Source organism: Calidris pugnax, unplaced genomic scaffold (assembly GCF_001431845.1).
Source record: "Calidris pugnax isolate Ruff unplaced genomic scaffold, ASM143184v1 scaffold52, whole genome shotgun sequence".
In the NCBI taxonomy this organism is placed as follows: Eukaryota; Metazoa; Chordata; class Aves; order Charadriiformes; family Scolopacidae; genus Calidris; species Calidris pugnax.
In genome coordinates, this window is record NW_015090811.1 from 777,201 (window position 1) to 849,289 (window position 72,089).

Consider the following 72,089-nt stretch of genomic DNA (forward strand, 5'->3'; position numbering starts at 1 on the left):
TATTAACATGATGACAAAATGTCAATGATTTGGGAAGCCTTTCTTAATTGCCACATAATTATAAAGGAGAGAAAAAAAAATCTCTCGCATCGGTATCATTATTAGAAAGGATAAGCAAATAAATCTATAAAATAATTTATTCTCTTAGTTGCTGGGAAACCTTGTTGTTGATATGACAACCATGGCACTGTAAACCCAGATTACAGCTTGCTTCTGAGCTGTGTGTATTCCACATTTTCATTAAGGGAAGTGTTTTCTATCTGCTATGCTATAGTGACACCTACAGAAAAGAATATATTTTTAAAAGGGGACCTGGGAAGAAATTGGATTAGAAATAATTTTTCAGTGTTGCCTAACTACACTTACGTATGTATCCAATACGTATTATTTAAAATCCAACACGGAAGCTTTGGAATACTATATGCCAGTCTCTCAGAAGACAATTTATAAATGTTTTCGTGGTAGTCGTGTCAGAAAATCATGCTAATAGCAAGTTTCCAAGCAAAGTTGGTTATTGTAATTGTTGAATACATTTTGCTAACACTTCTTCAGAAGCAGTAATTTTTTACAGTTTTCAAAGTATCAGCGTTTTTTCCCTGTAGCGCTGCTGAATTTACAAAAAGGAGCATCTTCAGAATCTCCTATTGATTTTGAATTGTTGCACTAATGTCGTGCAGACTGTTTTCTCTTGAAAAAGTACTCAAGATTTTGCTTCTGCTTTTGCAGAAGGAAGAAATATTCCTTTTTTCTAGGCCTCCTTTCCTTTAATAACTCAAAGTGAAATGCTCTAGGAAGTTATGCCACATCTTTTGAGGTTGACGTTGTCTTCCATGTCATAAGCCATTTTCAGTACTCTGATTCATTTATTATCATATTTTTGAACACTCAAAGCCTGACATTTTAAGCACTATTTTCATTTTCCTTTTCAACAAAAATGCTGATATATTTGGAGACTAGACTTTTTTTTTTTCCCTCCCTCATCTTCATGCTCTGGCAGTACAACCTCCTCTTCTTCCTGTTCTTTTCCCAGTGGGCCTTCAAACTTTTAGGAATTACAGTTAATGCAGAGTTAAGTGGCAACATGACATCAAAGGATCCTATGAAGAGACCTCTTCAAATTATTTGATAGAAAATCTTGAATCAATTTTAAAAAAGGGCTTCATCACATTTCCCAATACAAAATTACAATTAGTATATTTTAAAATTAGTATCATTTTCATGGAGAGGAAATTCGGTACCGCAGGTAGTACTAAGCTTTCCGTGATAGAAATGCAACATCCTCAATATTCCTGCTTTTTAAGAACTACAACACACACCTCCCCCAGAGTGGGTGAGATTTTAATAGATACAATGTGTAGAAACAATACCATTTTGGCATACCCATCAAACAGATGCTACTGCAGAGAAGTAGAAAAGATGTTCATGATATCTAACCTCAGCATGACAGAAAACTTGCATGGGCTCAGAGACTCTCCTGACAGGGGATTACAAGGAATGACCCCACTCTGGAGGTAGGACCAAGCAAGGAATCTACTGTTTCATTAATTTTTTCCAGCATCCTCAGTTAATAGAGGCATCCTGGGTGTAAGAAGAACACTTTGCCTTGTTTTTTAGTCAATAACAGTTCCACAAACAGAGGGAAAAGATTGCCTAAGGTTTCTTCTCCCCCATGTTCAACATCTGGATATAATCAGGAGCAAAGACCTAAATATCTGGACTTGGACCTAAATATGACACAACAAACAGCTCTTGCAGTTGCATTTATTTACTCCTATTCATTTAACCTATTTCTATTCCGTTAGGATAAAAAGGGTTTTTTTTCAGTTTTCTCCACTAACTTGACCTCAAGCTGTGCCTGTCCTAGACATATGGATTTGCTAAATTGTACAGATGACATTTATTTGCACAAAGCAGCCACTCTCATTAATCTGAGCAGACCATAAGGACTTTAAGCAGTGCTTGATACGGGTCTTAGGACTGCGACCGTTCCAGGCTGGCAGCAGCAGATCTCTGGAGAGTTCCCTGTGAGTCTCCGAATATAAATAGTCACAAAAAAGTTACCATCCATAAAACATTGTTTTATTGCTCCCTGCACTTAAATGTTTATTCAAACTCACAGATGGTTATTCCTAAAGCAGATGATAAATGGAAAGAGACAGTAAGGAAGAAATGATGTGGTTACCCCTGTAAGAGATAGGTATTACTTCTACCTCACTCCCTACCCAAGCTGAAATGGAAAAGTTGGAATAACTCAGCAAGATGCACAGAGACATTTTTGACAGAGACAGACACCTCCTGTGAAAGACAGGCAAGAATTTTTGCTGTGTTACAGCAAGAGTTAAAACCAACTCCATTATCTCTTTCTTTACAAAAGCTCCTCACATTCCACCTACGTTAAATTGCTCCCTGACTTAAGTAATCATCTCCTTCGAGCCCTTAAGCAATAATAACTGACTGGAGCCAGGGTGAGCGAAAACCAAATAACATCAGGATCAGTGGAGGCAGCACAGCAGAAGCAGAGGTATTTTTGATATCAGCAAATGTATAAAACATTCACAGTTTAGAAAGGAAAGAGTCCTTTTACATATTACAGACACACTGCAGCTAAAATATTAAAGACCTGAGTGTTGCCCCAGGCATCCCGAAGTTTGTTGTATGATATAATTCATTTTAACAATTCTCTCAGACACAGACAGAAAAAAATAAAATAAATAAAAAATATCAAATCAGGCAAATGTGGTTTTGTGCAATCCAAATCCACAGTTCACCCAAAGTGATAGCCCTCATCTAGACACCTTGTTCTGATTATCTCACTGTCTCTGCATTTCCCATGGCAGCAAAGGCAGCTTTGGGAGTCATGACGTGACTGGGCAGGCATTTGTCCAAGCACAAGGAACAAAATGGCTCCTCCTCCAGCTCTCTGCCAGTGCTGCCCTGTATTTCCCCCACATTTGAAAGCCCTAAGTCGTCTGGGAAGTGCTCAAGACCAGGTTGGATGGGGCTTTGAGCAACATGGTCTAGTGGGAATGGTAGAAATAAAAAAATAAAATGAGGCTTAGAAAAACGTCCAAAAGAAAATCTGGCTGACTATATATAATAGATCTATGAAAGTTTTAAAGAGCAGCACAGAAGACTTAAAATGTCTAGTTAAAAAAATGTGTAAATGCATATAAAAACATCACACATATCAATCTGACATCTAGGGCCTTTCATTTATCACAGCAATTTTAGAGTAAATATTTTAGAAACATATATCTTGGAAATAAATTATTCACACAACCAAAAGAGACGACGGTGAATGGCGCATTTAAAAATATAGCCTACTGTCTTCATTGAAAAAAAACTCAGATGTTTGGTTGGATGTAAGGCATTATTCAAAAGACTTCAATGGGGAAAAGATGAACATCAGCAACATTGTTATAGATAAAAATAGACTGCGTTAATGGATAAACAAATAGAGTACCTTAGGGGTTTTTGTTGATTCTTTGTCTTTAGCTTATTTGGAATTACTGCAGAGTCGGATTTAGGTTTCAATTAATTATCATCTGCTTGTAAAGAAGCAAAAGAAATCTTTGATCTTAAAGGAGTTTTTCTATTCCAAGTTAAAAACACGTGCGATAAGAAAACAAAGTACATAAAATCATGTTGTACCTCGTTAGTAACGCATGAAAGGTGTGAAATCCAGAAGCCACGGTATCGCTGTGTGCCACACGCCAGAGCTGAGATGAGACAGCCGTGTTGCCTGAGCACGAGGCTAGGATGAGCCACGGTGACAATATCCATGAGAGACAGCCACAGGCCAGGTTTTGGAGAACGGTTTTAATCTCCCCAACTCACACAAAGCCAAGCTGACGGCTAATCTCAGGGCTGGAGCTTATGGCCCCAGTAATGCATCACGTATTGTTACACATTAAACTTCTGTTGCTGTTTTATTCATGTCGAAGGCACCTTCTAAACAGCAAGTGTTAGTGCACATTCCTTTATCTTGGAAAATAATAGGATCCAACTAGCCATGCACAGCTAAATGTGCAAAGAATAGTTGCAGGTCAATAACACGTGACCTGCTCCACTCTTAAACAGGATTTTTCTATACTCTAAATCAACATAGTTGTAACTGTTCTTTTAATCGTCAGTATTCATCATCTTGCTGGTCAAAAATTCACAAGGCAAAAACCTGTCTCCATTTCAGATTATCATCCCTTCCCTGCATGTATTTTTCTCTAAACTACTACAACAAATGACTGCGTACAGTTAAAGATTTAGCTCTCCCAGCAGTTATACTCTTGTGAAAAACAAAGCCACAAAGCTAGAAGAATGTTATGTCAAAGGAGTATATTTAGTTAAGGCAATCACATATAAAACATTTTGTGTTTTAAAGTATTTTCATTTGCTAAGAGACATTGTGTAAATGAAATAGCTTCAATTCTGGTCTGATATTTCCTGGGCACAACTATATGCAGAAGAGAGCACAGCTGCAGTAAATCCAGCATTTCGGAGACGCATTGGACTTGCTGTATACGCACAAATTAAACTGTAAGTCTCTGGTTGTTTCTTGAACAACCCGAAGTGCTGTGGCTCTGAGAGACCGTCTGCGTGTGGCAGACACAGCCAAGACTTCTAGACCTGAACAGGTCACTTAGAGCTACTGCAGGGCAGTGACGAGGGATCAGATTGCTCTATGTCCAACACCCAGACAAACACAGAGTGTCCTCAGAGCATCCGTCTGAACAACAAGAATGATTCCTCAGGGTGGTTTTGGACAACATTCAGAAGAAAAGACTCAAAAAATGAAACCTCCTAAGAGTACGGCACAACCAGGAAGAGCAGTTACACAAATAATCCAATTCAAGTGATGGATAGAAGCTGAATGCAAACCTAAGTCACAACGGCAATGATGGATCAAATAAGAGCTGGCAGATTTCTTTTCAACACCCAGGAAGGGTGTTCTTTTGGTTTATTTCCCCCTGCATTTACTTGGATGGCAACAGAGAAAGGAAAAGATACCCACGCTATTTTTAAAATTAGAAATAACAGTCAAAAAATCCAAAAGTTTGTCATGACTGCAGGATGGCAGCCCTTATTAAACTGTGTCATCACAGCATTTTATATTGCAAGTAGGAAAAAAAAAGTGCTAAGGGAATGTTAAAATCAATGGGTCATATAACCAATATGTATTCACATATAACCAATTCTGTATTCACAGAGTATTTCAAGAATTACAAAAATAAAAAACCATGAAAACCGCACAAAAATCTCACCCATTAGAAAACTGTGATATGCAAAATGAAACACTGCTTTTAGCTGCCTTAACTGTGCTCCTTCAGGGTCTTCAGGCCTTGGTCCTTCACAGAACACATTGCCTTGCCTGCTTTGTTTGCAAAACCTAAGACAGTACATCAGATGATGTGGTTGTTTCTGTTCCTCACTATGACATTCTTTGTTCTTTTTCTGCAACTTTTCATAATCTGTACAGGATAACTTGCCTACAGACTGGCCAGGAGTTCACTCAGCTAACACTAGATGGTGGTGTGACGCACTGCATTTTTGGATTGCAGACCGATTCATTCTTTTGGGGAAAAGAACGTAATAATGAGTTTTCACTCCAATAGACTCCTATTGAAAGAGCTGGGAGGCATTGTTTTAGAAAAAAAAAAAAAGCCTACAACTCTACATTCCCTGATTTCTTTAAACGCTAATTTGATTATATTCACTCTGTCCGAAACTAGGGATGGTAACCTTGGCTAATTGACTTAGAATTGCAAGATGGGAAATTACACACTCTTTTGCTTACATCTCTCTATCCTTTGAGAGCTTTCCATTCCAAAAGAATCGTCACTGACATCTTCCAAAACTTGAAGAAGAAAAATAAAATTACGGTTAAAAAAGTTTCGTTTCAAGTTTTTATTTTTATGATGAAGATCTGAAAATCATGCAGAAAAAGAAAACCTTTCTATAAATAAAGAATACTTCATAGAAATACCAAATTTTTGTAAATTTAGATAGAAAACTTTGAGGATGAGCTTTAAATTCCAAGATTTACAATTGTCTAAATCCTGGGACTTCCTGAGATAGAAACCACCTATGAAAAGCTACCACATCTCCCTACCATTTCTTCTAGCTCTATGGCAACACAGCTCTTGCAAAAGATACACCTGGAGAAACTCCCTGCTGCCATCAGAATTACACTGTAGGGGAAAACCAGAAGGCAAGGGTCCAGACATCACTGCAGTGAAAGGCCAAGCTCTTGGCCTTGAAAGAAACTGCTCTAGAGAACAACTACCCCAATATTCCCTCTTAGGCCTCCGTACCATCTACAGACAGATCTCCTAAAAAGGAGTAGCACAGAGCAAACCCACATTTCTTCTCTTACCCCTCCCAGATCACATATTCAAATCCGTTTGAAGTAGAATTAAAAAAAAATAATCTGTCATTACTTTGCAGTCATTCACTTCTCTGTCACTGGAAACTGAAGCCACTTTTTAAACGTCGATTTTAGTTACTCACAGTGATCTGTTCAGGGAAATTTAAATATCATTGTAAATATCATCGTAGTAAAAACTTTAATCTGAACTATCTTACTAACATTTTTCTCTTTCTAAAGACTTAAAGAGGAGAAAAAGTTTCATTTGATTAGGTTTTTAAAAGTTCATTTGCATGTGTTCTACTTTCTTCATGAACAAGTAAAATCTTAAGTTTCCATGACTGTCAGGCCATTTTAATGAGTTGAAGAAAGTGTTTTCTTATAAATTATTCATCTCTTTCCTCTCCTATTTTTTCAGTTTCTTCTCTTCTTGCTATATTATATTAATATTCTATACCCTCTATAACAAAATCCTTACTTCAAAATTACCACTTTTGACTTTCCTACCAAAAAAGTATAAAAACTAAGTGCTGTACAGAATCCTGCCTGCAATTTCAATGCACTGTATACAATTTCATCCTTTTTCATCTGCCTTCCTTTTTAATTTCTTCCGTTTTATCTGGTGGGAGGCTTGAGTAAAAAGAACCAGGGAGGGAGGAATCTGAGATTGATGAAGTAGCCCTGGGAGTGTGAAGGTTCAAGAAACGCCTACTAGTTTTAACTTGTCTGCAGCACTTGCTAATACCATATGCTTCAAGTGAAATATCTAAGATTGTCAAAAAGCATAAAGGATCTAGCTAGTATAGGAAGAAAAATCACTGAACCTATCTAACGATCTATTTATATCCTGAAGCATGAGAACTAATAGTCTGGTAATTTTATCCCAGCTAGTGAAACAGCAGACTCTATTCTTATATTCATGATAAATGACTTTACCCCACCAGTGATTTAGAGTCTTATAGGGACAAACAGAGATGAAGTAGTCTTAGCCAACAATAAATGACTCCATTGCTTTTGGCTAAGTAGAACAGACTCTCAAAAACATGTTTCCTTCATATACTAGTTATTATAAAGACAATCGCAGATACTGAAGCTTTAACACAAAATAAGCAGCTGAACAATTTCAGTAAATATTAATGCTACTTATTACTCCTTCAAAAACATTCACATCTATCAAATACATATTGTAAAGGTTAGACTTTACAGGAAAGGGATCACACGACTCCCAGAAGGAGGTGCTGAATTACTCCCAAACTTCTCTTGGTTCCTTGAAATTATCAAAAGGTGCCTAAAGCTAATAATTAGTACTTTGACTTCAACATCTTCTCTCCCACTATGAAGATTATTGTGTCCTGCTCTTTCTGGGGATTTATACTCATTTATATTCTAGGGCTCGTCTCTTAAGAGAAACAACCCCAGCATGAAGGAACAATGAGTAGAGGCTACACACTGAGAAGGGTCTTAGAATTTCACTAGTAAACTACATAGCAACTAAGATCCACAAATGCCAAAAGGTCAAATAGAAAAAAAAGCCAAGGAATAAACCTTGGACAGGTTCCAGGAGGGACGAAAAGAGATAATCAATAAAAGTGTCAAATCTTGTAAATCAATTTATTATGACAGTGCTTCAGGCTCAAGGATGGGGCATGGGAAGGAAACAAGCAGCTGAAGTTCCAAAGAACACACACACTATATATTATATATACACATAATATCATATAATGTACAAAGAGTAAACAAAGAGAAACAAAAAACCCCACCAGAACATAATGACAGCAAACTGCACCATAAACTAACATCCTATGAGTAGTTTCATTTAGTGTTAGGGTAGCATAGATACAGCCTCCACAGAGTACCAGTATCTGGAGCAAGTTGTCCATAGTTTTACAACCCTGCCTTTATCAGGGTATCTGTGCATCTTTGCCAAATGATTATAAAAGTATTATTCTAATTCCATTTCCTTCAGTAACCGTCGATCATTAATGCTACAGAAAAGCTGGAAGACACCTCTTCTGAGGGAGACTTCTGTTCCCAAGAATGATTGTCACATCATCTTCTGAAAACATTCCATTTCAAACTAATGTAAACCAGTAGACTCTGTGCCAATGGATTTAGAGGTCCCTGTCTTACACAAATAAAAGTTCCACTTTTATACCCAAATTGTGCTAGTAAATCTATTTCTATGAAAAAGATTAAATTTCTTTTGGCTGTTCACCAAACAGTTGTATTTTTCCCTCCATTCATTGAATGCTATTTTATTTTCTCCTCAGAAGTGGACAAAGATCTTTCCTTAGATTTTGCAGAGCATATACAATCCCTGGTTCTTAACATATAATTTCCCAGTTTGCTAATAAGCGCCCAAATGCCTACTTGAGAGGGGTTTTTTCCTCTCCATTCACTGAACAGTATTTTATTTTCTCCTCAAAAGTGGACAAAGATCTTTCCTTAGATTTTGCAGAGCATATACAATCCCTGGTTCTTAACATATAATTTCCCAGTTTGCTAATAAGCGCCCAAATGCCTACTTGAGATGATCTCCTACAGTCAGACAATCAGAGCTGCTCTAGTTTCTTCTGAGCTCCACATAGCTTCTCTATTTAATTAACTTCAAGTGCTGCATTCTCCAAGGAAGCAGAGGGAGAGTTTATTAGGAGGTGTGGTATAAATTACACAGTAATTTGAACAGAGTGGAAATCCAAGACAGTCTGTGGGCAAGAAATCTTTCTTTAACACACCTACCGCTTGAGAGGCTAAAGGCCAGAACATGGTTTCCAGCTCTTATTTAAGACCACCTGGCAGTGTGATACCTCAGCATCTCCAGCAATTTGATCCATTAGGTATGCGCACAAAGGCAAGCTCCCGAAGGCTTTGTACTGATTCTTAGAGCTTAAATCAAAACTACCATCCAAAAAACCCACATTCTTACTCGTTGCCTAGGTGAGAAATTCACCAAATCTCCCCTTTTGCCTGAAAGCTTTTAAAGTGGCATCTGAAGGATTCAACTCTTAGGAGCCAGATACATAAATCCCAAGTCTCTAATTAAGCACAGGGCCTCTTAACACCCTTGAGACCCCAATCTATTAAGCATGTTCCAAGCACAGCTCATAGACAAGAGCAACTGTATTGGCTTTAAATGATTGCCAGAGTAGCACTTCTACATTATTAGATAATAACTAAATAATTAGAACAGCTCTCCAGGGAAGTCAAAAACAGGTCAATACAAAGTTCTTCCAGAGAGGATTCAAGACCATATCATTCACTGATGATGATGATACCCCAGTGAGCACCCTCTAGAGCAGGCTGCATAGAAGAATGTAGAGGAAGGCAAATCATTCTGCAAAATCATGCCAAAACAACGTGCCACAAGAAAAAAGTGCAAAATTCACAATGACGCTGCAAGCCTTGTGCTTAGGACACCCTGCCAGAAGGTGGAATGGTGACGATGGGTCTGCTGGCACTACTGTTGTATACATTTTATGCTGCCCAAGCACTGGGTTAAAGGAAGAAATCACTCAAAGTAGAATTCTTTGTGAAAGCTAGTACTCATAATACTACAATTTCCAGCTCTCTCCACAGCTGTGCCTTTATGACTGACTACCAGCACTTTGTCCCTTTGGAGATGTGAGTTTATACTTAGATTGAAGTACATATTAATCCTTGTTGTAAGAGGCAGGCTCAAGGCACCTCCTTCAACCACACTTTAAAATAGTAAGCCCCATTCAACACTTCTTAAAGAAATTATCTAAGCTCACACTCTAAGCAGAAAGAGCAAGTAATACACACAAAGGGTAACCAAGCAAAGTTTACATCTTGAATAGCTATGAAAAGCAACATCAACAAATCTGTATAGACTAAGAACTTATTCTTATCTCAGACATCAGTTAAGTAGAAATATGGAAAGTTTTGCAACGTAAAATGGCTACATTTCGGTGCAAGTGGAAAATCTTCATTAATTCTATCAGCTTCAATTTTATTAACGAGATCCATTTCAACTGTCAGTATTAACATGATGACAAAATGTCAATGATTTGGGAAGCCTTTCTTAATTGCCACATAATTATAAAGGAGAGAAAAAAAAATCTCTCGCATCGGTATCATTATTAGAAAGGATAAGCAAATAAATCTATAAAATAATTTATTCTCTTAGTTGCTGGGAAACCTTGTTGTTGATATGACAACCATGGCACTGTAAACCCAGATTACAGCTTGCTTCTGAGCTGTGTGTATTCCACATTTTCATTAAGGGAAGTGTTTTCTACCTGCTATGCTATAGTGACACCTACAGAAAAGAATATATTTTTAAAAGGGGACCTGGGAAGAAATTGGATTAGAAATAATTTTTCAGTGTTGCCTAACTACACTTACGTATGTATCCAATACGTATTATTTAAAATCCAACACGGAAGCTTTGGAATACTATATGCCAGTCTCTCAGAAGACAATTTATAAATGTTTTCGTGGTAGTCGTGTCAGAAAATCATGCTAATAGCAAGTTTCCAAGCAAAGTTGGTTATTGTAATTGTTGAATACATTTTGCTAACACTTCTTCAGAAGCAGTAATTTTTTACAGTTTTCAAAGTATCAGCGTTTTTTCCCTGTAGCGCTGCTGAATTTACAAAAAGGAGCATCTTCAGAATCTCCTATTGATTTTGAATTGTTGCACTAATGTCGTGCAGACTGTTTTCTCTTGAAAAAGTACTCAAGATTTTGCTTCTGCTTTTGCAGAAGGAAGAAATATTCCTTTTTTCTAGGCCTCCTTTCCTTTAATAACTCAAAGTGAAATGCTCTAGGAAGTTATGCCACATCTTTTGAGGTTGACGTTGTCTTCCATGTCATAAGCCATTTTCAGTACTCTGATTCATTTATTATCATATTTTTGAACACTCAAAGCCTGACATTTTAAGCACTATTTTCATTTTCCTTTTCAACAAAAATGCTGATATATTTGGAGACTAGACTTTTTTTTTTTCCCTCCCTCATCTTCATGCTCTGGCAGTACAACCTCCTCTTCTTCCTGTTCTTTTCCCAGTGGGCCTTCAAACTTTTAGGAATTACAGTTAATGCAGAGTTAAGTGGCAACATGACATCAAAGGATCCTATGAAGAGACCTCTTCAAATTATTTGATAGAAAATCTTGAATCAATTTTAAAAAAGGGCTTCATCACATTTCCCAATACAAAATTACAATTAGTATATTTTAAAATTAGTATCATTTTCATGGAGAGGAAATTCGGTACCGCAGGTAGTACTAAGCTTTCCGTGATAGAAATGCAACATCCTCAATATTCCTGCTTTTTAAGAACTACAACACACACCTCCCCCAGAGTGGGTGAGATTTTAATAGATACAATGTGTAGAAACAATACCATTTTGGCATACCCATCAAACAGATGCTACTGCAGAGAAGTAGAAAAGATGTTCATGATATCTAACCTCAGCATGACAGAAAACTTGCATGGGCTCAGAGACTCTCCTGACAGGGGATTACAAGGAATGACCCCACTCTGGAGGTAGGACCAAGCAAGGAATCTACTGTTTCATTAATTTTTTCCAGCATCCTCAGTTAATAGAGGCATCCTGGGTGTAAGAAGAACACTTTGCCTTGTTTTTTAGTCAATAACAGTTCCACAAACAGAGGGAAAAGATTGCCTAAGGTTTCTTCTCCCCCATGTTCAACATCTGGATATAATCAGGAGCAAAGACATAAATATCTGGACTTGGACCTAAATATGACACAACAAACAGCTCTTGCAGTTGCATTTATTTACTCCTATTCATTTAACCTATTTCTATTCCGTTAGGATAAAAAGGGGTTTTTTTCAGTTTTCTCCACTAACTTGACCTCAAGCTGTGCCTGTCCTAGACATATGGATTTGCTAAATTGTACAGATGACATTTATTTGCACAAAGCAGCCACTCTCATTAATCTGAGCAGACCATAAGGACTTTAAGCAGTGCTTGATACGGGTCTTAGGACTGCGACCGTTCCAGGCTGGCAGCAGCAGATCTCTGGAGAGTTCCCTGTGAGTCTCCGAATATAAATAGTCACAAAAAAGTTACCATCCATAAAACATTGTTTTATTGCTCCCTGCACTTAAATGTTTATTCAAACTCACAGATGGTTATTCCTAAAGCAGATGATAAATGGAAAGAGACAGTAAGGAAGAAATGATGTGGTTACCCCTGTAAGAGATAGGTATTACTTCTACCTCACTCCCTACCCAAGCTGAAATGGAAAAGTTGGAATAACTCAGCAAGATGCACAGAGACATTTTTGACAGAGACAGACACCTCCTGTGAAAGACAGGCAAGAATTTTTGCTGTGTTACAGCAAGAGTTAAAACCAACTCCATTATCTCTTTCTTTACAAAAGCTCCTCACATTCCACCTACGTTAAATTGCTCCCTGACTTAAGTAATCATCTCCTTCGAGCCCTTAAGCAATAATAACTGACTGGAGCCAGGGTGAGCGAAAACCAAATAACATCAGGATCAGTGGAGGCAGCACAGCAGAAGCAGAGGTATTTTTGATATCAGCAAATGTATAAAACATTCACAGTTTAGAAAGGAAAGAGTCCTTTTACATATTACAGACACACTGCAGCTAAAATATTAAAGACCTGAGTGTTGCCCCAGGCATCCCGAAGTTTGTTGTATGATATAATTCATTTTAACAATTCTCTCAGACACAGACAGAAAAAAATAAAATAAATAAAAAATATCAAATCAGGCAAATGTGGTTTTGTGCAATCCAAATCCACAGTTCACCCAAAGTGATAGCCCTCATCTAGACACCTTGTTCTGATTATCTCACTGTCTCTGCATTTCCCATGGCAGCAAAGGCAGCTTTGGGAGTCATGACGTGACTGGGCAGGCATTTGTCCAAGCACAAGGAACAAAATGGCTCCTCCTCCAGCTCTCTGCCAGTGCTGCCCTGTATTTCCCCCACATTTGAAAGCCCTAAGTCGTCTGGGAAGTGCTCAAGACCAGGTTGGATGGGGCTTTGAGCAACATGGTCTAGTGGGAACTGACCCTGCCCATGGCAAGGGGGTTGGAACTAGATGTTCTTTAAGGTCCCTTCCAACCCAAACCATTCTGTGATTCTATGATCTTTCTGGCTGTGTGTCTCAGTGCAATTGCATCACAGTATTTGTAAAGAGCTGTATCGCTGTAGTTAACACAGTCAAGTGTCCAAGTGGACACTTATAAAGTCACGGGTGTCAATATGTTCAAGATCTTAAAGCGCTGACGGCACTGGGTGTCTATCACGCATCAGACAGTATTGTCTCTGTCAGTGGATTTTTCATTTACTTCAGTAACTGAAGAGCTGTGACTGATTTGGGATCAAATAGCAGGGCTGCCTTCAGGCCCCCACTTTGTGTGTGGCCCAACTCTCATAAAAGCATTGCTGCTTTAGCTTCCAATATCTTTTCTGACTGCTTTAGTTTTGTTCCACACATCTCATGCTGGTGAAGAGTCAGTTATTAGGTTTCCTCCTCTCCTAATCCTCTCTGTAGCCAGGAAAGAGATTTTTGTAGTATTTTTAAGCAGTATCATGCAGCAACAATAAAATAAAAGGGGAAAAGTCTGTTCCCAGATGTCTCACCTAGCTCTTTTGTAGAACCTTTTGAATTGATCCCACCTGGGTCTGTTTATGGCAATTTAGCATGTTATCCAACAGGAAACGAGAACTTACACAGCATCATTCTCACAACCCCGTCTTTGTTGTAAAATGAGCTTTACACCTATTTTCATTTGCTTCCATTTGCTCTTCTTTTTGTAGGCTTTGGACAGTGGATGCCAGGAGAGGGCTGATCACACTTGTGGCAACCAAAATATTGGTGTCTCTGGACATCAGCATCATTTCATCTTCCTTCAAAGCAAATCATCTTGGTGGATTTGTTCAGCAACAGGGCTTTCGGGTTTCACTTTCTGGCTGTGGTGAATTTGTGTGTCAGAGCAGTATTTTAGCCAGTTCCCATTCTTTTCATAACTCAAGATAGGAATGGGCTTCTTTAATTCAGCTCATGTTCTTTCCTTTACTTCATTTTCTTTTCACAAATCAGAGTATCAAGTCCCATCCCAATATTCAAAATATACTATAAAAATACACAGCACTGATCTAAAGAAAATGCACATCCAAGTCCTGTACTTTCTGCTTTATATGCTACCCATATATAAACACAGCAACTGCATCACAGACAGAACAACAGTACATGGAATGAGTGTAGAATTTAGATTTCCTCTATAGTAATACCTTCAAAGTTTAACTTTATCAGCAGTTCTGTTTGCTCAGACACCTCACTATCACTTCAGCTATTGTATCTGAATACGTGGATTGAGACACTGTCAAGAAGCATTAAACCAAGGCAACTACCCTGAGCGATATCTCTTTCAAACATTTCTCAAAATTTTCACTCTAAATGCCCTCTGAAGTCCACCATTTATAATACACATGGAAGCAGGAACATAGTCACACAGTGATAAGACCATTTGTGACATATGATCACAGTAGACATATAGAACATATTGCACAGAATTTAATATTATATATTGGACATAAATCTTCTCTGCTTTTAGAGGGCAAATGTCACACACACACCATACACCTCAACAGGCCAAACTAGAAGCCTTAAAGGTCATCTACAGCAAGACATGTTTGGTCCAGAAAGGAAAAGTTCAAGATGTACACACAAAATGAAGAATATTTTTGGCAACCAGTGCAACAGGAAAGTTCAGAAGAGTTCCGAGTCCATGATACAAGCTATTCAAATGAATAATGAACCATCCTACCTGGACAAGAAGGAGAAATGTTTGCAATATCTCGGATAACCTCCCTCGATCCACTGCCATTACAGTTTTGGACAACCCCAGCCAAGAACTGAGCAGCTGAATAGTTTGAATCTGATGGAAAAGCAGAACAGAGCAGTGTGTCACAGGCAGAGCGATGTGACTATTACCCCAGGAACTTGGATAGTCAGTGAACAAATAAAAAAAAGAATCTAGATATCTGTTGTGTGCCACATTACAGGAGAGATCCTCTCCTTCTCCCCTCCCCCAAAAAATTGGAACTGGTAAAAACACTTTGTCTAAATTACTAAACCAAGAAAACAATATTAATATCATTATCAAAAGCTAAGGATTGCTCCGTTTTAGTGTCTAGAAGATTAGTCAGCCAGTTAGATTACTTTGCTTTTCATTTTGCATTCTATGGGACATAACTTTACCTTCACAGGTGATGATGGTAGCAAACACCACAGCATGAAAGGCAATTTTCCTTCTAAAGCAGAGTGCAGTAGTCATTCTACAAGCCTTCTGAAAACCCTACACAAAAAAAAAAAAAAAAAATTCAAGATTCAGTAACTCCAAATGTCTGAATTAAGCACCCAGCTGTTGTGGCAGGCCCAAGATCCTGAGCCAGTCCAGGGGAATCATCTTTCACAGACAAATGAGTCCTCTCAAGATTAAAAATAAAAATTGTTCGCAGGTGGCCAGCAGTAAACTGGATAAATCAGATTACAGAATTGTCAAATGCAAGATTAACTCTTCTCTGTTCAATGGGAGAAGAAAGTTCTCTCCATTGTAATGTTTGCTTAGGAAATTACAGATCTTACATCCCTGAAAAACACACAAATTCTTTATTATTTCTTGAATAGCCTTAGATTTGCAACATAATACAGCCCTCAAAAAGCAAAGTAAGATAAAACACTCCTTTAGCTTGGACACAGAGTGTTTCCAGTTACTGAAATAGTGGCAAAAGAAATTATTTCTCCTTGCATAAAGTTGAACACAGGATAATGAGAAAATTTTTTATCTCCTGCTTACAGTCTTACAAACTTCTCTGTCACATGCTACAGAAGACCATTATCCTGTAGCTAATTTTCTTGATTTTACATAAATTTGGGCTTTAGCGCCTGTCTTAAAACCCCGTTATTTAAACCACCTTATTTAAATTATATGCAAGCATCAAGCTTTATTGGAGGAATAAGGAACTATGAAACTATACAGCAAACTTACCCCCAAATTTACCAACTTCTGTTGATGAGAGGTTCCTTCTCAAACTGTGTCATTATATATTCTTAGCACTTACTTGATGCTTTGCAGTATAATTTTCCATAAGCACCTTTGATCAAAAGCATCCAAATGTTTTCTTCTATCTCTGCCAAATGCCAGATTTCGCATCTATGCGACAAACAAGGAATTTTATGAGCATTATACAGTCAGTCTTCATGGAATCTCAGAAGTCATTTGCTGGCTGATGTGGATGGCTGCATTAAACTCTTCTAACCCGTTTAACTACGTTACTGAACAGTGTATCTAGCGTACCTTTGATACCAAACATAGCTGTAGTCATAAAAAGGTGAATTAGTCATATCCTATTATGAGGACCAAGGGGGATGTCACAAAAGAGAGTGTTATCTTTAATCAGTTTAGCAAAGTCCCACCTTTGGGTTTTGAATTGCTGCCTCTCATTAGATAGAACGAATTGAAAGAAAAACACTAAAGGAGAGAAAACATCCATTGAAACTAAAAATGCTAACACTAAGCTAAAAACTCTATTTTAAAATAAATACATTTCTGATGGCCAAATAGATTAATAAATAAAAAAATCAAAGGTAATCTGGAAGTTAGATGAAGGTTTAAACTTAACTCTTAGAGCAGTGAGGTTCTGGAAGAACCTCCCAAAAAACGGTATCAACAGCAAAAAACAACCAACCAATAGAAAAAAAAATTAAATGCTGCCTGCAAAATAAGAATTTGACTTGCTGATCAAGACTACTTCTTCTAGGGCCTCTATGGAGAATTTTTTTCCTAGAGTAGGCTGGGAATCTGAATCCTCCTGCTACCATCACATCAACAGTGCCACTGTATACTGAACAATGTAACATAACTAGCATCTACATAAAGAATTACATATGTGGCAGCTTGATTGCCACTCAGCTAACATTTTCAAGGAACTATAGACAATGATTATTCCCCAACTAGCAAATTTAAAACTCATCCATGGCTTTGACTAAGGTTCCTTCCCACCCACAGATAGTAATTCAGTTATCAATATTCAATTTCCTCTGTCATCCAATCATTTCTGTAACCGTCCACAGTCAGTTTTCATTTGAATATTCCGAGTCATTTTGTATCAACAAGAAAATTGCCCCCTATTTACTTATTTTTCCAGACCATAGTAGTTGCATAGTTCAGTCCTCTACATGAAAACATACAATACTGTCCTTCAGTTCCCTTCTTTTAAAAAAATAAGTCACAAATGCATGAAAGGCCTGCTCTTTAATCCAATGCTTGTTCAACTTCCTAAAAGCTTTTTAGAATTTTAAGAGGCTTTTTGGAAAAATCTACACGCAATATGTAAATTGTCACCCACATCAACAAACTTAACTTCTCCAAGGAATTACGATCTTTTGGGTAGTGTTTATCCTCATAAAAGTTACAGTGATAACTCTCCAACATATGTTTAACCATCCCTCTGACTACCTTATTTTTTTCTTATGCTGTACCAATAAGTCAGACTTACTTGTCTTCGAGTTCAGCTACACACCGAAACACTGAAAAGGCTGGTGTAATAGTTACTCCCTGCTATTCCTTCTGCACCGAGGCAGATTTAAGTGGTATATCACAGCAGCAGTCTGGTAATTTCACATTTTAATTCCCTTAGAAGTATTGGGTGAAGACCATCTGGTCTTTGTGAAGTGTTACTGCTCAATTTATTGATTTGTTTCAAAACCTGAGGATTGCTAAAGAGAATAAAGCTGTGTTATAAAGGTCAGTTCAGTTCAACAACCCCTACAGAAAACTCACAGTTTGCAATATCATTTACCTAGAAAAACTCAACTACAGATGTAGCGCCTGTTTTTCTACAAGACGCAGCTTGTTTGCCATCTTTCCAGCTGGGTTATGGGAAGTAGGTATTGTAAGGGAATCTGACCAAAGTCATAATGCTAAAAATGCTATATATTCCACAGTCTTGCCACAAATCACTTGCTTTTATTATTCCATTTACACTGCTTTTATATGCACATACTCTGGAAAACACATGAACGTCGTCTTCTAAAAAAAATAACCTGGAATCCAAGCTGATTTTAATAGGGCTTTGTCTGCTGGATGCTATGTTTCTAATTAGCCAAAAATAAGTAAATCATTCTAATTCAATGGAAATGTACACATCTTCCAAAGTTAGATTTGGTACAGAAAAATCGTGTTGTGTGCAGCTTTGGGAGCTTTTAGTTCTTGACTGTCATACACACAAAAGAATAGCAATCGATCATTTGAGTTTCCTGACCTGAGATCTATACGAAGGGTTTAGAAGGTACCAGCAACATCCCTGCTGAGGGCTGTCTGCCAAAGAGGAACACTGACAAACAAAACAAAGGCTGGAGCTAGGGAGCCTGCTGAGGAACAGAGGTCAAGGCACTGCCTAACAGTAGGGAATCGAAGGAAAAAAAAACCAGGAGAACCTTCCCTTGAGTGCAGCAAGGGTTGGGGTGGAGGGGGGTGGTAGGGTGGGGAAAAAGCCTGGATACATCAGTCCTGGAGACCAGAAATTTCTGTAGCAAGTGCCCAAACCACAAAATTTACCATTAAAACCAACTCTGCTGTGCAATCAGCCACATCTTTTTCTTGTCTCTTCTTCCCTCCTCTTCATTTGTTCATTAGCAGCTACAACAGGAAGGAAAAGAAGACAATAACGACAAGAAGCAGAGTTTGAGGAACAAGCAGTAGATGCTTCCTATAACAAAAGATAAAGGAAGGGGAGAAGGAATTGCAAATGTTTACCCAGAAATGCTTTATTTGCTTTACCTTGCAATATATTACTGGAACAAAAGGGGGCAAGGGCAGTTGGAGAACATGAAAAGAAAGCACAGAGGAACGTGGGAGGACACTGGCCTAGATCTCCAAGGGTGTTCAACACCCACAATGCTTTACATTGATGATTTTGGATACAGGCAGTTTCTTCAGAAAGCCAGATAAAAGTTTGGCTGTTTACTGTCAAAGAGGATTACTGAAAAAGTCATTTCTAATAATAAAAAAAAATATTTTCACTAAATAAAACAAAAACAGCTACAACATTCCTGTTATCTTTTTTGGAGAACATGAAAAGAAAGCACAGAGGAACGTGGGAGGACACTGGCCTAGATCTCCAACGGTGTTCAACACCCACAATGCTTTACATAGATGATTTTGGAAACAGGCAGTTTATTCAGAAAGCCAGATAAAAGTTTGGCTGTTTACTGTCAAAGAGGATTACTGAAAAAGTCATTTCTAATAATAAAAAAAAATATTTTCACTAAATAAAACAAAAACAGCTACAACATTCCTGTTATCTTTTATATAACATGAAACTAAGAATGGAACAGCTGCCACATTTGGCTGACAATTTGGTTGACATTTTGACACATCATTCAAATTCAGAGCATTTTCCTTCTCTCTGAAGCAAATAGATTTGACTTTAAATAGCCTATTTCATGCAGTGATACTTGCAGGCACAAATCCTTGGTTGTCATTCATGAAAAAAAAAAAATAACGTTTAACTGATTTGTAAATTATGAGTGACTTCTAAAAGCACAGAGATTTTCACATTATAAGGCAACAGACTCTGAATCAAAATGAAGAGTCAAATATAGAATAGATATCACCAAAGGAAGGAGACATTATGCTCCTTTCCTTTAATGAAGCAGAAATAGCAATAGCACAAAGTAGGATATTTAGCACTTTTCAGGATGCTTTTCTTCAAGCACCTGTTGAATCCCTGGACACCGACACGTAGCACTCCAGGAGGGAAGTGGGCCCCAACCACACAACTCCTGCTCTGCATCACGAGCTACACCACTGTACCAAGAGCCTGCAGAAAACTGGAAAACATGAAAGCTGTCAGCAGAGGATTCGTTCATGTCCAATTTAGCCTCACCGTACAGAAAATAAATACTGCCAGTGATATGCGTATACTGTTCTGTTATGCTATTTCTTTCAGAAAAATTTCTAGAAGTGTTTCAGTTTATTCCATTTGATTTCTTGAGTTTGTGCCTAGATCCATATTTAACTTCTCATTTTGACTCAAATCCTGTTGTCCAATAACATGAAAAATCTTACTGTGCTTTTGAAAGTCACTCCAAATTGACAAATCAAACATTTTTACTTGGAAAAAAAAAAAGCTCATGCTTTGCCTCACAAGGCTCAGCTTCCTTCCTTTGCTTATTTACATTCATACAGAGACATTTCAAGAGACCATAAAACATTTTAAAAAAGCATTGTTAATTTAAGGCCTGTTAAAGATTGTGGAAACTAAGACTTTCAGAACATAGTCACAAATCAAACCAGCAAGTAGCAATGATGATGGTGATGGAACTGGGGGCTTCCAAGAGAAGAACAACAAACCTGCTCGCCTCTTCTAGCTTTTCAAAGATCATTAAGATACCTCTCTTGGAGGAAGAATGCAAAGGAGTTACAATGAGGGCTTCAGAGGTTTTTCCAGGGGACCTCTTCCTCTTCCCAGTAGATTCTTCCTGGACAGGACACGTGGCCCTAGTCATCTTCCTTCACTAGATGAACCATTACGAAACATTGTGACACTCAATTGTTTTCTTGCTTTCCAGAATGCACAGCAGAATGCAGTAAGACAGTCCTAACATCAAGAAGAAAAAAAAAAAACATGCGATTTTCCTATGCCTTGGCAGACGACTTAACACTGCTCACAACTTGGAGTGGCCCATAATTTTTGCTGTGTGTTTTAACTTTATGAGCTTCCTAGCCTGCTTTGGCTTCTGAGACGAGTTTTATTTTGACAACATGCTGAGAGTACAGCTGTCCAGGAAAGTTATCTGCAACTAATAAAATTCTACAGTTATTTCTTTTTCTGATATTTGACTAAATGAAAAAAAAGCTTATTTGGGCAGTGAGCATTCCATTTTGTTTAAAAAATTGTCAAGAAAGAAACATCATCCTCATAATTCTTCAGCCACCTTGTTAGATGTTGATGCCATACAAAGTAGTAATGATAAATACACTGTAGACAGATCCAAGTCCTCTAAGTGAAAATAAACCTCAGTGTTGTGAAATAGTTTGTGCAGTGTGATTTTTCTAAGTGCACACAATACTCCACACACACTACGCCATCAGCCGTGGTCCTAGTCCTACTGGTACTCAATTCCCACTTCTGGAATATACATTGTAATAACAATGTAAATACAAGAGACATTGATGTAGAAGAAAAACACCTCAACTTTTGAAGTTTCAGTATAAAATGCTGCAGGGAGGTGGATGGAAAATGGTTTAATTTAAGATTTTTTTGGTATATTCGAGTGTTATACGCATAAGTTATATAAGCAAACGTATAAACTTTCTTGGAATTACATTGCCAAATATATTCAGGTAGAAAAATTATCATCCAAAATATTCTCTAGAAAGCTATTTTGACTTTCAGAACAGAGTCATCTCATGCACCATAAGAAATGTTACTTGGTGATGCTTATCTAAGACAGTTAAGCAAGTTTTAATTTGTACTGCAGAATGGAATTGCACATAACTATAAAACACTGTCTTTTGAAGTGTTGTAAGTTATAAATGTCTGTTAAATTATGAAAAGATACTTCATGTTCCCAGCGCAATATAGAGAAAAATAAAGGGTAATCATCACATTTCTGTATTGGTTTTTGATAAAATGAACAGGATTTTAAAGTGTAAACTCCTCAGAACAGTAATCTCCTTATTCATTTAAGCAGCTTGTAAAATACCAGGACGATTTCAGTACCCTTTGAATACCAATTATATTGTTAATTTCAAAATTTTTCCATGAAAATAGATTCTTGCCAACAAGGCCTAAAAAGTTCCTAGTAAAATGAAAGCTGACTTGGCAACGATAGTATTCATAACTATGGATGTTGTTCTCCATTACTGTTAGTCACTTGATCTTACCTTTGGCCTGGCTACAAATGTCATGGTCAAACCAGATCTTAAACCTTCAGACTACTCAAGAGTTCCACGATCTAACCAGTTCTTGAACAGACAGCAGCAGACTGCTGTGGTTGCTTCAATACCTCTGTTGAAAACGCAAAGCAGCAAAAAACATTCCATACAAAGCAGGTTACTGTCTCTAGCCATACTGCATTTCCTACAAACAGAGCAAATCCCAATACATTTCATTTAGCAATGCCTTCTCATATTAGATATGAAGCTTTCCAGCATGAAAACTAAAAAAATAAAATTAGCTTACTTAATATCCACATCAAAATTGAAGTTTGGTGCTGTGCTCCATCAAAATGGAAGTGGGTTTTTTTCCCCTCATTCCCATCTCAAACCCATCCAAGGCATGCAATTTCAAAGCATTCAACAGCAAGGAGTTTGAAAAGGGAAAGAATAAACAATAAACATCTTTAGAATTGCTCGTGTCCAATTCTAGTTTTGCCACTCTTGGCTATATCACAAAGGGGAAAGTTTTATTTACTAAATATTACAGCTTCCTGCATGGGAAACATTAGTCTACCTACAACCAAGCTAAAGATTTTATTTCCTTCCACATTAATCTTGCAAGCACTGCAAATAAGCACATGAAATTTACACAGCAGAATGTGAGAACTTTTTGACTGTCGCTCTTAGTATCTACTATGACAATACTTTCTAGTGATGAAATTTTGCATGTCTGGGGAATTGTTTTAGAAGACATATCATAGCTTTAAAACAAAAAAAATGGACAGGAGTTTTTAAATTTGGGTAATCTAAAAAGGTTTTGATGTTTAGCTCACACAGAAGTCAAGCCAGTCACCACATCATACCAGGCACAGAATATGTTCTCTGTACTAGAAATTTTTTTTGAAAATTATATCCTTAGCTTTGCATTTCTCAGGTAGTTTGTTAGCCTGAACCCTGTCTCCTACACTTGAGAAAGTTCCTAGCAGTTGAAAAACTTTGAAAATCATTTCCAGGAGCTTTTCTTTTAACAAGCAGCACACAGGGGTACTGCTCTTAACACCCCAAGCCCCTCTTTCCAAGTGACCACATACATTAGGTTGACTGACTCTGGGGAAAGTAGGTGAAGTCCAGGATCCAGGAGCTCCTGGAGGCAGCAGAGCCCATTCCAGGGATGGGAAAGATAATACTGCATTACTTAATACCTTTTACAGAATACATTCCAAAGTAATTTAAAACAAAATTGTGACTGAGAACATTATGTGCTTTTTCACTGGCAAGACTCCCACAGCCTGTATTAAGAACAGATAGGCTGTCCCTGGATGTTCTTAAGATTTCATCATTCAAAATTAAGCCATTTGCATAATCTGTGCTGAAAGAGAGGCCAAAAGATTCTCTTCTTTTTACCAATGACAGTAACAAGTAATCAGAGTCCTTATCTCTGCTCCTGTCCTGACCTCCTCCAAAAAAATACAAACCAAAACAAACTTGTCATCTTTTAAATGGACACAACTCTCAAAATTACCTTTAAAAATACAAAAATTAGAAGATAAGAAAAAATATGCAGGAGTGGGCAGGAGAGGAAATGTATCTATAACTGTAGCTTTTTGTTTTCTAAAAAACTGTTGTCATAATTCTGTTTCTTCACTCCTTTCTGGCCTTTTCTGAAGCACAGTCCATCTCACCTACAAAGAGGGTTGTGTAGCAGAATGAGGCTTTAACCTTGATTACTACATTTAACTACTGTTCTCACAGATATACTAACAATCACGGGAGGGAACAAATAAAAAAAAAAAAAAAAGAAAAAAGAAAAAACTCCAAAAACAGTGTAAGAAAAGCTTAGTCAAGAAAGAAATAACCTGAGAAATCTTAATGGTTGGAATTAAAGAGGACAGATGATATGGTACCTCTTTGCCTCAGAAGTTTCTGGGATTTAAAAAAAAAAAAAAGCTCTTTTCCTTCTGTTGTGGAGCTGGTCTTCGAATTGTGATCACAAATGCTATTTTTATAGCACTGTAACAGCTAAATTCAAATAGTGCCAAGATCAGTAGCTGTGTTTTAAGCAACACATGACAGCTCTAATTGATAATTTAATAGCAATTCTAATGTGATATAGTAAATAGGAAAATGAAATATAGCAGTGGAGAAAGTATACATGCGTTTGGCAAGCTGCAGTAGCCAGACAAATGATGCAAATGAGCATTACCTTTTCGGGACTACATATTCATAGTACATTAAGAAAAGTGTTCACATTTTTCAAACAGAGCCACATTCAATTAACTTCTCTTCAGGTTTCCCTGTAGAAATGATTCAATCTTAAAAAAAAAATAAAATAAAAAAAAAAAAAAATTCTTTGTCAGGGCTCTGGTGCAGAGTCTTCCCAGACTTTTTAGTTAAACTAGCACACAGAATCTAATTCTAACCTACCAAGGCTTCACACTTGCCACTGCAAACTTTGTCTTTCTCATTAGCTACTGCTCAGAAGTGAACCTGAAATGACCTGTTGATACAGACTCCAAAACCTGACCTCTGCTTCTCAAAAAGCCTGTGCAAGTGCCATTCTTGACTGAAATAAAACGAAGCCACTGGAAAAGACATTCTGCTGAATATTTGTTCCTCAATATCTCTGTTTTAACTGTTCTAATTCCTTTGGAAATTAGCATTTGAAATCCCTCTGTTTTACAGAAATCAAAAGATGATAGTTGTTTTTTTTTTTTGCAGGGTCTTTACAACCCTCAATATATGGAAAATTAGTTTTGTTTTTTTGAGGTTTCCATTTCTTGTGCTTTATACTGATCTGTGATATTAATATAAACTAGATTATCATGTTTCCCTCCCTCACAAAAACCATCAGAATATTCAACAACCTAATTAATCCTAATTAAATAAAAAAATCACGGAACACTTTTCTCGACCAAAATAATTTAGAAATGCCCTTGTGTTGATGGCTTGCAACTTGCAGAATTCATTTTTCAAATGGAAAAGACAGATGTATTTTTCCCTGATCTGAAGGGTCTGGATAAATTAAAACTAATTGGGTTTATGTGTTTCTGATAATTTAATGAGATGCACGTAAGCCATATTATGATGGAGGAAAGAACAACCCTTAATTTTTATAAATGAGATGCAGCAAATGACAGCATCCAAAATCTATTAAAAGTTTGACTCAAACAGTAAAACAGAGCTCTGCTCTGTTGGAGGAACAGTCTCAGAGTTCATACCAGGACCTTTACAGCACCAGCACAAGCAAAGTCATAAAGAGTCTTCTCAATGAAATTCGTTAATTGCCAGAACTGGTTGAAATGAAACATGAACAGGAAAATCTCAATTCTCATTTTCCAATTTTAACACATTCTTGTGTGTAAAGCCAACTACACGAGCAGAAGCAGACAGCACCCCACGTGGCTTCTGTAACTTGACTACTTGGCTGAGAGCCTCTTCTATATAGAAAAAAAAAAAAAAGACAGACATGATCTGGCAGGCAGCTAAATGGCAGCCAATTAAAATATTTCAGGGAGCCCCAGGTAAGTGCTTTAGAAACAAGCATTCAACTGAAATGAACAGCTGTTAAGTTTGTCTGCATTTTGAGAACACGGCACATTCATTTTACACTGCAAATTTGCTCATTAATGGTCATGGAAACACGGCTGTTTCACATGAAGCAGTTACAAACACACACGTCAGAACCTGGCAAAAGCTGGATTAGTGCCAGCATGATGATACATCAGCAGTGACTCTGTGACCTTCCCCCAAATGCAGCAGGATACCTCATAGAAGACAATGGGAATAGAAGTCTTGGAATTACAGCACTTGGGAATAACATAAATTTCACATGATACCTTGAATCACTATGCCAAATATTTCTTTCATGGCAAGCCAGAGGAAGAACTGATATTTAAAGCACCAAAATACAGAAACGGACTGAAAAATATTTGGCAACTTGCTTGATGGACTCTTTTCTGCTAATAGCTCCACTTGATGCACCATTAGTTTGGAGTATAAGAAAAATATTGTCATTCTATAATGACCTGAGGATAGTAAAGTTCAAAACATTAATACGTGGGCAGAGCATCACACATCAAAATCATGCCTTGTGTTCTTGCTCAGTTGAAAGGACAGAAAGGAAACGTTTGTTCACAAGATAACAAAGAAGACTTCAAAATCTCTCCAGAAATGTAATCCTTGCCAGATTCACCCATTCTTGTACTGTATAACCACCAAAAATAGTAGGCCCACCTGCCCACCAAGCAGTCTTTTTCACTGATGTATATTATACTGCAAGTTGCTGGAAAGCAGGAAATGGTCATATTCAAAAAGGCTAAAAGAGACAGACTGCCAGACTACTGAAAAGTAGGTGTATCCACAGAAATCCTGGAATACTTTCATATATAATGAATGTGATATCAACTTTTGGAATCCAAATTGATTGCCAAGTCAATTCATAGGGTTTATGTTTTGTAAAAATCACATTTCCAAAAGCTAATGTACACACAAAAATTAGTAGATCCACAGTAGAGGCTCAAAAAAATAAACTGGTCTTTAACTTTTCCCCTCTCTTTTTCTGTAATTGGACAGAAAATATAATTCTTCTGTGCAAATCCCTTGACACAGGTTTAGCTCTAGGCATCCCTACAACAGGCACAGGAGGAAATTAAAAAAAAAAAAAAAGAAAAACAAAACCGAAACATAAACATTTGCATCAAGGCAGAAATGTAAAAAAGTACATTAAAACACATCCATAATCATAAGCAGCAACTTTCAATACTAGATTTCTTCTATTTGCAACAGAAAACCAAGAAATAAATGTCACAGAACTGTATCAGTTCAGATACCCTTTTGGTCTGTGTAGTTAGGATATCAGTTCCACCACTATGTCATGAACACAAGAAAAAAAAATTCCACACAAGAAAGATATCTTCAAGTGTGTTAAACCCAGGAATACAAAACCGAGCTGCATTTAAATCATCACTGAATAACCAAAGAAATTACTAATACAGTGAAGTAAGCTTATTTTTAGTCCAAAGTTTGTCAGAGGTCTTATCAGAAGAACTTTTTCTTTCAAGAGAAAGTGATGGGAAGGGAACACCGTTAAAATCAGATGTTGAAAACAGTCAGTGACTTTCCAGTTATCTCCAACAAGAACAAACACAAAGGATTAACCTGACTGTTGAGGGCTTTAGGCACACACCACAGAAGCACCTACTTCATTGGTTTTCTAGTTTAAAAGGGCTGGGAACAGCACGGAAGCAGCCGGTCTCTCCGTGCAAGGGAAATGAGGGCAACAGGAATATTTGGAGGAGTAACTCAAACAGAAAGAAAAGGTGACATTCATGAGAGAAAAGCACTAGCCTTCATCTACAAAGTACAACACCCGCTTTCTGATTTTATTCTTAGAATTTCCAGCAAAGAACTACTGTAATAAAACATCGATATATGGTAAAATCCATAAAGAAAATTGAAGTGGAAAATATGCCCTCACCTTAGAGACAAGAAATGAGGCAGGAAATCAAATCACTGGTCTGTTCAGCCCAACGGCTCTAGTTTTTATGAATTAGGGTTACTGAAATACTTTTTCCTGTAAAAGAAGTTGTTGAAAATCTGTTGTCTATATTAGTGGTTAACTGACAGGGGAAAGGGGATAGACAACAAATGCATACTATGGCAGAGTCCTATGGCATGGGGAGAATGCAAATAAGTGTGTGTTTAATTGCCAGAACCTAAACAATACATTGAAATGTTTCCACCGATACGTTAATGAAGGTCACTTGCCACCTCTGAACAGAGAATCACAAGGTTTTCAAGATGAGCACTCAAAGTCTTCTTTAAACATTTCAGGCTATAAACAAAATTAATTTCTTAAATCTATCTACATTTCCTAATTAACCAATTTAGTGATGGAAATCATGACCTTTAATAAAAAGGCATCTGACATGAAGTTTTGATCACTGTTGCTGTGGTGAAAAACATTGAAATAAACACTTAATCTTTCATTAAATATTAAATAGATAACAACATGGTAAAAGGTATGTGCAGTGTTGCTTTCTGAATTTCATCTTCTCTAAAGTCCTTATTTACAGCAATTGTGAGAGAATTGTGGAACAGATATGGAAGATATAAAGCAGGATATAAATCTTCTCTTTCTATATGAAAGTTTCTGTGAACAATTACCAACAATTTTAGAGTCCAGTGATTTGCCCATAAATGCATAAGAACTATTTTCACACAAAAGCTTTTAATTAATCCCAAAATTGTCCAACACAATGGGACAAATCTTTGTGACTGCAAATTGATAAACATTCTTTGATCAAAACAGGGGTGAGGGGGGAACACGACAGCTTTTAAGGTACTTTGAAAAGCATCTTAAGAACCACAGTGAAGGAAATAAGGAAAAAAAGCATCCACACAGAACATGATGAAAGAAAAAAAACCTTTAAAGAAAGCTGGAGCTACTACTGTGTTTGAGAATCCTAAAGATGTTACCAAAAGACACCAATTATCTAATTTCAAAACCACACCTTCCTGCCACCAGATATGGAAGATATAAAGCAGGATATAAATCTTCTCTTTCTATATGAAAGTTTCTGTGAACAATTACCAACAATTTTAGAGTCCAGTGATTTGCCCATAAATGCATAAGAACTATTTTCACACAAAAGCTTTTAATTAATCCCAAAATTGTCCAACACAATGGGACAAATCTTTGTGACTGCAAATTGATAAACATTCTTTGATCAAAACAGGGGTGAGGGGGGAACACGACAGCTTTTAAGGTACTTTGAAAAGCATCTTAAGAACCACAGTGAAGGAAATAAGGAAAAAAAGCATCCACACAGAACATGATGAAAGAAAAAAAACCTTTAAAGAAAGCTGGAGCTACTACTGTGTTTGAGAATCCTAAAGATGTTACCAAAAGACACCAATTATCTAATTTCAAAACCACACCTTCCTGCCACCTCCACAAAAAACTAATCAACTACTGGGTACAATTAATCATTTCCTCAAAAAGAGAGCAGAAAGCCACCAAACTCTCTTTACATTAAAGCACCACATAGTAGCCAAGTGACCTTTTATTAAAGTTACATTAATTGCATTTAACCTTACATTGATCTTAAGAACCACAGTGGAGGAAATAAAAGAAGGAAAAAAAGCATCCACATAGAACACAATGAAAGAAAATAAACCTTTAAAGAAAGCTGAAGCTACTACTGTGTTTGAGAATCCTAAAGATGTTACCAAAAGACACCAATTATCTAATTTCAAAACCATAACTTCCTGCCACCTCCACAAAAAACTAATCAACTACTGGGTACAATTAATCATTTACTCAAAAAGAGAGCAGAAAACCACCAAAATCTCTTTACATTAAAGTACCACGTAGTAGCCAAGTGACCTTTTATTGAAGTTACATTAATTGCATTTAACCTTACATTTTCTGGGAAGGGGAGAAGAGGAGGAAGTACCTTTTTATACAACACGTGCAGCAAGTTCAAAAGTACAGCTGAGACCTTATGATCAGATAGAGAAATTAAAATGGTTTGGTGAAATCAAAACCACACAATATCGTCTTTTAACCGTATTTCCTCTTCATTCTCTTAATCTTAAAAGACCTGTAAGGATGTTACCAAAAGACACCAATTATCTAATTTCAAAACCACACCTTCCTGCCACCTCCACAAAAAACTAATCAACTACTGGGTACAATTAATCATTTCCTCAAAAAGAGAGCAGAAAGCCACCAAACTCTCTTTACATTAAAGCACCACATAGTAGCCAAGTGACCTTTTATTAAAGTTACATTAATTGCATTTAACCTTACATTTTCTGGGAAGGGGAGAAGAGGAGGAAGTACCTTTTTATACAACACGTGCAGCAAGTTCAAAAGTACAGCTGAGACCTTATGATCAGATAGAGAAATTAAAATGGTTTGGTGAAATCAAAACCACACAATATCGTCTTTTAACCGTATTTCCTCTTCATTCTCTTAATCTTAAAAGACCTGTAAGGTGGCAGATATACTACCTGGCATATTGCAACAGAGAAAGAACTGACTTCCCATTGATGTAGATGTACATGGAGATGTGTCAATGACATCATGCAGATGTGACACTTACAGACATGGTCTAGTGGTGGACCTGGCAGTGCTGGGTTAACAGTTGGACTCAATGATCTTAAAGGTCTCTTCCAAGTTAAATTTTATGATTCTCTGATGCTGAGCACAAGTTTCTTGCTAGTATATGCTACCTGCTGAAATTAAAAAAAAAAAGGAGTGTAGTTGAAGTAGTAAGATACACTGTATAAAACTTAATTTCTATTCTGCAAGGCAAAACTCCTTTGGTGGTAAAATATGTGATATGGAGTAAAGTATATTAGACTTTCTACTATGCATCTCACCATGTAAACTTGGCCAAATTGAGACCGTCCCATTTAAGAACACTCCACTGATACCTCTTGCATGCTATGTCTCAGGTTGGCAATGTAAAATTGCATTTGGAGACCCAAAATTCAACCTGTGGGCGAGAAACCTTATATTGAATACAAATTAAAGAGTAAGAAAATCCTAAAAAATAATAGCAGACCAGTTTTCTTTTACTCTGTTACTTCTTCATACTAATAAATAAGCAAAAAACAAGGGATTTTAAAGAATTTTTATTGACAGTTTTACAAAATAATCCTTAATAAATAATATCTTGAGCAGCACTTAAGACCCCTCTTCATCTGCTTCTTGGTTTTGTATGACACGTAAAGACAGAAATTGCATTAAGTTCTCTGCATGTTCACTGTAATGCAAGAACTTGTTGCTTATCCTCCAGAATTTCTTCCTCATGATCCACCTGGCTTTCATCCCAGTCCCTTAAAAAAAACATATAACAGTGATTTTCAGCAGCTCAAATTCCTCAAGCTACTCTGCTATAAATTGTATCGATGTATGTTCACATATGTGGAACTAAAAGGCATGAAAACAGCTCTTGCTGTATATTTTGCAAGTATACATACATTACAAGCTACTACTTCCATTTTTTCCCCTCAGTTTGCATCACAGACCTTTTCACCTCTTAAATAGGAAGTAAATAACATTGCCACTAATGCACCTTAATAGAGAAATCCCACAGCCTAGAACAGGTAAACCAGGAAAGTGGGTCTCATTTACAGTATCCACACTATTTGCAAATATTGTTCAGTTTCCTACTGACTTGCAATTTCAATATTATGATGATTTTTTTTAAATAAAACCCACCCAATCACAAACCTCTGAATGAGCTATATTCTCATAGTGTGTAGTTAGCCTCACAGTGTCTCACTGACCCTTACTAGTTACGAGATCATAGTAAGAAACCAATGACACAGAGAACTTTGGGAACTTCCTTGTATCCAGTCATGTCCTTAGCCTCCATGGCAATATAAAAGATTGCTATAATAAGTTACAGTGAGTTAAATGTTATTCGCTCCCCAGTTCAAAACTGCTCTTTTTAAAGGTACCTTACAACCAAAGAACTTCGATTTCTAATAGACGTACCTTATAAATCTCAGTGCTGTATATAAACAAAAACTAATGCATTAAAAATTAAAAACATAAGCCCAAAATCTGGGAGTCTCAACAACAAAATATATCACTTAATTCTTCGTCTGAGCTGACAGAGAGTACTGGCTTAGAACACCAAGATACAAAATAGGTCATGATGAAATTTGTAATCAGCATGTAAAGTACAATCAGAAAGTCAAGACTGTTTTTATTTCAGTTCTGGCAAGATGTCTGACATATTGAGCATTTTACAATATCATAAAGACATACTCAGCAAGTTTAACTTACCTGAGAGTATCAACTCTGCTTTCATCTTTTAGCTCCAGGTTTTGATGGAAATCTGTAGGATTTCTATACATCTTCTCTGAGTGTCTGCTGGGGGAGGTTACATCTTCAGAAGTTAAGCTGTAATGTTTTTCAGGACCTGAAATATTTTAGGTAATTTCAGGGACAAATATAAACAAAAAAATGCAATATCTACACTATCAATTCTAAAGAATTTCACAGTATCAGCAAAAACTCGCCGTTAAGAGTCTCAAAACAACTACAAATCCTCAAATAAATTAGGACTTTTTATTATATGGCTCCTCTATCATTAAAAGGAATGGAAAGGGTTTGCTTCCAAGATATTTATGCCAGTACAGTATGAAACCTTTTACAACAGGGCTCACTATTACCTATGGGATCTCAAAACACAGCAGCAAATGCAGAACTCAGGGAGCTGCCTAATGGGAGTATATATTGTATGAAAAAGTATAGCATAACCTAAGGTAAAAATTTTTTATAATATAGGTCACTCTGGAATCCAGACTACTTTTGTTTACTGAAGATGCATCACAGCCAGGATTTACCAATATGAAAGCACAACAGCAAATCAGAAGGGAGGGACCACGTTACAGCCAAAAAGATGCAGTCTATCAAGACTGCTTATGGCAAAAATTGTCTCAGACACTTGACCCACCTCTTCACTGAGGTGGAACAGAAGCATCCCAAGCATTTTGGTTTTTTTTATTTGGGTTTTTTTTCCCCCAGTATTCAAAAAACAAAACCAGAACTCACTCATCTGTTCAGGTGTAACCAACTGACCCTGGCTGCCTGCCACTGCTACACACCTCCACACCCCCACCTTCTGAAAAACCAAGAAGCTTGTCTTAAGAAAACCATCTGGTTTCTAACAACACCTGGGGTGTTTGTTATTAAACATCCAAGGAAAATGTACTCATTTAAATGAAATTCATGATCTGCAATAGTACCGAGAACATCTTGCAGACCTCTGTTAACAAAAATGCAAGAAATGATAAAATTTTTTAAAAGTTGCATGGGGGTAAAAAATTTAAGAAAGTAGCATGAAACAGTTTGCTTTACTAAATTAAGAGTAATGTATGATCGAACAGAAATTAACCACTGTTCAGCCATAAAGAAGTCTTTCATGGTCAAATGGTTTAGCACCAAAATCAGTTAGATCTGAGAAGGCAAATGAAACAGCTACTTGTTTCCATGACATTACTTCAAAACATGAGGAAAAACAAACCTAAACAATGCTGTCACTTGCCTGCATAACTTAGTAATTCTTTTTCCAGAGTAAGTAGGGCTTCTTGGTCAGCAATATACTCCCAAAGATCCTCGTCCTGTTTAGTTATATCAACGCACTTGTTTTCTGGTATCTCAGTATTAACTCTCAACGAACACACAGGTGAACTCTTGGGTCTTGGCTGAGTGTTTGTTGGACAATTTCCAGATAATTTACCATGTAGCACATTTGTTGACCAAGGTCTTCTAGAATCATTCCCTGAAATAACAGAAAAGGTCATAACTTCTAATAATTGAAGATTTCACAGAAAAATAATTCAATCTCAGCTCATTAATGACATTAATTGCAGTTAAAATTATTAATTGATTCAAACAGATTATTCCTTTTGCTTAGGATTGTGAATTAATAAATGTTAATAAACAGCTTACAACTATACTGGGAAGTAGCACCTCATACCTCAGGGACACCTTTCAGAAAAAAATATTTAAATATTACGTGCAATGGCACAAATTTTGGGGGAGGGCAGAGACTGAGAATGTCTGTAGAAAGCTTAAAACTTTGGCTCTGTCTTTTTTTTTTATTTAATGCAACCTGAATAAAATACAGACACTTTCAAGTATTCTTCAGGGATTCCAAATTGACAGTTTCAATTTCTACACACAGTGTTTTTAAAATTAAAATGCCAAACTGGTTGCTTAAGATGAGAGAAATAATGTAAGGTATGTTCTTTCAGACGGATACAATTGAAATTGAGAAAAGTAACTAAGAAGTGCATAGGCATTTACCCATTACTTTTTTCCGTGTTTCTTATTGTTCATGTAATAAAACTTATTTCAGTAGCATGAAGAAATCTTTTATTAGATCAAAGTCATATTGTACTAGATGCTGCAAAACACACAGTAATACATAATCTTGTTCTAGAAAAGATTATTATCTAAATATTCAAGCTAAGAGGGAACTAATAGCATAGAAGCAGGAGTAGAAACTAAGTGCAATATAAATAATCATTAGTGACAGCTGGAGAGAGATGATTTTTAACTCAAACCCACATTCTTATGAAAACAATGCCATTATACCCAAAATACAAATAAATACATGAAGATATAAAAATTACCTAAATTCAGCAGAATCGTCATCACATGCACTTCTATACCTTTTACACACAAAAAATTAACCTGTTGAAGGAGGACCTCAGAGCTGTTCTTCCTTACCTAAGCACGACCTCCCTGCTACCAGAGGAGAAGTTTTATTTGGAGTCTCCAAACCACCTGGAAGTCTGTTCAATTGGCTCTCCAGGACACCTTGAACTACAGAGTCATCAGCGTATTCACTCAAGCTCCTTTCAGTAACCCAGTTTCCATCTCCTGCAATTAAAGGGTATTAGAGGAAATCATTTGCAGGTTTTGTGTTAATATGAATTTACTGTTACTATATTTACTGTATTTAATGTGCGCGATTTAAAGAAGTCATGCAACAAGTTTTCTACACTAATGTAAAACATATATATAAAAAACACACTAACAAGCTTAAATTCAAGTGACATACTTGATCAAATTAATATTCATGTTCAGCAAGCATTTTACGTGTTGTTTCATATACACTATTAAAAGCAATAGGATAATGATACCTTTTTTTTGTGTGATACGTATTACACACAAAGGAAAGCAGAAATTCCTACTGGAACCAAATTCTTAGGGGACATAAAGAAGCATATAAATCTATAGCACTATACTGATGTAATTTACTCAATGTAGTAAGTTTATTTTACTCCTCCATAGCATCACTTGCATGTGTTGCCATGACTGTTACCCAGAAGAGACTTCTAAAACTAAGCTAGAACCATGTTACATGAAGATAAGGATGCCTTACAGCAACAGTGATAAATATGTCTATTGTTTGAGGACTTCATTCACACACTATTACCTGGAAACAGAATGCTACTCCCCATAGGGCCAGAGTCAGCACAGAGTGGAGAATGTGCTTCAAGCGTTACTCCTTTACAGTTTGCACCTACAAAGAAACCTTCAAGTCCCCAATACTGCGTAGAAAGAAATTTCTGTCTTTTGGCTACATCCTGTAATTTGAATAAAACACAAATATATTAGAAACAGGAAAAGAAACATGAAACTTCATAAATTGCCAGTAAAATGTTCACTTCATAAAACTTGGAAATATTCTGATAGCCTGGTGCAATAGATATTCATAATGATGATGTTTTTGCATGATATATGCTTTAAAATCCTATAAACTTCAGTCGCTAATGATATGAGAGCTATTCTTCCACTGTGGAAATGTAAAGCAGTTTTTCTTTGTTTTCACTTATCTTTGGGTACATCAACTAGAGTAATACTGTTTAACAATGACTCCAAATCCAATGTCCCAACCTCCTCCATGATTTTTTGCTTTCAATTTTACTTTCAGCAAAAGAACATTTGAATAATTTAGGTTAGATAAGAGTATCTACAATTTTTAGCATTCAGTTGAGAGGTAAAGCGACCCCTAACACAGGGAGTAACATGGGAAGAGCTGCCTTCTACCCCAACACTTTTTTTTTTTATTTGTCTGAAACTAGTCTGTTATTTCATTTGCTTTTTTTGACCATCAACAGAAGACTGACAATACAAAGCAGAAAGCACAGAGGGCTTCATCCCCTACATATGAAATATGGCAGGCAGTGACAATCCTCTGATTAAAATCATACTCTTGATTGCTTTGCAGTGGGGTTCCAGAAGGTTTCCTGGAGAAAAGTGGTAGATTATTTAATGGTAACCACACAACTATCACAATCTCCAAACTGATTCAGGAACATGGTATGTTGCCTCATGCTAAACTGGGAAAGCAGATTAAGCAACATAGTTTATTTAGCAATCAAAGATAAAATATTTTACCAATGAAGACTTCGTAATTACAGGCAAAACCAAACTTGGACTATTGCAGACACCATCCGGCTCTTGTGAATCTTTATTGCTTTTCTGCAATTGTGTATCAATGAGATATTTGTTGCTTATTAGTTCAGTAGGGCTAGAGAACTTCTCAGGTAGTTCACAGGAGCTAAGTGACCTTCTCATAGCCTTTAGTTCAATACTCTCCTTTTGCACTGCATTTCTTTCAAGACGACTGCAGTCAACCATTTTTTCTACAACAAAATAATGAAAATAGGAATTTATTTTTTTTTACAGAAATGAATATGAATTATAACCTGCAAGTCTACTATGTTTTCTTCATGAACTTAAAATATGAAACCTCCACTGAAGTTATCCCTAAGCCATAAAATGAGCTCACAGCTTTGAGATTACTGTCATAGCAGATGCCTACCATTTCAAAATAGCTTGCACAGCCCATCAAATTGTGGTCAAGGGACCTGCATAGCTAAGCGAATGGTACATAATTTAACAATCTTTAATTATTTTTTACAGACAACCATCATAGTTGATTACCACTTCCCATATGAGAATGCTAAAACTGTATACACTTATGTAAATCATACCAATAACTTTACCTTGAGAAACTTCTTTAGAATAAACAGGATTTCTGTCAAGAGGAAAAGAAAAAGATACTGAGTGTCAGCTGTGGACATCTCATTAAGCCTACAGATTCTCTCTGCAAAAGGTCTTGTACTGGGTCCTTCTTATCTGCAACTCCTGAACCACTTTATTAAGACTCTTAATTTTGCCTGTAGTTAAAAGTGTAGTCAAGTGAGAGTATCTAAAAGTACAAAACTCTGACCAATTACAGACTTGCCTATATGCTGGTCCCTGCTCCTACTAAGGTAAGAACATATGAAAGAGACATTCTACCTGTAACTCAGGACATAAACATATAAAGAAATGCATTTTACATGGTTTAACATTAGAGTGATCAAGCAAACAAAATAAACATATTTCAAAATGATGTCTTTCTAGTTACAGGCAACTAATACACCTTGGTTTCTCACTGATAAAGTCAAAGACACAAACTTACTGCTCACTAACTTTAATGGTAAACATGTCATAGGCCCATTAATTGCCAAACTGTTCTTACATCTTACAAATTAGTCATTGAATCATTAGGTCCTTCAAATGAAAACTTCCAAGCACAAAAGAAGCAATCACAGACAGGATCTTGGAAGAAATGTAAAGGGAGGGAGAGGAGTAACTAAGTGTCACTAAGTCATGACACTGGCATAGTCTGTGTTTAAGATGTTTATCTTTAACATGCCTTAAAACAATTTACAACTTATAATCAAGGATTCTCCCCATTCATATGAAGTATGACTGCCTGCAAGTAAAGTGCCTGTTATTTAGGAACACAACTAAGTCAGGAGACAGGGTTATTCCTCTTTTCTCTTCCAAACAATCTCTGCATTTCTGATACCTTTCATACTGCTTCAGAGGTTCAGCTTTTCCTTGCTTATTCCTTCCCGTAGCCCTAGCTTCCATCAACAAAAAGTCAGATGATTCTTCCAAGTCCTTGCCATAAGACTAATTAAAAAACAAAACCAAAGAAACCACATTCATCAAAAGACTGAAATTCGAAAAAGTATTAGCTCAAGTGACTAAAAGCCTGCAGATTTTATTTTTGTATAATTTGTGTATAGTAAGGGTCCCTGGACACAACAGGAAAAATTTACAGGGAAACTATGGAAGGTAAATTTTCCACATTTGTACGGAAAAGATAAAAAAATGCACCTTTTTTAAAAATTAGAAATTATTTAGCTGTTGGTACTTTAAGTATCTAAAAGATCAACATTTAAACAAATCAATTAGGATCACTGTGAAGATTCATGAAGTGATTTATTACATACTTACATCATCAAGGAACTCAATTTTCAAAGATGACTCTGCACTTTCAGAAACAGTGTTGGGTACTTGTTCTCTAAAAACAGATGTCCAATATCTCTTCACCTCTTCAACTACAAAATATAGTTAATTTGATGCATTTCATTTTTTCCTGTTCGAGATTCACTTATACAAGTGCAAACTTTTTATTTATTATGAAGTATCATATATTTCTCCTGCTTAAGTATGTGATTGTTCAGCAATCATAGCAAAAAAAAAAAAAAAAATCACAAGAAAAAGTATTTAATAGTTCTATTCAATAAATAGAAATCTATTACACCTGTTAAGTCATCGACATCATCATCTCCTTCTTCCTCTTCTGCAGTCACAGCCTGATGTTCACTCAGTGTCTGTACAGGCCTTGAATCTTTAACGCAACTACCAGAAATTTGATCAACAGGAGTTCTAAAGAAGGAAAAGAAATCAATCTTAAAGTCATCTTATTTGAAGATAATATCACAGTCATTAAGAAAACCAACCAAACAAAAAAAAGACACCCCACATTATTTATTGCAGCAGCATTAACCGCTGCTGAAAAGCAGCAACTCCTTTTAATTTCATTGAGATGACCTCACACCTCAGGGACTAACAAAACAACTCCGTAATGTTTATAAAAGTGTCCTGAAGATCGTACTTCCTTTTCCATATAAAGTTCCTGTAGCATCAAGCAGCCGTCATTATCAGTCTTCAAATACTACAATAAACTGACAGCAAAGAGAATCCCTCCAACTACTCCCTCTGCAGCAATTCTGAAATATTAAGTCACCGAGTCTGGTTATATTATCACAATAAAGCACATTGTACAGTCACCTTAACTCTTGATAATGTATCTAATATTTTAAAAGTTTCCATGACATTTTTGTTAATGGTATTACGTAGTTCTGTCCTCTTTCATTGCTACCAGCAACTTCAACAATACCTTCTGTATTTCTTAAGCAAGAGTTTCTCCATGTAGCTCATGCCGTCCTTCTTGAATTCAATGTGGACAGGTTCCTTCATCACAGTAAAATTGGTCTGTACCTCACAAATTCCCACCGATTCTATTGGAATTATTTAAAACAGATTTATACAGCTATTCCGATTTATAAACTTGTCACTTAACTACATTATTTCTGAATGAATATCACATTAGTAGTCTATGCCTAGCTAAGTTTTTGCATAATTCCAAAATCTAAATGGCCAGCACTTTACACGAAGCAGTCAGCAGTGGGGGTAGCCAGTAAAACTTCATTTATCACAGCTTCTCACATAAAGGAAGATTATCACATTGGGCAGGGGATGGAGGTAGGGAACAATCCATGACTCCACAGATAAAAATCCCACCATTTCACAGGAAAGAAGAAAAAAGAAAAAGAAAAAAAGAAATCAGTATAATATTTTTTGTACAAAACCACACAAAGAACAAGCTGGAGAAAAGAGGCTAGCTTCCACAAATCCAATCAGACAAGAGGGGGTTTTTCATATTTTTCCATGCATATTTCAACTGGCTGCATCTTTTCACTGGGACAAAGAAATACTAAGAGCATGTGGAAGGCAAGCAGAAAATATACTTGTTAAAAGAGCGTTACAGTTCATATTAAAGTCTCACGTGACAAACAATGCCACAGAAAAGTACAGGGACACAAGCTAAACAACCTGGCCAACACTACAGTTGGGATAAACACTAATCAGCACCTTATTAAAAAAAACAAACAACAAACCTCAGAGATTGTTGTTATTTTCTGAAGGAACACAGAGAGAAAATTTAAGAAGAAACATTTAATATTCTAAGAGAACATCTACCTTCACTAATCAAAAATCTGCTAACTCACCAAAATGGCTCCTAATGTTTTCAAAATGCAATTAAAACAGGAAAAAAAACCCCCATACCTGGCAGGACTTCACTGGCACGCAGTTGTTCTTTGTGATCACGACTACCTTTTCTCCATTGAAGTAAAGCTTCCTGAAAAGACTTTGCAGATTCCTCCTCATTAAATGTACCATTTAGCAATAATCCTTTGTCCTGATTTTCAAGGCCTGTACACGTTGATTCTGTGGACAGTTCCTAAATCAGTTCCACAACGTAATTAATACAGCACTTCTGATGATAACCCTCTCCCCAGCTACAATAACATTTTCAGTATCAGTATGGAAATACAGCACCCTGTTTTCTGGGCTTAGTCCAGCTACCCTGGTAATCAAGATCACTCAATTTTCATGAGGTCTTGCTCACAACTAAATTCCAATGTTCTATCAACAGCAAAATAAGCTAAACAAAAAAAAGTTCATATAAATACACAAAAAACTTAACTTCAATACTTTTAGCAGCAGAAAGCAGTAACCATGGAGAGCCTATGTGCAGGATGGATATTATGTTGACAGACATGAACAGGGATCAATGGGCTGTGCAAGTCTGACAGCCCTGTCCCTCACTTGGTACACTGTGGGAATACCTAAGGCCACTAAGCCTAAGATGTCCTAAACAACAAAAAGAATATTTTTTTCCAAACTTTACACTACCTCAGCACTGCCTACTGATGCTAGCAGAGAAGAAAACTTGCTGATATGACCTACTGCTCACTATTTACCTTCTTCTGCTCATGATTAACTTTCAATTCATGCAGATTTACCTCCCTGATGTGATCAACGGCTTCCAATTTTCCAACACGTATATCAGCTTCTGTCTGTTAATGAAACATTAAGAAACCATTCATTTATTATAAAGACAATCAAACATTCCACCAAACACAATATTAAAAGCAGGAAGGTAACCGCATATTGAAGAGTGAGGGTGAAATATACACATAACAACTTCAATAATCAATAGTGTGCAAATGTGTGAGCAAAAATGGAATAATCTGAATATTCCCTTAGGTGCTACACAGGACAGACAAAGTGAGGCGTTTAATGTAGCACATACCATTTAAACAAATTTATGAGCAATGTACTTCATTGGAATCACAGATTCATAGAATTGTCTAGGTTGGAAGGAAACTTTAAGATCATCTAGTCCAACCATCAACCGAACTCTGATAAAAACCATCACAAAACCATGTCTCTAAGCACTATGTCAAACCGTCTTTTAAATACCTCCAGGGATGGTGCCTCAACCACTTCCCTGGGCAGCCCATTCCAAGGCTTAATAACCCTTTAAGTGTAAACATTTTTCCTAATCTCCAATCCAAACCTCTCCTGGAGCAACTTGAGGCCGTTTCCTCTTGCCCTATTGTCTGTGATTGGGAGAAGAGACCGATCCCTGCCTCTCTGCACCCTCCTTTCAGGTAGTTGTAGAGAAGGAGAAGGTTCCTTTTCTCCAGGCTGAACAAGCCCAGCTTCCTCAGCCTCTCCTCATAAGGCTTATTCTCTAAATAATTAATTAGTAATTAGTTAACGAAGTTCTGCTTACTGAAGCTTTTCAGTAGACAGAAACACATCTGTAGAGGTCAAGAGGAGGAAAATGTTCATCCAAGGAACTGAAATACCCGTTCACACACAAAAAATAGTCCAGGAAAGTCCAAACTATCAAGAACTAGATGAGTTTGACTGAAAATAGCTACAGAAAGAAAGTAACAGTTTTACTCACACTGGGATTTGCAACCTTCATTAGAATAATGAAAATTACTCGGAAATGTGATATGAAGGTTTTCATTGTCAACTCTTGAATGATTATCAAGCAAAAACAAAGCAAAACAAAAAAAAAAAATTATGTTCAACCTTTCCCTGTGCATGGAGACCAGAAGGAAAGACCCTTTGTCTATAAAAACCCCAAGTAATAAACACATTCTTGCCACGAAAACACAAAAGCAGTAAAGGCAGAGGCAGAAAGTGTCATCAGAAAGTCAAGTATGTCAAGCAGCCATTGCAAACCCAGGATGTATTCACATCTCCTTTCCACCTACTCTACACTATCATCGAGCCAGTGACTTTGCAGTTGCTGTTGCTCATTAAATGCTACTTTTAAGGTGCCAGTGAGTATACAAATGCAGGGAGACTAATCGCTTCAAATAGCAGCTACTTATTCCCTTCTGCAGTCTTCCTCTGATTCTTACACTCTTCTGCAGGATGAATAAGGTTCAAAGTATACTGTATGAACACGCCTGCTTTGCCTTTTTCCTCAAACCTAAGAGTCCATAATCACCCATAACTGTTAGCAAATCTTTATTCCCCAGCATCACCAACACACAGAGGTCACAGAAGCACATACTTAAAGAAAGGAATTTCTCTCTGTAATAGCCCTTCTTGGCTCATTGCTTCCTATGCCACATGCATTCAAAAGTAAATAGCTAAAGATTGCGTTGATTTCTTTTTCACTACATAAACAAAATAATGTTAACATTACAGCAGAATTCAGTGGAAGTCACGTTCCTTTGGAGGAGATAATTTTAGTGCTGTAGCTTCATACACCTGCTCTCTTTGAGCCAGCACAGTTGCATTACGTATGGATCCTTCTGGTTCTCTGGCACATGGTATGTAACAGCAGATCAATACTTGAAAGGCTCACCCTGCTGCATTGTTTCTATAAACAACATCTTCATTGAAGTTTTGCTCAATTGCTTCAAAACACTTGTGCAAGAATTGCAAAACTGATTTTAGAGAATTATTCTTTGTTTTAGCCTCATCTTAAACTTCCTAGCAGCTGAACTCGATGTTAATTTTTCTCCTACTTTGATCACTAGCATCTCTCTCTGCACCCTTTTGTTACCTCTCTTTAATAATAGAGGAAGCTTCTAATTAGTTTCAGAGTAGGACTGGAGAGAATAAGGAAGAAAAGTAAAAGGGTGGCAGGGTAGAATCAAGACAACTTAAGGTGGAATTCTCCTGATGCAGATGGAGTGGTCATAGCACTCCACGATTCTCAATTTAAAGCCTTGTATTCCTCCAATGAACTGGCCTTTAACCCCCACAATAAATTCTAACATCTCAATCCAGTTTGTGTAGCACCAAAAATTAGGTAACTACCTTACCCCTTTAAATATACATATCTGTGGATCTCCAAGAGAATGCATTACAATTGTCAAGATTTATCACTTATGTTACTATTGTTACCACCCACCTTTCAGTTCTAGGTTTAAAAGATCTGCTACTGTCTATTTGAAAAAAATCCTAAACTGCCTGCATTTAGAGGTGTGTGGTAAAATATTTTTTTATATCCATGCAAAACAGCTCATGGAAAAACTTCCATGTTGACTGCATAACTCAGGATAACACACCATCCCAAAAAAGATGATTTATTGCTGGCTTTTTGCTGCTCACAAGATGCTGTATCTTTCTGTGACCGCCTTAAATTCTCACCTGAAGTTTTTCCATCAAATGATGTAATCTTTCTACTAACATACTACAAGCAAGGATCATTTTGACTAAGATTTATTTATCAGAACAATAGCTTTGACAATTTACTGCAGTACTAAAAGAATTATATTTTCAGGAAGAGAGAATGAGATAATCAAGTATATTTTAGGGGGAAAACAGAATGACACGTCCAGCAACACTATCAAAAAGTAATATTTCCCTTCAGGAAATCCTCATATGGTAGAACTGAAATAGTTAAATCAATCCTTTGTAATCGTAACAATGACAACAGAATCCAAACATTTTTTTCATAAGAAGTTCCTGACATGGCTTCCCTTGGATTCATTAAGACCAGCTATAAAAATTATCATTAACATAGAAATGAAAGAAAATGAAAACCAGCATAATAATCCATATTTGAAAAGTTATTAAAAAAGCAAATCATGGCATTTATCAAGATTAAATTTGGAACAACCTTAGGAGAACAAAAACAGTGGTTTTGTCCAAAAGACAAATTCCTAAATGCATGTACAATTTGGTGCAAAAAAGAGCTTTGACAACCAATTTATGAAATGCAATCAAATATAATGCATGAGAAACTTAAGTTTGCTACAATTAAGTGTTATACAATAATTCTAGGAGGAATCTTTACTACCGTAATTATAAAATTATAAAATTTTTATTGTTTCATAACAGATACGAGACAAAGTTTTATGTTAGAAACTGAGTATTACTGAGCTGAATAATAAAACTACACACAACTTAAGTCTCCACTGTTCTGTGAAACATTTTACTTCCATCACAGTTTATTCCTTTGTGAGTGGAATCCAATTATGAAAGAATCAAGAATGCTGAAAGTGGGGTCTGACAAGGACAGACATAATTCTAAATAGGAATTCAGAGTTTCAAGCTCTTATAACTGTATTTAAATTACAAGTAACATAGACTGTTAAATATACTCACAAGGCTATATAATTGTCTTTGAATAAACACCTTTTAGTACTTATAATTTTTTTTTCGAAAATATTTGACATCCAAATACTCAGAAACATCTCAAACAATATACCAATAACAATCTTTCAAAGAGTTTGTGTAAAAATCTCCTGTCCCAGTAATGTGTTCCACATCTCCACCAACTACCAATGGTTCAATTTATCTCAGTTTTCCACAAGGCATACGTAACTACAGACTCCATCAAGGCACAAGAAAAGACACCATGATTTTTTTCTCTGTATCATAGAATGATTTGGGTTGGGAGGGACCTTAAAGACCACGTAGTTCCCACCCCCTGCCCTGGGCAGGGACACCTCCCACCAGACCAGGTTGCTCCAAGCCCCATCCAGCCTGGCCTTGAACCCCTCCAGGGATGGGGCAGCCACAGCTTCTCTGGGCAACCTGGGCCAGTGTCTCACCACCCTCACAGGAAAGAGTTTCTTCCAAATATCTCATCTAAACCTCCCCTCTTTCAGTTTAAAACCGTTACCCCTTGTCCTGTCACTACATGCCCTAATAATGAGTCCCTCTCCATCTTTCCTGTAGCCCCTTTAGGTACTGTAAGGGGCTACAAGCTCTCCTTGAAGTCTTCTGGTCTCCAGGCTCAATAACCCCAACATGTAACAACCCGAATACGTATTGCAATAAAACAGCTTAGCTATTTCCTTCTACGAAAGCTCTTTTTTTCCCCCCAACTGAAAAACGTTCTACTGAATAAGAAAGTCACATGTGATGGTGTGAAAGCAATCCCCTTGCAACCCAAGCAGTGACAAAACCATGCCCTGCTACCCACCAGCGCTGCCTTCATCTTACAAGTGCTATTCGTGACCTACGAGCCTTAGCGGGGTCAGGAATTAAGCACTGAGAAGCACAGCTTCACCTCCAAGGGAGGGGGAGGCATTAAGGAAAAAGCAAATCGCGGCTCACTTCATCACAGAAGTAACGATTTCTAGGCAGGCCAACACTGCAATTAAGCAGAAGAGCTGCCTGTGTCGGGAACACCGGAGAAGCCGCCGGTGGGTGCGGGCGGGGCCGGGCCAGGCGGGAGCCTCCCGCGGGGGCGCAGCGCCGCCTGGCGGCCAGACCCGGCACAGCAGCCCAGGGCGGGCGGGATCCCGCCGGGGAAAACTGCCCTTTTCCAGGGGAAAAGCATGAAACACACACAAAACCACAATATCTGCTCCTTGTGGTTTGAGCGTTAGCACCTCCAACTTCCTTATTCTGCTATAAAATATACAAATATATACATACACAAATTTGTCATGGCATGTATTAGAGGGTGTGGGGGGAAATTTTTCTAAAACATCCTATTTTTTTATAAAAATAGCCATTTCCTACATTCATTTCTTTATTAAAGGCTATTTTCTACTCTATTTGCAAAAGTTACTTCAAAAACCGAACAGCACAGGACTACATCATATTTTGGAAGCTAGGTTTCCTACTTACACTTGTTAAAAGGCAAAAATCTCTCTATTAAATATAAATCACCTGATGGTCGATGATACTAATTTCCACCCTACCACAGCCAGCAAGTGCGGGCTCAGAAAGCAGCTAGAATTAAAAAACACACCTTGGCACTCATCGAAGTATTTAAAATTACAAAATATATACAGACCACTAAATTTTGCCCTATTTGCCTGAAACCATACATCTTCTTTTAATCACATGGCAGTGTTCTTTATTGAAGTGAGAGATCAGGCTCCTTCAGGCACAGTCACACGCTGGGCAAATTAATAAAAATACAGATTAAAGAAACTTTCTGTTAAAAAAAACAGTAACTGTCTGGATAACAGAATCATTTAATCTGTTTCCTTGCCATTCAGGGAGATCAGCATACAAAACCTCCTCTTACTTTATGGGCACTGAGTAGTTATCCGAGAGGGAAATCCTAAAATTAAAGTGGATATTTTGGGAAACAGGTGAAAAATCCTATTACTTTAATTTCAATTCCAGCAAGATAAGATATTTAAATAAAGTAGGATCAAATTATCCTCAAATACATAATTTTTTTCCTCTTTTTAAGCTGCTGCACATCTAAGAGTTGACACAGCACTTCAGGGTGACCATCTTAGAGAAGTCTTATTTTTCGCAGCAGAACAAACTGCAAAAATAATGTATTAAAAAAAAAATCTTCACAACGTATTATACTATATAATATACATATGTCTAGATGCTGCTACAAAGCTACAATATATATACACATTATATTCTGGTGCTAGATAATAATTTTTAAACCCCTTCCTTACCAGCAGCTCACTCTTAACTTCACCTCGTCCACACGCTGACCCCTTCACTTCAGATTCTTTATGAGCTACAGTATTTGCCATTTCATGCTTAAATGGTTCTTTCACTGGCTCTGGAAAAAAAAGAAATAAAAAACCCAACCAACCCAGTATTCCAGTCTCTGCTTTCTTTACTGCTTAATTGCAGCAACCTCCAAGAGCCAGATCTTCTACCAAGAAGCTCCTGAGTTTTTATTTAGTTAACAAAGATGTCTTTACCTTGAATCTGGTCTTTGAGTATTTGCAACTTCACTTTTCCTGAAGAAATCTATACAGAAGAATATTTATATTATTATAAACAAGGTGCGCTAATGAAAATAAATAAAAGCGTAACTTTTAGAGAATTAAAATGCTACTGATTCTAGGAAAATAGCCAAGGATCTATCCAAAGAGAAAATTCCATGTATGGCTCACGACAGCTGTTAAATCTGTGATCAAGGAAAAAGACTTGGGAGACCTGATGGACACCAAGATGACCATGAGCCAGCAATGTGCCCTTGTGGCCAAGAAGGCCAGTGGCATCCTGGGGTGCATGAAGAAGAGTGTGACCAGCAGGTCGAGGGAGATCACCCTCCCCCTCTACTCTGCCCCAGTGAGGTCCCATCTGAAGCACTGTATCCAGTTCTGGGCTGGACATAAGCTCTGTTATCACAATCAGTATGTAGGAGCACTTGTGAACATTATTTGATGATGGATACACCCAATGCTTGCTGCCATGATGGATAAAGCCTCAAGGACAAGAGCCTAAGCTATTAAAATGATGAATTCATTTCACCAGAGAATGAAATATTAAGACTAGGTTATTAAAGTTGGAAGTGACAACACACCCTACAAGGTCCAGTCTTCAGCTACTTACAAATTTTACCAACTTTAACCACTCATACATCTGCCTTATCCTTACCCCAGGGCGGGCGGGATCCCGCCGGGGAAAACTGCCCTTTTCCAGGGGAAAAGCATGAAAAACGCACAAAACCACAATATCTGCTCCTTGTGGTTTGAGCGTTAGCACCTCCAACTTCCTTATTCTGCTATAAAATATACATATATATATACACAAATTTATCATCGCATGTATTAGAGGGTGTGGGGGGAAATTTTTCTAAAACATCCTATTTTTTTATAAAAATAGCCATTTCCTCCATTCATTTCTTTATTAAAGGCTATTTTCTACTCTATTTGCAAAAGTTACTTCAAAAACCGAACAGCACAGGACTACATCATATTTTGGAAGCTAGGTTTCCTACTTACACTTGTTAAAAGGCAAAAATCTCTCTATTAAATATAAATCACCTGATGGTCGATGATACTAATTTCCACCCTACCACAGCCAGCAAGTGCGGGCTCAGAAAGCAGCTAGAATTAAAAAACACACCTTGGCACTCATCGAAGTATTTAAAATTACAAAATATATACAGACCACTAAATTTTGCCCTATTTGCCTGAAACCATACATCTTCTTTTAATCACATGGCAGTGTTCTTTATTGAAGTGAGAGATCAGGCTCCTTCAGGCACAGTCACACGCTGGGCAAATTAATAAAAATACAGATTAAAGAAACTTTCTGTTAAAAAAACCAGTAACTGTCTGGATAACAGAATCATTTAATCTGTTTCCTTGCCATTCAGGGAGATCAGCATACAAAACCTCCTCTTACTTTATGGGCACTGAGTAGTTATCCGAGAGGGAAATCCTAAAATTAAAGTGGATATTTTGGGAAACAGGTGAAAAATCCTATTACTTTAATTTCAATTCCAGCAAGATAAGATATTTAAATAAAGTAGGATCAAATTATCCTCAAATACATAATTTTTTTCCTCTTTTTAAGCTGCTGCACATCTAAGAGTTGACACAGCACTTCAGGGTGACCATCTTAGAGAAGTCTTATTTTTCGCAGCAGAACAAACTGCAAAAATAATGTATTAAAAAAAAAATCTTCACAACGTATTATACTATATAATATACATATGTCTAGATGCTGCTACAAAGCTACAATATATATACACATTATATTCTGGTGCTATATAATAATTTTTAAACCACTTCCTTACCAGCAGCTCACTCTTAACTTCACCTCGTCCACACGCTGACCCCTTCACTTCAGATTCTTTATGAGCTACAGTATTTGCCATTTCATGCTTAAATGGTTCTTTCACTGGCTCTGGAAAAAAAAGAAATAAAAAACCCAACCAACCCAGTATTCCAGTCTCTGCTCTCTTTACTGCTTAATTGCAGCAACCTCCAAGAGCCAGATCTTCTACCAAGAAGCTCCTGAGTTTTTATTTAGTTAACAAAGATGTCTTTACCTTGAATCTGGTCTTTGAGTATTTGCAACTTCACTTTTCCTGAAGAAATCTATACAGAAGAATATTTATATTATTATAAACAAGGTGCGCTAATGAAAATAAATAAAAGCGTAACTTTTAGAGAATTAAAATGCTACTGATTCTAGGAAAATAGCCAAGGATCTATCCAAAGAGAAAATTCCATGTATGGCTCACGACAGCTGTTAAATCTGTGATCAAGGAAAAAGACTTGGGAGACCTGATGGACACCAAGATGACCATGAGCCAGCAATGTGCCCTTGTGGCCAAGAAGGCCAGTGGCATCCTGGGGTGCATGAAGAAGAGTGTGACCAGCAGGTCGAGGGAGATCACCCTCCCCCTCTACTCTGCCCCAGTGAGGTCCCATCTGAAGCACTGTATCCAGTTCTGGGCTGGACATAAGCTCTGTTATCACAATCAGTATGTAGGAGCACTTGTGAACATTATTTGATGATGGATACACCCAATGCTTGCTGCCATGATGGATAAAGCCTCAAGGACAAGAGCCTAAGCTATTAAAATGATGAATTCATTTCACCAGAGAATGAAATATTAAGACTAGGTTATTAAAGTTGGAAGTGACAACACACCCTACAAGGTCCAGTCTTCAGCTACTTACAAATTTTACCAACTTTAACCACTCATACATCTGCCTTATTCCCTCCCCCTCTACTCTGCCCCATCTGAAGTACTGCGTCCAGTTCTGGGCTGGACATAAGCTCTGTTATCACAATCAGTATTTAGGAGCACTCATTAACATTATTTGATGATGGATACACCCAATGCTTGCTGCCATGATGGATAAAGCCTCAAGGACAAGAGCCTAAGCTATTAAAATGATGAATTCATTTCACCAGAGAATGAAATATTAAGACTAGGTTATTAAAGTTGGAAGTGACAACACACCCTACAAGGTCCAGTCTTCAGCTACTTACAAATTTTACCAACTTTAACCACTCATACATCTGCCTTATCCTTAATATTTTTGAGAGTTTGAGTAAAATTGCCCTACTCATTTCCAAATGGGAATAAGGGGAAAATATCCCTTTGTGAACATATTAAAAAGAAAACAACGCTGTTACCTTTCCCATAGCTTTTATCTATGAATATAGAGAACTTGTACTCAAAAGTTTACATGAAGCCTTCTATTTTTTGAGAGTTTGAGCAAAATTGCTCTATTCATTTCCAAACGGGAATAAGGGGAAAATATCCCATTGTGAACATATTAAGAAGAAAACAATTTTTTCAATGACTTAGCAGGAAAGTTCTACCTCCGCCTTTTAGTTCTGAGCAAGGATGCCATAGAACAAGAGACAATTGATAAACCTAATCCACATTTTAAAACGCTCAGAAGCATTCAGTCTCAGTCCAGGAGAATGGACTGAGTCCAGTCCTTGTCCAACAGAATGCTTCAAAGATCTGTTTAACCCACACTTGACCAACTGGCATCACTCCTCAGGGGATGAATGTAGGACTTTTTCAGCTGCTGTGGAGCAAGTCGCAATTTGGGACCTCAGTCTCCTTCTGTACTTCATGGAAAGAAATCCAGAAGGATCATAAGAAAGATTATAAGAGATCCAGAAGCATGCGTGGGGGGAAGAGAATGAACCACAGAGTTATATGAGAGTTCTACTGTGAATGGAGATGCCATTATGCAGTGACTGAGTAAAAGAAAAAACTTTAACTGTTGTATTTTTTAACGCTGTTACCTTTCCCATAGCTTTAATCTATGAATATAGACAACTTGTACTCAAAAGTTTACATGAAGCCTTGCATTTCAGATTCATAATGGACATCAGACATCTGAGTGATAGGCTCCCGATGACTTCCATCGCTATCAAATTAGACACTTACAATATTAAGTCCGTAGAAGCAATGATAAATTGATACCTAATGCAATTTAAAAAACACCAGATAACTAAACAGAACTTGATGTTCCTCCAGTTCAACGGGAAACAATCAGAAATTTTACTCAGAAGGTGCTTAACATCAGGAGATGATTGTCCCCCTGTATTCAGCACTGATGAGACCCCACCTCGAGTCCTGTGAACACTTTTGGGCCCCTTACCACAAAAAAGACATTGAAGTGCTGGAGCATGTCCAGAGAAGGGCAACGGAGCTGGTGAGGGGTCTGAAGAGTAAGTCTTATGAGGATTGGCTGAGGAAGCTGGGCTTATTCAGCCTGGAGAAAAGGAGCCTGAGGGGAGACCTTCTCGCTCTCTACAACTACCTGAAAGGAGGGTGCAGAGAGGCGGGGATCAGTCTCTTCTCCCAATCACAGGCAATAGGGCAAGAGGAAACGGCCTCAAGTTGCACCAGGGGAGGTTCAGAGTGGAAATTAGGAAAAATGCTTACACTGAAAGGGTTATTAAGCTCGATACCTAATGCAATTTAAAAAACACCAGATAACTAAACAGAACTTGATGTTTCCCGTTGAATTGGAGGAACAATCAGAAATTTTACTCAGAAGGTGCTTAACCTCAGGAGGTGATTGTCCCCCTCTATTCAGCACTGATGAGACCCCACCTCAAGTCCTGTGAACAGTTTTGGGCCCCTTACCACAAAAAAGACATTGAAGTGCTGGAGCATGTCCAGAGAAGGGCAACAGAGGTAGTGAGGGGTCTGAAGAGTAAGTCTTATGAGGATTGGCTGAGGAAGCTGGGCTTATTCAGCCTGGAGAAAAGGAGCCTGAGGGGAGACCTTCTCGCTCCCTACAACTACCTGAAAGGAGGGTGTAGAGAGGTGGGGGTTGGTCTCTTCTCCCAATCACAGGTGATAGAGCAAGAGGAAAGGGCAAGAGGAAACGGCCTCAAGTTGCACCAGGGGAGGTTCAGATTGGAGATTAGGAAAAATGTTTAGACTGAAAGGGTTATTAAGCTTTGGAATGAGCTGCCCAGGGAAGGGGTTGAGTCACCAACCCTGGAGGTATTTAAAAGACGGTTTGACATAGTGCTTAGAGACATGGTTTTGTGATGTTTTAGGCTGATGGTTGGACTAGGTGATCTTAAAGGTCCTTTCCAACCTAGACAATTCTATGATTCCATATTTTTTAAGTATTTAAAATTCCCATGTTTTGTAGCATAGATGTTCTAAATCTTTGGTTTGTTTTAAATAGGTTTACCCGCAAATATACTGATCAATTACTACCTTTTCATTGTTTTTCTTGCTTTGTGACAAAACTCGGGCTTGGATGGTCATTGGTCCTGCCCGTCCAGATTTCCAACGATAAGCACTTGATGTCCTATGAACCAAGAGCAAGAAAGAACTTACAAATTTTATCTTCTATAAGTAAGAGCAGCATAAAGGTTTTTCTTCAGGCTTTTAAATAAGAACAGAGCATCACAAAAATAAAATTCTTGTCTATAGGTCATCAATTCCCCAAAACACAAACACCTCCATTCCATTGAAACCATCTTTGCATTTACTTTAATAGGAGTAAACACATCAAATGTATAAGAAAGTACTTCTTTTTAGACCATCAAATTGCACTAAGTTTTTAAAAGTAAGAAAATCCCATCAATTCTCTAAGGTTAGTTTTAGGAGAATGAAAATTTAACAGAAGTACACTTTAAATAAGTCTTCGTTGTCCCAATTTACTCTGGGGCATTCATCCAGCACAGCTAAAATAAGCCAGGAACACAAACCTACAATTAAGATTTCAGTGAATATCAGTTTAGAAATTGACTACTATGGTGAAGATGAAAGACAGCAGGGAAGAATTTAAGACTAAGGGAGATGAAACAGCAATTTTTCAGTTTTAGCACACTGCATAACACACTATTGCATAATATTTAGCAAGTATTAAAATGGGTGATCTACTTTGTTTTACAGAAAACCAAACAGAGCAAAACAAACTAACACATACAAAACAAAGGGTAAGGAAAACATGTAGGAGGGAAGAGGGATGATCTTCCCATCAGTGGTGCAAATGCCAATGATACCTGTCATTTGAACTCACCATAGGAAGAGGATTTGCAGGTACAAGGCCATGAGAACAATGTAAGAGCAGCTGCACAAGAACAATATTGGGGAAAAAAGCACCATGCACTATCTGGAAAACACTGCCTCAACAGCTTCAGCAGAAGTTTACAGAGCTGCAAACAGCAGGCCCTGAGCACCACCAAGACTAAAGCACTGAGGTACCCAAGGCACTTGCATCTCCAGTGACAAAATACATCAGGCAGAAGTACAAAGAAATAGAAGCAGATGTTGCAGAGATTTGCTAACATTCAGAGAGAGACAGTAACAGAGCTGAGATTGAAGCTCCCACTCTAGCACTTGCTTCATTACATTATGCTTACTTTCCAAGCCATGCTTCCATCACACAGAAAATGCCTACACAGATGCATGCAAAACAGGATCAAAGCATTAAGAACAGTATCCTCTTTAGAAATGTCAGAAATAAAACTGAAATAGTGCAAGAGAAACTACTTTCTGTCTCCTGCTTTAAAACTAAGGTGACAAATCCAATCAGACAGGGGAAAAAGGAAGAAGAGGGAATAAATGAGGAAAAGGGATCTCTGCTGCTGAAGGAATATCCCTGCCAGGAAGGACTGTTAGCTTACTTCTTAAAAAAAAAAAAAAATATATATATATATATTTTCACCTGGGAGTTTAAAAATAAGAAAGTAATAGTTTATCACTGAGAAGAAAGACTGGAGAGAGGAGACTGAACCCTGTTGTAAATTCCAAACTTTAGCAGAGCAGGAGAAGGTGTGGGGGGAGTATCTCATTGGATAGAGCCTGAGGGGAGACCTTCTCGCTCTCTACAACTACCTGAAAGGAGGGTGCAGAGAGGCGGGGATCAGTCTCTTCTCCCAATCACAGGCAATAGGGCAAGAGGAAACGGCCTCAAGTTGCACCAGGGGAGGTTCAGAGTGGAAATTAGGAAAAATGCTTACACTGAAAGGGTTATTAAGCTTTGGAATGGGCTGCCCAGGGAAGTGGTTGAGGCACCATCCCTGGAGGTATTTAAAAGACGGTTTGACATAGCACTTAGAGACATGGTTTTGTGATGGTTTTTATCTTTTAGGCTGATGGTTGGACTAGGTGATCTTAAAGGTCCCTTCCAACCTAGACAATTCTATGATTCCATATTTTTTAAGTATTTAAAATTCCCATGTTTTGTAGCATAGATGTTCTAAATCTTTGGTTTGTTTTAAATAGGTTTACCCGCAAATATACTGATCAATTACTACCTTTTCATTGTTTTTCTTGCTTTGTGACAAAACTCGGGCTTGGATGGTCATTGGTCCTGCCCGTCCAGATTTCCAACGATAAGCACTTGATGTCCTATGAACCAAGAGCAAGAAAGAACTTACAAATTTTATCTTCTATAAGTAAGAGCAGCATAAAGGTTTTTCTTCAGGCTTTTAAATAAGAACAGAGCATCACAAAAATAAAATTCTTGTCTATAGGTCATCAATTCCCCAAAACACAAACACCTCCATTCCATTGAAACCATCTTTGCATTTACTTTAATAGGAGTAAACACATCAAATGTATAAGAAAGTACTTCTTTTTAGACCATCAAATTGCACTAAGTTTTTAAAAGTAAGAAAATCCCATCAATTCTCTAAGGTTAGTTTTAGGAGAATGAAAATTTAACAGAAGTACACTTTAAATAAGTCTTCGTTGTCCCAATTTACTCTGGGGCATTCATCCAGCACAGCTAAAATAAGCCAGGAACACAAACCTACAATTAAGACTTCAGTGAATATCAGTTTAGAAATTGACTACTATGGTGAAGATGAAAGACAGCAGGGAAGAATTTAAGACTAAGGGAGATGAAACAGCAATTTTTCAGTTTTAGCACACTGCATAACACACTATTGCATAATATTTAGCAAGTATTAAAATGGGTGATCTACTTTGTTTTACAGAAAACCAAACAGAGCAAAACAAACTAACACATACAAAACAAAGGGTAAGGAAAACATGTAGGAGGGAAGAGGGATGATCTTCCCATCAGTGGTGCAAATGCCAATGATACCTGTCATTTGAACTCACCATAGGAAGAGGATTTGCAGGTACAAGGCCATGAGAACAATGTAAGAGCAGCTGCACAAGAACAATATTGGGGAAAAAAGCACCATGCACTATCTGGAAAACACTGCCTCAACAGCTTCAGCAGAAGTTTACAGAGCTGCAAACAGCAGGCCCTGAGCACCACCAAGACTAAAGCACTGAGGTACCCAAGGCACTTGCATCTCCAGTGACAAAATACATCAGGCAGAAGTACAAAGAAATAGAAGCAGATGTTGCAGAGATTTGCTAACATTCAGAGAGAGACAGTAACAGAGCTGAGATTGAAGCTCCCACTCTAGCACTTGCTTCATTACATTATGCTTACTTTCCAAGCCATGCTTCCATCACACAGAAAATGCCTACACAGATGCATGCAAAACAGGATCAAAGCATTAAGAACAGTATCCTCTTTAGAAATGTCAGAAATAAAACTGAAATAGTGCAAGAGAAACTACTTTCTGTCTCCTGCTTTAAAACTAAGGTGACAAATCCAATCAGACAGGGGAAAAAGGAAGAAGAGGGAATAAATGAGGAAAAGGGATCTCTGCTGCTGAAGGAATATCCCTGCCAGGAAGGACTGTTAGCTTACTTCTTAAAAAAAAAAAAAAAATATATATATATATATTTTCACCTGGGAGTTTAAAAATAAGAAAGTAATAGTTTATCACTGAGAAGAAAGACTGGAGAGAGGAGACTGAACACTGTTGTTAATTCCAAACTTTAGAAGAGCAGGAGAAGGTGTGGAGGGAGTATCTCATTGGATTCCATTTTTTTTTAAATAGAAATTTAACCTACCTTCTCTCTTCTTTTTCTCTGCTCATGTTTGACTGTAGTTGCTGCAACTTCTTCTCCATCTCTTTCTTTTCTGTTTCTAACCGCACTTTCTCCAACTGCAATTCTCTGACAGTTCTGGAGAAGTTACAGTAGTAAAACATTCATTAGAAACTACATGAAAGTAAGGCACCTGAAGATGTTTAAAGCAGCAAGTTAAAAAAAATGGAAAAAATGTCATTAAAGGCATGTCACTCTTCTGTCTCCCAGCAAGACTGAAAACAGTTTAGGGCAGGTCAGGTGCAAACTCCTTGGACACAAGAATATCTCATTACAGAGGGTTATGTTGACAGTGATTTGGCTACTCCAACATAAGCTCTAGAGTGACCAACATAAAACTGATACAATTGTGTCCGTATTCAGAAAGGTTTGTTGCTTAAATGTATTAAAATAAGCTATCCCAGTGAATCCATTAGTATTGTTTGTTTACAAACTATATGTATGTTACATATTCAGCACCATAACTTACCTATAACTTACTTAGAAAATAGATTACAGCCTAAGAAAAGAAAGGCTTAAGGATAAAACCATAGGGAAAATACCAGAGAAGAAACACAACATGATTCTTCTTGCTCCCACACAAACAAGCTCTTCTACTTAATGTTGCATTAAAACTTATTAAAAATGATGAAAAAAACATTTCCATCGCAATCAGATAAAATGCACTTACTTTGCTTTTAATCTCACAGAGGTTCCAGTTTTTGAGCCTGGGAGTATTACAAAGTCATTGATGTTCATGATTCCCAGTATAATCTCTTCTAAAAATAATTTCAATGATCTACAGTTAGCAACCTGTTAAAATGGGAATTCAATTGAAATTAAAACAGTAAAAGGAGGAAAGAAATGGAGCGCAGAACTTGTTTAGATGAAATGCCAATAAAATCCTACAGCAGCTCTAGATTACATTTAACTGAAAGAAAAACTTTTTATTACATTCATGATACCAGGGAAAAGATTTACTTGTTTGTTGCATTTGGGCAATCCTCTGAAGTTCAATGAAAGCAGAGAAAATTGTATCACTGGCTATGAAGTCAAACCATCTCAAATGATTTGGAAAGATAAATGTCTTCGGTCATATCCAAATTGATGCAAAAGACTACAGTAACTCGCACAGCAAAGTTATTCCCTACTCTCAAAGTTCAAGACAGTGGTATTTTAAAGATAATTTTTTTTCTCCAGGTTGTAAAATACTTTTCCAACAAGCAAGTTCATACAGCACAGTCCAAACTGGAGCTTAATATCCATACCATCCCTGCACTAAAATGTTTGCATTTTAACTAGCACAGACTAAGCAGGCTGCTGGAGGAAACATGCCAACAATCCATGCCAAGCACAGCGTCAAAGCCGAACATTTACTTGTGCTGCTGGGATGCATATGGAAAAGTAAAAAAAAACTTTATAGTCCAGAGACTTACAGCTGACAGGACGTTTGCAAATTGTTCTTCAACTGTGGGCTATCAGACTCCAGCTGAAAGCAGGACCTAACCGAAATGATGTAGAGAAGCTTATTATTTGAAAGACATCAAACGTATAACCGAGCTCAATAGCAAAAGCTCAGCTGCTAAAGATAGTGGTATTTTAAAGATAATGTTTTTCTCCAGGTTGTAAAATACTTTTCCAACAAGCAAGTTCATACAGCACAGTCCAAACTGGAGCTTAATATCCATACCATCCCTGCACTAAAATGTTTGCATTTTAACTAGCACAGACTAAGCAGGCTGCTGGAGGAAACATGCCAACAATCCATGCCAAGCACAGCGTCAAAGCCGAACATTTACTTGTGCTGCTGGGATGCATATGGAAAAGTAAAAAAAAACTTTATAGTCCAGAGACTTACAGCTGACAGGACGTTTGCAAATTGTTCTTCAACTGTGGGCTATCAGACTCCAGCTGAAAGCAGGACCTAACTGAAATGATGTAGAGAAGCTTATTATTTGAAAGACATCAAATGTATAACTGAGCTCAATAGCAAAAGCTCAGCTGCTTGTTCGCACATAAGCCTGAAAATTACTATTAATACAATTCAAATGTGTCCAAATAATACCTCTGTCCATGAGGCAAAATGCACATCAATTGCACATTACAAACAGTTAAAACATCTGGTGCCACAGAACCTAAAAGCAATGACATTTCAGTGCTGGCAGAAATGTCAGATGTGCACACAAAACATGCTTCTTACTGTGCCAGAAAAACCAAGCACTCCAGACCTTCTTATCATCTCCAAACAATGATTCTTTTATCACTTTCTAAGATAAAACAAGATTCTTTTAACTTAGAATAGAAGAAGGTTCTTCTCTTGGCAAATGTGTGCTAGCAGGACTAGCAGGCAGGGATAACACGCTGGTTTTGATGTAGCCCAAAGACTGTCTAATAGTAAAACTGGAGGTCAATGACTGAAGCCAGCTTACCAAGCTCAAGGAGGGAAAGTAGTTAACTCATATAAATGATATTTTATTATAAATGTTAACATATTGCAACAGGAGCAAATATTTAAGGAAGTAACTTAAGAGTTGTGACAGTATCACAGAAAAAATCATCTACAAAGTTTTGGGAATGCAGTAATACTGGGTGAAAAAAAAAAAGCATGAAGTTATAGGTAACAGATAATATAGATAGAAGGTGATCAGATGCCTGAATTACTCTGAGAAAATACATTAATTCATTTAATAGCTATTAAAGCATAATTCTATTTCTCAAACAGACTTCTAATTTAAATACAGACAAAAGTTGCCTTTTTCTGTGTGCTTTTTGGTTACCTATGAATCCTTTTTCTAGTACATAAGACAATTTGCCAGTGAGGCAAAGAGTCACCAACATAAATAAATCAAGCATTAATTATCCACATCATTTCTGCCTGCTCTTCTACACACGAGTACTCAAATTTCATCATTCTAGCAGATTTCTCTGTGCTGCTAATGCACATACAGCACAACTGAACAAAACAAAAAATGGTGTTTCTGCTAAATGAAATTTAAGTCAATTTAATTTTAAAGTCTGCGTAGCTAAATGAACACAAATCCCATCTATCCTGTATCTCAGCTTAGCTCAAATTTCTTCCTAATCAATTTAAAGATTTATAACTTTATAACTTGAAGACAGCTGAAGATGGCTACAGTTTATTTCAAACTACAGGAGTTTAACTAGAGCAGACTAAATTCCAACAGCTTTCTCACATCAATAAATCCATAAAATCCAAAGGGATACCACTGTATATATAATAGCTCACATCCAATTATCATACCCCTGAACATGGATTTCATGCTAGACTGAGTCCTATCCACTTACCAGTAATTCAAACCAAACTATTTCTTTTGGAGAAGAACTCTTAGTGTAACAAAATCTTTGTCTAGAATCGCTCTCCAGCCCATCAACTGAGGCTTCTGGTCCTTCCAAACAATGCTCTTTAACATTTTACTAATTAGTAAATCTGCTTCTCACAGCTAGTCTAAATCCACCAGTCAGGTATTTTAACTTGTCTCAGTCTCTTGGGATAGATTTATATTCTCCGTGTGGCAATATCTGTGAAAACACCCATTTCAAAATTCTATTTCTATTTTTAAACATTTTAATCCATTTCTATGCTTAATGCTGTACACCATGCACAAAGTAAGACCATGAAAACCAGATTAAGCCAGCTAAATGATACTTTCCCCAAATTATTTTCCTATACTTGGCAATTCTGTCGTGCATTAGAAAGATGTAGTCCCCACAACTCTAAGAAGTCAACACCTATTTCCACCAGTTGTGCATCTTCGCTGTTTAAACAAGAACTATGATTTCAACTATATTTTAAATAACTTCAAACACGGAAGACACTAGCAGAATCGTGTCGCTCCATGCAGTAGACTTAAAAAAAAGAAAAAAAACAACCTAAAAAAACCAAAAAAGGCATCACATTACTAAGTATGCTTCATGAGATAGATGCCTTAACATCCACATTATATGGCCACAGTAATTGCCCCGTGAACTCCTGCAGAAGCATTGCCCAGAAGCAGAGGAAACAAAGAAGCAGCTGGGGACAAGAGTAAGTGAATAAATGGAGCAAAGTCAGTACTTGCCTTTAATACTTCTATCAAACTCTAGTCTCTGCTAAGCAAGGCTTGCAGATTTCAGTCAGTCCAGGCAACAGCTCTAGAAAAACACAGAACGCACAAAGGCAGATAAAAAAAAGGTATAAAAACCTCCCTTTTGTCAAACTGTGGGCTTTTTTGTTTCGTTACCGCTGGCTGCGTTTCACAAGAAGGCTGATGAAAGGTAGAAAGGGCAGGGAAGAAAGAAACCGCCTGGAAGTGTAACCTAAACCCAGAAAGCCGTGAAGGGGGGAGGAATAAAGCGAAAAAGTGTAGGGGACGAACACAAATTCAAACTGTAAGGGTACGTCCTGAGGGTATTCCCCGGCGGAACCTGAGGGCACTTTCACCTGCCCCTAAATATTCCCTCAGCCCTTCGGGACCGGCCGCAACCCCCGGGGCGGGACGCGCTTGCTCGGGCGGAAACCTTCGCCCCTGAGGGGAAGACCCCCGCGGCGGGTGCCGGTGGGGCTCGCCGGGCTGCTGCCGCGCCGCCCCCGCTCCGAGACAGGGTTTCACCGGACCCAACGTGCCTTCGGCCGCCGCCGCGGGGTCTCTCTGCCGCGACACCCCCGCAGGGGATCCCCCGCAGGGGATCGCTCCGGTTCGGTTCGGTTCAGCCCCGCTCCCCCTCAGCGCTGCCGACGCCGCGCGCGGTTTCCATGGCACCGACGTCGCGTGGCGTCCCCGGCGGGAGGGCGGGGCGGGCGCTTGGGGAGAGGGAGCGTCCATTTGAAGTCGCGGGGGGTGGGAAGTGGGAGAGACCAACCCGTGCGGCGCGGGGGGGCGCGGGGTCTCCACCGCGGCTGGTTGAGGAGAAGGGCGCGGCCCTCAGCGTTGCGGGCCTTCGGCCTTCCCGGCCCAGCCCCTCAGCTTCCCGCCCTCTGGCTTTAAAGCTGACCCTCAAAATCCCTCTGCATCAAGTAGAGTCGCTGCTGCGGCCACACGCACCGTCAAGGGCCATCGGGCCCACACGGCAAGAGCATGGCCCTCCAAAAATCCTGAGATACACTAACGCCTTGACAGCAGGGTCTCCCCTGACCTGTGAGTTTCCAGAATGTACTTCCTTCACGGTTTTGTTTTCCCCACACACTCAAAGAATGATCAGGGTTGGAAGGGACCTCTGGAGATCATCTAGTCCAACCCCCCTGCCAAAGCAGGGCCACCCAGAGCAGGTTGCACAGGAACGTGTCCAGGCGGGTTTTGAATGTCTCCAGAGATGGAGATGCCACCACCTCTCTGGGCAGCCTCTTCCAGGGCTCTGCCACCCTCAAAGTATAAATAAGTGCCTCCTCATGTTTAGATGGAACTTTCTATGTTCCTCTTTGTCCCCATTGCCCCTGGTCCTGTCGCTGGGGTCCACTGAAAAGAGTCTGGCCCCATCCTCCTGACACCCACCCTTTAGATATCGATAAGCATTTATAAGATCCCCTTCTCACTCTTCTCCAGGCTAAACAGACGTGCATCTTTCAGCCATAAGAGAGATGCTCCAGCCCCCTGATCATCTTTGTAGCCCTCTGCTGGACTCTTAATAAGTGCAAAGGCTTTTCTACAGTGAAAATAAAAATAGGTGGCTGCTGTTTTCATGCTACTTCGTGAGGTGATGCTTGTGTGAAGTGCATTCCCCCCAGCAGAAGCGGTAGGGGATGCCCTGAAAAGCATGGCAATGGGGGAATTGTCTCAGATTGTACTGACTCTCCTCCCGTACCAGCTGAGTTAGAGCTGGCTTGGACCTGCCTTTCAGTAGATAAACCAAAATGGTACTTGGCTGTGCTGCAAAAGGCAGCCATGTCCTCTCCCCAGCACCCGTACGGCTTCTGCTCCAAGCCTTCTTCCCATCTCACTTCAACCTCTATTCCCAAAGCCACTGCAAAACATGCATCTGTTTATCTTTATGTCTGGGATCTTCTATGTTTTCATTCTAACTCATTATTTATTTAGAAGTTGGTCTCTGGAGGAACCAATATACTCTTCCTTCTGATTTACTGCCACACTTGAAGCAGCTAAATCTAAATCAACCTAGCTGAGTGCAAGGAGGCTTCGAGTAGCTTTTCATACAAGTTATCCCATTATCCACTGCTAACACTAACCTTTAGTTAGTGCTCAGGACCCAGAGAGCTATAGGGCTTCCTTGTGACATTTAATTTTTCAGAAAAGCTCTATCTATGCCCACCTTGTTGATACGTGCAGTTGTAGATCTGTGCATCGCTTCTTGGCTATGCCAGAACAGTTATTTATGTGTCTGCCAATAAGCAATAACCCCCATATGCCATTCCCTCTAAGGATACCTAGAGTGCATGGCAAGATAATAATTTTTTAATCAGTCATATTTTTTCAGTTTATTTGCTTTGAGTCTAGCCCTTCCAATTTTGGTGGGTAGACCATTATTTATAATTGATGCTCCTTTAGGGGAAAAAACAGTCTTTACGGAAAAGATGGCATTTCAGTAAAAAGTACTCTGTTTATCATCCAGGCCAAGCTTTAATAAGTGCAAACTATTATCTGTTTGAAATTTATGCACTCTAAGCTGTATTTCATTTGGAAAATTTGCATTTGTCCCATATGTATTCAAGCTGGGAGGCACAAAATAACTTGCACAGTTTACTTGACTATATAATCTGTCTGGCAGTAATTTTCCTTCATCATCCCGGTTACAGTACAGTTTTCAGGATTTTACCCTGACAGGCAATTTGTGTTGAGAGCCTGTGGAAACACATATGGATTTTTTGATCTTGAGAAGGAACTATAGTTTGCATAATATGTACGAATCTAAACATATGACCTAATGTCCTTCTCTTTGAAACAAATTTGGAGTTGTTTTCTGTTTGACCAAAAATGTTTTGGTGAAAAAGCAGAAATAAATTATATGTTTTAATAAAGTAATTCCAAAGACCTTGCAAACTGGAGCCAGCTTGGGCTCTCTTACCTGGCAGTAAACAAGCATTTCAGAATAAAAAGTGATATTGGCATCAGGAAAAAAACCTATTTTTAGAAGATGTTTACAGAAACCTCACCTTTAAAAACATTAGCAATAGCCGGTGTGTATTCTGAATCTTATTTAGAACATTCTTTTGTAGCATTTAAACATGTTCTTTCCTGTAGGAAAACCATGTTGTTAGTAGCCATGTAAACACAGTTCTTCATATCACATATTCTATAATAATGCCCTACTGAAAGGCATTGTACATGGGATAATTACCTGTTAGCTTTAAAAAATGTAAAAGTAATATGTTATTCTAGATAAATTATGTCCTGAATATTGTTACAATGCACAAGACTACTTCTAATTACAAAGTTTCTGCTAGGAAAATACAAGACTTTCCTTTTAGTTTATAAGTAAGGTAATTTTCTGCAGAAAAATTGGCATTCGACTTCCAAAATATAAGTGATTCATATTGACTTGGTAAGCTCTGGATCAGGTACTTTAGCTGGAAGAGTATCAGGAGCCTGTTTTGTATGAGGTTTGGACGATTAGATTTACATACACAGGAGATGAAGTAATACAGACTTTGATGCTGGCATCCTATACATCACCCAATTTATAATTAGGTTATTTAAGTTTAAGCCATTCTATGTGTCGTCTCTGGTGTTCAGTTCTATTTTTTGTTTCATTTACTTAGATCTGATTTTCATAATCAAACTTAATCTTGTGTTTTTTGCAATCAACTTTCACAAATGTAGATCACACGAAATAATTTCTCCCAGAGTCACTTTTCTTGAAAGTAAATGTAAACTTTATAAGGAAAAAAAAGACTGAAATTCAACTAAAATCCATCTGGTGGAGTTGTGCTATAAGTTATAAACCTTCTATGTTTTTTAAGGCTATTTCTGTTGCCATTATCTGCCTTTGTTCTCATACTGCTCTTGACAACAAGGGAAAGCAGATTTGTTAGCTTGGTGGGTTTTGTCTATTCAGTCCATATTAAAATATTTTTAAACTGTTTTTGAAACTCTGTATTTAAAGTTACAATTAGAAAGAAGACCTGAGCACAGAGGCAAGAACCTTACCAAGAGTGAGGGTTTTGTACCAACCCATGTTCCTACTTTGATTTGCAACCCCTTAAATTTGTTCAAGTTTCATTTTCAAACTAAGTAAAAGGCTGTTTATTGTTGTTGTAGAATAACTGGAAGAAGCTTTTACTGAATCAGGACTGAGGAACTCTGAATGTCTACGAAGTTTTAAATGGATTCCCTCTCTGAGCTTTAGGTAAATAGGACTTAGCCCCTCATTGCAAAGATGAAACATGAAGATCTGAAAGATGCACAGGAAAATAAGGGGGTCTGTTGAGTTCAGTGCTGGGCAGTTTACAGATAGATGAAGACCCCGTCAGCTCCCTGCATCACATTTCCATACCATAAGGTTCAGCCCTTGAGATAGATGACTACTCTGATGAGATAGATGAGGTTTCTAGCCCTCAGGCTTCATTTGGCCAATTTTACTTCCATCCCGCCTCCTGTCAAAGGAGGTTCCTCTTCAGAAAAGTCACTCTCCCCATCCTTCCTGGGTCTGTGGTGGGCTGTAGCACCAGTGTGCCTACAGCAGAGGCTGATAGACAGAGAGACACCTACCTCCTGTGAAGGTGAGGTCCCAGACCCAGAATTTCAAGCTTTCTGATGTTAGGGAGCTGTGAGTTACGTTAATACTGAAAATGAAAAAGGAACAGAAAATATAATTCTGTTTTTTCTCAAGCTCCCTTTGTTCACTTTCCGCAAACATTCATGCAGCTCAAATTCCACTTTCATGAACATTTTCCAAAAGCCAGTTTTAAAGTCTTATAAACCAGTATTTGCAGGAAATGAACTTTAAATTTGCTCTGGAACAGCTTGTTCTTGTGATCAAGCAAGAAATAGAATTACATCGATTTTACTTACCTGACCACGCACTACTAATACACGTTCAATAAAAGCAGAGTATTTTTAGTCTTCAAGACGAGGCTGCATTGGTTCTTAGTTTTGAATTATTTGCTCCATTCTGTTATACAGCAAGAGTATTGTTTTCCCTCTTCCTCCACCATTTTTGCCTGCAGATGCGTATGTGGAATGAAAGCCACCAGTCAGTCAGCTGTGAAGCACATTATACTTTTAGTCACATCAGATCCCATTTAAGATGATCTGGAGTATTAAAGCTAATTAAATGCAGGCTAGCCCTTGAAGAGCATAATCCCCTTTGCTTGCTAGAGAAGGCTGGGTAAGTCTGCTGGGAAGACAAACCCAAGCAGGGTGCACATTCAGGGAAGATGGTGGTGGAAACCTGCCAGTTATCCGAGGATCTTACATGACTCTTGTGGCCACTGAGCTGAAGCTCATGCTCCGTGTCATAAAATACTCCAGCTTTTCAGCCCGTCATTCAGTGAAAACCCTGAGACCAAAGTCTCTATTACTGCCAAAACTGTCCTTCACACTTCCCATAACTCCAAGGCTACGTTGTCATGTTCAATAATTCTTTAGCGTTCTTCAGAAACAGGGATTTCCTTGCTCGGGCAGAGCTCCTTGTTTGATTAAAAACCTTGGGCTCAGCCTTGGGCTCAGCTAAGCTCCTGCAGAAATGAACTCAAAACCGCACATCAAGGCATCGGAGTTTACCTGACAAGAAGAGAGATTGTTCACCTTGAGGAGCGGCGCAAACACTAAGCAATTAATTTGTGCTTACAAATGCCTTGAAGAAAAAACACTAGTGTCTTTATTGGTCCTGCTTCGCCCCGATTTCAAGCAAAAGTATCAAAAAGTGGAGCCAAGTTTCAGGCTGGTTGTGAGAAAGGGTGAATTTCAGATTCCATTACCAAGTTTCGGGCAGCTCTGTAATCTGCAGCCTACACATCTGAAGGTAAAGCAGGCTGATACCTACAAAGGAAAGCACTTTGCAGTAATAAATGGAAAGGATTATCTTCAGCGCTTCCAGTGACTACAGCTGCTGGATAGTGTTTTATTTGTTCACTTTGTAAGGATAAAAAAAAATGAACTTGTCTTAAGCCATTCAGGTTTAAGACAGGCTTTATCTCCCTGGTTGGAGGGAAAGATTAGCACTTATTAGAGCCTAATCTTAATCATATCCATTTATAAATAGGGGTTCAAAATGGTCTAAAATGTTTAAACATGATGAAATGGAAAGACTTAAGACAGCTGAAGTCTTTAAGAGGAAAAAAAAAAAACAACACTCCAGAACCTGAAGATTTATCTACAAAGATTAAAGTAGCTTTCATGGCAAAGCTCTAAGACAATAAAACAAAATAAAAGATCAGAAGGCAGAAAACAGCAGCCTTTGCTAGTGTCTGTATGAGGCAAATTAAGTTCTAGATGTACTAAAATGGTTTAAGAAATTATAAAGACTTAACCATTTAGTTGCTGCTTCATAGCCAAAGGCAACACAGCTGTTCTCATTGTCTAATCATTTGTTTGTCCGGGTGGTTAGAAATATATGCTTTTCATATAAAAAGAGTATTAAAGCATTCAGGTGTATTCATTATTAGTAACAGAAATGGCACTTTTCCCCAAACTGTGGGAAAGAGAAAACATAACTTCTTGTTTGTGTGCAGAAATTACAGTGGAAGAATCAAGAGATTGACTCGCTGATCACAGAGTGGTGCCAGGTGGCAACCATTGCCCTGAAGGCATTCCACAGTTTAGACCCCTGAAATTTCCACCTCTGCCTGGGTTCATCCTTTCACTTTTGCTCAAAAGCTTCACCATCATAAGTGAACAGGGGCTTTTATGCCCAAAACTTTGAAGGGCTTGGATATGAAAGGCCTTTTCTTGAAGGCTTTTCAGTAGAGAATTGGTGTGATGAGCAGGACGGCAAGATAAGCGCAGTGATATCCATAGTTGACAGGAGTTTGCCATCATGTTTAGTACCAACAGTGGCTTTTTCCAAGCATGTGCATCATGAGACGTAGCCACCAAGCCTGAAGATTACCACGTCAGTACTGTATTCAAACAGATGAACAGCAATTATTTTCTGGGTAGACAGGGAATTGGCAGATGGGTTTTTACGGAAGGATGGGCTGAATTTGGTTTGCTCCTTCTCTTCCCCAGTTACTGATCTATGATAATACATTTTTAAATGCCCAAGGTTATACAGATGTGAGCCTGAACTCACTTTGCATCCATCCTTCTCTTCCTCAGACTCACAGCACTACTTTTCTTACCTGATATCCCAAGTCTCTCAGTGCTGCTTTTCGTACAGCTGTTTGTAAGACTTTTGCTGCCTTCCCATGACTTCTTATTAATATAGGCCTCATATAGGTCTTAGCTGGTTTAGAGCAGCATTTATCTAAACTGAACTGAGAAATTCCAATGTTTGAAGTGGCTAATAACTTTTTCCTTCTTTTTCTTTAAATGTCACAACTGCACCATCTCACTTTCTCTCCATTCTGGAAAGATAGGAAACAGGAATTAGGAGATAGTATATCTAAGACCATTTTTTTTACAATAAAATGCACAAACTTCCTAGAAAGACTAAAACTAAGAAATCCTCAGCTGAACTTTATACACTGACATTCATTTGACATGGTTAGTGAGTGCACCTCAGTTTTGTAATTTATATCTGTAATAACTTTGTAGAGCTTCTTCGAACCCTTGCCAAGGTATTTCTATGGCATCATCAATATTCTCTTCAAAAATTAGATATGAGAAACAGTAAACGGGCAGTTTATATGTGAATAATGATTAGCTTTAACAGCGCTACCAAATTATTTCCCATAGCCCTAGCAGAAATAATTCAACTATTTGACATATATAAAAAAAGGGGAAAGAATAAGACCCAGAAAGGAATGCAGATCACAGTCAAATTTTACAGCCAGAATGCCAACATATCATCTTTTAAAGAACTTTCACTGGAATTGCTTACAAATATCAGGAAATACTGCTTATTTAGCAGGTCTGCGGGGGAAAGGGAGCGATGCTTCTCTAGAGGAAAAGGGTTTTAATACAATCATTAAAATAATTCTGCCTAGCAAAAATTTGCAGCTTCCATTTTGCTAGGCTTTGCAAGACTGCAGTCCTGCCAACTGTTGCTAGACTTTTACTATTCATTTGTTCCAGCTCCTATATATTTAGTAGACTATGTGCAAAATTTGATAAGGATGGTTTGATCTGCTCGTATTAAAATCCTTTCATTGCTAAACCACTGTGATGGCATATTGAAATAAGGAAAATCAAAAGCTCAGATCCTGTTTTTCTGGGCTTGTAGGGAGGATATCACCTCTTAGAAGCCTATGTCATATTGCTGTCCTTTCTTACTTGCTGAATAATTTTTAACAAGCTGTTCAGAAACCACTGTGATCAACAGTCATTGCCATTGAAATCGGTGCTAGGTGGGTCAGCGAAGGTGATGGAGCAAAACTGATTCGTGCATCTTCAAAGTCTTTGTTATGTTAAAAAAAAGAACTTACCCAATTCCTGTGTTGAAGTTGCTGGGAAACTTTCCATTATAAAAGATCTTTGCAGCTTGTCTTGTTCTGTAATTAATTCTTGAATTGCTTGCAGCAGGACTTCAAAATTCAGAAAGTCTGGAGAAATTACTTTTGCTAGTTCTGTACAAATTTGCAAGATGTGAATTTTGAAAAGATTGCTCCCCTCCAACAATTGAATAGCAGCTGTGCTTAGTGCCCTTCAGGCACGTAGCTCCTGGGGCAGTGTCTCTATCTCTGGATAACCTATCTATCTAAATGCAGTGCACAACGGATGGGAGAGGAAACCATCTCAGGAAGCTGACCTAAAGCAATTATTGTCCAAATTCTTTCATTGCACGCAAGAATTTCTTTCTTGTTCTCATTTTAAGAAGTATAAGTGTAAATATATTCAGCTCCTAAATACTCTGCTCCATATCCAAAAAGGGGAAAACTTTGTCCCTTGATCATCTCAACCAAAGAGGTCTCAAATGAACATTTTTGACCTCCCAGCAGACTCTCTTTTCCATAATTAGCAATTTAGATAGAAACATCCTTCTCTCTCCTATTAGCAAGTGGTTTTTTCCCGATCTCCTTCAGGCTCTGTTCATTGTTGGCCTCTTTTTAAGTGACCACCTTTATTAATTTTTTTTTTAATTGTGCCTGCTTTGATAATGAATAAAAGATTAAGCCTCTAACTTCAAAAAGAGATGGGGTTTGGATCTTGGTTATTCTAGGTGATTGTGAAGAGAAAGCTAATCAGACTGGGACACCTCTGAGCAGAAATGGAACTGTGATGCTTAGGAAACTTCACCATCAATATCAACGATCTATTTTCTGTCTTTGTATATTAATATTTTGGACTTAGGTATCTCAGTTCTGCATGAATACCTCTAGAGATGCCAAAGGCCTTCACTAAATGGATTTCTTACTGTGCTTTTCACAGAAAACTATACAAATTGCCATAATTGAATATAGTCATTGTGAACACTGGTACCCAACAAGTGAGCCCTCTCTCCAAGTAAAATCCTAGTAGAGCCCACATAAAAAGTACTTCCTATCTCATAACTATATAACAGGGTGGCTGGTAGCTACATCTGTATTAAAATTAAAACCTCGGTCATAGCTCCACCAGAATTTTAGATGAAGCAATTAGCATGTGTTAGATATTTAGCTATAAACAAAGATGTCTTTATAGTGTAAATTTTGTAGTCTAGTTATTGGATCATTACTGAGAAAAGACAAGACGGAATATCTATAAGGAAATTGCTGACAATACCACAAATAATGAAGAAAAAAGAATCAAGTTGGGTCTAAAAATTCAACAAATAAACAAGCAAGCATGAAACAGCTGTTGTATTAAGAACAAGAGAAGAGAAAAAGGGAGGGAAAAAAACTTCGCTATAGAAGAGCTTCACTGGAGTCCTTTTTTGTCCCCAAAAGCAATAGAAATTAATCATCTCTGCTGGCATGCCAGAGTTACAGACAAAAATATTAGTCCTGCAAGTAAATACAAGTGAAGACCTTGCTGTTTTAAAATTCATGTAAAAATCATTCCAGCAGAGGAATAAGATCAGGCATTTTCTTCCAATTCCAGCAAGCTGACAAAAGAAGGAATTAGATACCAAGTCACAGTGTGCATGAATTAATCAATATGGATTTCAAATACATCTCCGTGATTGTTGTATTAAGATGAAGAGACAATTATTGGATAGGCAAAGAGTAAGCTGCTAGAGAAACAGAATTTTTATTCTGAAATTCAAGTTCTCTCATTTTTTTTACTTAGTGAATAAAAACTGTACTTAACTATTAATAATTAGATTGTAATTTCAGAAAATTACATTTTGCTGCCTGTATGTGATTATTCCTTATCTCTTCCACTTTGTGATCTAACAAGCTTTTTCACCAATCCAAAAAAAAAAAAAAGCATGAAACCTACATATTCAAAGGAAAGGAAAAATTACTTAATGCTAATCATTACTGTGAACTTTAGTTTTTCATCAACTATTAAATGTCCTTGGCATTAGAAAATACCACAGTGAAATGTAATGTCACAGAACATTAACAATTCCATTTTTCTTACCAATTAAGCTGACCTTACCTGCCGTTATTATTTATTTCAACGAGAACAATCTAAATATATAATGTGTAATATGGTTAAACAACTAATGCACATCCCTCGAGTTGGTTTAAAGTTGGCTGCTTTTGTGCTACACGTTGGGGCTTATTCAGCTATTGTTCAGTAGCAAACAACTACTTACAGTACAATTACTGACATCACATTCTTCATATAGTTCCTTGCTTTCACAGTGGGCTTATTCAGCTATTGTTCGGTAGCAAACGACTACTTACAGTACAATTACATTCTTCATATAGTTCCTTGCTTTCACAGAGACCTACAGAGTTCTCTAAATGCCTATCATTATGCAAGAATCTCCGTAATTCATTTCTGAAGACACTCCAATAAAAATACCGATTGTGTAATCATTAAAACCAGGAATTTCTCTTTTTATGGCATCCATTTGCATCTCCTGTCAAGTGGTCTGTCATTGATTCAAACCCGTAATTTAAGGAATATCTTAGTTTTCACATTTTAATACCAACAAAGATCATAAAACAGTGGACATTCTTTTTCATTAAAGGCATATTGTTAAAAATGGTAGAGTGAAAGGGTGTGGGCAATTTCCTGTCTCCCCCTAAGCACTCATTTGGTGATTGCCATCATACAGTGCTGTAATAAAGTCCCCAAAATGCTGCCTTACAGCAGTAAAATAAAGAAATGAAATGTGGTTACTATTCCCCAGTTCAGCTGTGCCACATACTACTATGGTAGTACTCAGGGACCTGAACTGTCTCTGGATGAAGAGCAAGGAAAGCTGGGATAAGGAATTAGGATTCTTTCTGGAAAATATTCCAATATAAGTATTTATTTGTTTTAACGCTTCATTCTATTCAGAGGCAGTGAATAATCGTAGCAGAAGGACTACTGTGAGAAGGAAGAGTAGCTGAAGATCAGTTCTGGGATAAGGAATTAGGATTCTTTCTGAAAAATATTCCAATATAAGTACTTATTTATTTTAATGCTTCATTCTATTCAGAGACAGTGAATAGTCATAGCAGGACTACTGTGAGAAGGACTGCTGTGAGAAGGAAGAGTAGCTGAAGATCAGTTAAATCTAATAAAGAAAATAGACTTCTGCTATATTCTCATATGGGGGCCTATGATTTGTTCTTTTGTAAGAATAAGTCACTTCTCCACTGAATGAAGAAATAACTTTTTTTTTTTTCCTTTTTTAAATCAGCTACCCAAGATACATTTTTGGGTCACAAAGACCAGGCTGCATTTCTCCCTGTAAGTTGGAAATACAGTCAGGAGTGAGAGTTTGCCACCACAGGCCACTGTCCCATCGCTCTTGTTCTGCAGCAAAGAATAGTGACACAGCTTGGCAAAATACTTGGTGAAATCACAAGTTAAAAACAACATGGAAGAAAATCTGCCTCGGTCTTTATATGGACACTGTGTAATATGCATTTTCTTTAAGGTCGTAGCACAAATAATCATCAATGGTAGCTGGCTTTAACTAGCAGCTGGGTTCAACTTCTTCCACTCAAGACATGGTATTTCATCTTAAAACTCCTGCACGGGGCCTACTATAGCTATATTTTGTTTTAATTGTAGTTATTACTTCCCCTGCAGGCATTTGGCAAATGGAAGACTTAAAATGGCCCATTTACTATTTAAGTGACGATGGATACGCTCAAGAACAGCGGTT

At 37.7% G+C, this 72,089-nt stretch overlaps 1 protein-coding gene across 3 annotated transcripts; it reads right to left on the reverse strand.

The window, feature by feature from the left end:
• Window positions 1–30,951: 30,951 nt before the first annotated feature.
• ZBBX (zinc finger, B-box domain containing) lies at window positions 30,952–57,345 on the reverse strand. 3 transcript variants are annotated; one of them, XM_014938796.1, is made up of 19 exons: window positions 57,278–57,345; window positions 56,533–56,654; window positions 55,827–55,940; window positions 54,203–54,296; window positions 48,987–49,035; window positions 48,732–48,841; window positions 40,750–40,803; window positions 40,010–40,184; window positions 39,060–39,180; window positions 38,421–38,545; window positions 38,111–38,214; window positions 37,677–37,783; window positions 36,823–36,854; window positions 36,212–36,459; window positions 35,247–35,397; window positions 34,535–34,687; window positions 33,345–33,581; window positions 32,081–32,216; window positions 30,952–31,122 (listed from the first exon to the last, which is right to left on the reverse strand). In XM_014938796.1, the coding sequence occupies exons 2-19, from the start codon at window positions 56,598–56,600 to the stop codon at window positions 31,047–31,049; spliced, it is 2,154 nt and encodes a 717-aa protein (XP_014794282.1). In that variant the 5' UTR covers window positions 56,601–56,654; window positions 57,278–57,345; the 3' UTR covers window positions 30,952–31,046. The 3 variants fall into 3 exon arrangements, with proteins under 3 accessions (XP_014794282.1, XP_014794281.1, XP_014794280.1); XM_014938795.1 differs by lacking the exons at window positions 48,732–48,841; window positions 48,987–49,035; window positions 54,203–54,296; ... (1 more) ...; window positions 56,533–56,654; window positions 57,278–57,345 and adding an exon at window positions 52,152–52,204; XM_014938794.1 differs by lacking the exons at window positions 48,732–48,841; window positions 48,987–49,035; window positions 54,203–54,296; ... (1 more) ...; window positions 56,533–56,654; window positions 57,278–57,345 and adding an exon at window positions 46,648–46,772.
• Window positions 57,346–72,089: the final 14,744 nt, after the last annotated feature.

Bases quoted from the DNA above. Each gene is read 5' to 3' on its own strand.
- ZBBX (XM_014938796.1), bottom strand. From the start codon at position 56,600: ATGAACATCAATGACTTTGTAATACTCCCAGGCTCAAAAACTGGAACC. The intron at 39,181-40,009 runs GTATGGGGGTTT...TAATTCCAATAG, and splicing joins TGCCAGTGAAGTCCTGCCAG to AATCGGTGGGAATTTGTGAG. The intron at 34,688-35,246 runs GTAATAGTGTGT...CTTTAATTGCAG, and splicing joins GAGTAGCATTCTGTTTCCAG to GAGATGGAAACTGGGTTACT.